Here is a 60,747-nt window from a genome sequence, read left to right on the forward strand (position 1 = left end):
ATGAAAGAAGGTATGAGATCCAAATTAGGTGCTTCTAAGCTAATATGTTATCATACAAATAGCTTAATTTTTTATAATTTGAACTCACTTAGGTATGCCTTGTGAATTGCTTGCGCAACCTCTCATGGTGTCATTTTTGTGAATCAATCTATAAGAAGCATGACGTAGCATGATAAATCAATATGAAACAAGAGAATGAAGTGACAAACGTGTCCGTCAAACTATGATGAATTCATTTGATCCATCGTCATTCAAGAAGCGATGAAGCAGGTGATTGGACTTTATGATTAATTCAACTAATTCTGTACTAATTTAACGAACCAATGAAAGATGCAAGCAAGTAATAAACGAGACAAAAGAAGGCCGTCTCATTATTCCAAAATTAACGTCGGCCGGTCTGGTGGGCCTCTAATACATAATTTCTTACCGTGTGCTGTCCGCGCTCGCCGGCGCCGCGAACGGATTCGCTTCTCATGTACCCTCATACCCTTTTACGCTAAATAGAAGTTATAACAAAATTCAAATCAACCTCGCTCATGGACTCTGACGTCATCGCTTTCTTGTCAACTAAAAGCGGTCCCAAGGAACAACCTATGGAATACAAACTGGCCGTCTCGTTCCCGCCGACGGTCACCCTCGCAGGGTAAGGTTTACGCCTTAATTGTTGCGGGTAAATAAAAAGATTGGGAAAAAGTTGCCAATATCTCTGCTCTCCCTTTAATATGCCCACATATTGTTTTTCTTTGTAGAGAATATGCCAACACATGATAGCCTCAACTTTTAAAGAGCACCCCATACAGAAAAAAAAACAAAAAAAACAAAAAAATCTCGGCATGTAAGACCTACCAAGATTAATGAATTCTGATAATAGATATTTTCTTGATGGATGTATACTAGATGGCGGCAGGAGGGAAGGTGCTGGCTTTATCATCAGATGCCCAGATTCCAGAATGGTTGTGGTTGGGGATTATCAAATCTTCAACACCTCGATCTCAGAGGCTGAGCTGAGGACGGCATAGGCCAGACTAGGCCATGCTCAGCGCGTGTTGCAAGCTAGAGTAGTACTGCTTGAGGGCGATTCGGCTACGGTTATCAGCTGGCACTACAAGAATAATGGTCATTAGCGACGCTTTTTTTCGCCTTTAACGACGCTTTTAAGCATCGCTAAAAACCATCCCGACGCTTTCGTAAGCGTCGGCAAAGCGTCGCCTATGCTACAGTGGAGAAAATGTATTCCGACGCTTTGAAAAGCGTCGAGATTTACCGACGTTTTTTAGCGTCGGCAAGTGCAAAATTAGCGACGCTTTAAAGCGTCGCTAGCTGTAATTTCTGACGACGCTTTAAAGCGTCGGTAAATAGCGACGCCTTAAAGCGTCGCTAATTGATTTCTGGTCTGTGAGGACCAGCCCACACACAGTGGACTAATGGGCCAAGCCCAACGTGGCTGGCCCATCTGAAAATCCAAGTAGCCTTTCGGGAAGAAGATGGAGGTGGTAATCGCTAGCTGTTCGGCGGTTACAACCGCCTGACAGCCACAATCACCACCACTCTTCTTCCTCCCCACCGAATGCTATAAGAACCAGGGGCTCTTCTCACGGATGTTTCATTCCTCACCTCACTGCCCCTCACTCCCTTTTTTTCTCCTGCTACAAGGAACTGAAGAGTAGGGATCTGAGCCGCCGGAGGGAACATCACAGGGTTGTCCCGGAACTAGGTAAGTCCCTGACTTCTTCTTCCATTGTAATATGCAAGTAGATCTAGCTTAATCATGAAACAACAAGATATAGAGAACGAAATATAAGAGATCAAAAACAGGAAAAAGGGAAAGAATGAAAACAAAAGAAAAAGAATAGGAAGAATAAGAAGAAGAAGAAGAAGAAGAGGGAAAGAAGGGGAAGAGCCTACCTAGGGTCCCCAGATGTGGATCCGGCGCAGTGAACTCAGCCGTGGGTTTTCCTTGGTCGTGGCTTGCCGTGGGGGTGGGTCTCTCCCCCACCCGCAGTGGGGACGAAGGAGGAGCCGCCGGCTCCGACCGCAGACTCTGCGGGCTTCGGTCGGAGCCGCGGTGGGACGGAGGCCCCTTCTTCTCAAGGGGGTGGTTCCGACCCCCATTTGCACCAAAGAATGGAGAGGGGGCCGGCTGCTGCGGGCGCGGCCACGGGTTCGGCCGTGGGCGCCGCCGGTCGCGACCGACCTCTTCCATGAGGGGGAGTCGCCCTCCTCCCTTCTGAAGAGAAGATGGAAGAAGAAGAAGGGGGGATCGGCTGCTACAGGCCGAGCCGCGGGCGATGTTGGCTGGTCGCCGATTTCCCCGACCTCGGACCCGTTTCCCTCCGAGCACTCCCACGAGCTTCCTCGCTTCATGTGAGAAGAGGAGAAGAGGAGGAGGAGATCGGGAAGGGAAGAAGAAAGAAGGGGAAGAGAAGAACAAAAGAAAGAAGAGGGAGGAAGCTTCGGGAACGGAGAAGGGAAGAAAAAGAAAGAAAAAGAAAAAGAAAAGAAAAAAAAGAAAAGAAAAGAAAAGAAAAGAAGGAAAGAAGGAAAAGAAAAGAAGAAAGAAAAATAAATAAAAAAATGGTTGTGGGCCGAAATGGGCCTGATTCCGGAGTGGGCTTCAAATAAACTTGGCTTTAGAAGCCTGAAGCCGGGCTGGGCCCTGATTCAAGCTTAGTGTTTTTAAAACCAAAACTAACTGGGCTTGAAGAGCTCGAATTTTAATATAGAGACTAAATTGAATATAGTTTGAGACTAGGCTCCCTTTAAATTAATTAGAACTGATAAGGTTTAATTATAAATTAACTAATTGTGTTTCTGGGCCTGAATACAAATGGGCCCAGTAAGTGAATCAGGCCAAGGGCCTGATCCAGAACCCAATTAAACAGCGGGCCTGAATGCAAATGGGCCCAGACCTGAACCAGAGGGCAATTTGGTCTAAACCAGAAGTGGAATTGGCTCAGACCTGAACCAGAAGCTGAATCAGACCTGAGCCAGAAATTAAATCAAACCCGAACTAGGAAGTAAATTAGACCGGAACCAGAAATTGAATTGGGCCATGGGCCTGAACCATAAATTAAATTGGGCTATGGACCCGAAAATGAAATTGAGTCCTATGGATGGGTTGTAAATGACTTTAAGATTATAAATAAATAGAAATTAAATATGTAAGTGACATGTAATTTAATGATCTTGCTAGGTATTGGAGAATTGGCATTTGATGGGCAAATTAAGGTAAGTAACTTGTCTTAATCTTATTATGGATCATGTATCACGTTTTATAAGATGAAAAAGTATTATTTATGCAATTGGAATTATGTATAAGAATTGTGGAAAAAGTACCTAATATAATCTTATATTTTATCAAATACTTGTGATTACTTGATTATGAAATTGTATATGATTATTTATGTCTTCACAAAATTAAGATCAAGCATGTGTTAGCAAATGATTACATGATTTTGGATACATAGCATCCATCATTATTATTATTATTATATTATGTACACATGATTATGATGTTATAGAAAGATGCATAGAAAAAATAAAGTTTTTAGCATGATCATGAATTTTATTCAGCATGATGCCATTATTCACTTTCCAATGTATCGATGAGAAAAGATTTATGAAAAGCATGATATGTTTTAAAGAACTCTCAGATTGCTATGTACGACCCCCGCCAGTGGGTAACAGTAACTAGGCATACGACCCCAGCCAGTGGGTAAAAATAACTCGGCTTTACGACCCCCGCCAGTGGGTAATAGTAACTGGAAGATAGACCCTGCAGTGGTAAAGGCCTTGCCGTGGGAATAAGAGCGGCCATAGCTACACTACCATCTGAGAGTATGAATTTCAAAGTATAGAATAATGGCAAAAGTTTTATGATGCATAATCATATTTATGAAGTTGCATGAATGGACATGCATAGTTTTATGACTGGTTGGATTATTTGAAATGTTTACTTTATTACAAGCACAGATTTCAAAGCATGAATAATAACAGCACATATTTTAAAGCATGATTAATGATGAGTACGGATTTCAAAGCAAGAATAATGATAAGTACGGATTTCAAAGCAGTGAATAAAGACAAAAGGTTTACATCTGGTTTGATTATAGAAAATGCTTTCTTTATTACAATCGTTAGTTTCTTAAAATAATGCATTAGTATGAAAAATATTATGCTTGATCTGATAAGATTATGCATTGTTACTTACTGAGCTTTATAGCTCATATCCATTTATTTATGTTCTTACAGATGAATAGGAGATGCTAGGAACAAGGAGCGTGACATGCTTCAGGGTTATGGGGAAAAGAAAATGAAACATTAAATGTTGCTATTTTTAGATGCTTTGTAATCAATCTTTTATTGATGAAATAGTTGATAACATTTAAGAATATAATTGTTCATAATTGATTTGAAGTTTTGAAGTGGCTGCGTGTTATTGCGGGTAAAGGTTTGCAATAGCACGGCCGTGTCATGATCCGAATTCGGGGCGTGACATGGTCGAAATTTTAGCGACGCTTTAAAGCGTCGCTAATTGACTTCTGGTCGAAATTTTAGCGACGCTTTAAAGCGTCGCTAATTGATTTCTGGTCGAAATTTTAGTGACGCTTTAAAGCGTCGTTAGAATATTATTTTTTTTTAAAAATAATTTTTAAAATTTCATGGAATCCCTGTTTATGGGTTTGTTCTTCCTTTTGCAAAAAGTAGTTCTTGTCTTCTGGAATGATGCATTTTGACAACTCCCCTGGACAAAAAGGTTCCTGGCTCCTCCCGGCCTTGGTATCATAACTATTCATTAGCACAAGGATTACAGCATAAGCATGTTAATGATTTCCTGATCAGCTCATGCAAACGAAGTCTAATAATAAAGGTCAAATACAACAAACAAGCCCAACAGGAAGAGAGTCAATCCAGCTAGAATGAAACTCAACAGTTCAGTACACATTCGATCAAAAAATTGCATCACCATTTACAGAAGGAAGTTGTGAACCTGACAAAAAATAAAAACTACTAGAATGTGCTTCAAGGGTTTAACGGTAGGAGCCTCCGACATACTCCCAGAAGGACCATTGGCAGGAGATCCACCAGGAAGTGTGAAAGTACCAGGCACTGAAGATTACTTGAGATTTCCTGGTCCACAAGGTTGTGATTGCACTGGTGATGGTGATGGAGCAATTGATTACTTGAGATTTCCTGGTCCGCAACTGCATTGGACACAGTGACTAGCAGTGATTGCATAACTCCCATTTGCCACAACCAAGCCAAAATCTGATGCATACCTCGGGAACAATGAAGCACATGCTATAGCAGGAAGAAAAACACGACTCATACCATTAATGACAGAAGACTAAACTTTGAATAAACAACCTAATAACAAAGCAACTAACTGGTCCTTGAACACACCCAAAGCCAGATTAAAGATAAAACTACAGAACCAGCAGAAATAGGATATAAACAAAAGCCAAAATAACCTAGTAGTTAGGCCAAACAGTAATCCATTGTTATGAACATGTATCATGTGATACTTTATACTACTGGTTAAAGTTCATCCACAATAATTTTCCAGAATTAAACTTTACTAAGATACATCATTACCTGAGAATATGTCACTAACTCGTATGGTAAACTAAGTGTCCGATTAAAGTTTTAACATACACATTAACTAAGAAGATGGGGAGGATGAGCTACATACGTGATGAGTCAAAATTCCATTGTTTGATGAGTCAAAATTCCATTGTTAGAAGAGAAGAGCAACAAGACAGCATTTAGGAAGTACAAAACAATGTACTTCAAAAAGCATAAAAAAATACATATAAACTCCAAAATAAATGCTTCAGGGTCGCTAGCATCACCATCCTACGTGCAGATGAACTATCAGGAACCTGTAATAAAAAAACTAAAGCAGTTAAGAATACGAAAATTATTACACTCTTTAAGAAAAATATGATACTTATGCAAAATGTTCAAGTAGATGTAGTAATTTACCTGAGGAGGGACAAACTGATGCAACAAAGATGTAATCTGATTAATCTGAGCCCTCAAAGATTGCATCTCTGTCTGGTGGCTCTGCTTCAACTCTTTTATCTCTGCCTTCAGATCATTAACCTTTGCAGTGCTACTACTCTGTCTAACATCTTGAGTATATCTACCCACTGCAGACAACTGAGTGGGGGTAACTCCAACGCCATAACCCCTCACTCGTCCATAACGCTCCGAGCCCATCAACTCGGTAAACACCTGAGCTTCGACACCTCTGGTGTTGCCGATTGAAGATGACTCTCCGATACGCTCTGAAATAAGGGATGTAGCTCTGTCCTATATCTCTCAAAAACAATCAAATTAATTTTTGAAAAATTAATATATATAAAAAATCATTGCAGAAATTATTAATAAATACATACAACTATATCTCTCGACTCCTCTCGGACAAAGCTGCCATCTCGGTGGGTGTGAGTCATCTTATAGAACTCCACCTCACCAGGTTTCCTCCCATGATCTTCCATCTACAACAAAAAGTATATTGGAAGAGTTTCATCTTATAGAACTATATCATGATACATGCTATATGATACAAGAGTTTCAAAAAGTTTCAAAAAAACTTACGAATTCAGCTCTGAGCCTCGCATAACTCTTCGAGCCTGAAGTGTGAGGAATTGTTTGAGATGCTCGTGCGGCTCGACCAATGTCAGAATATGTCTACCACGAAAAAATTAAACATTATAATATATTAAATATATTAAACATTATATAAGGTATTAAGAGAGAATACACAACCTGTCCTCTCTCGGAAAACCAATAGTGAACAAGCTCCCTCCACTGATGATGGTATACATCAGGAGGACAAACACGAGCAACCTCCTCCTCTGTCATACCCTCGCGCTTCCAGTCGGCCTTCAACTTCGACTTATATTCTTTTCATTTGCGGTTAAGGGACTTTAGCACCCAATCATGGCTCTCTGGAGGGAGCACAAACTTTTTCTACACCAAAACAAAAGAATGTTATAATAATATTAAATCAAAAAATTAAATTTATAATAGTAAGCAAATTAACATACAGTAGCTATCAAATTAACAATATTAAATTCAATTCTTTACCTGTACAAATTTAAGAAGCTCAACTTTATAAGAAGGAAGCATATCATTCCACTTATGATAGTTGAGCGGACACAACTGACCCCTATGCGCAACTGATCCTAAGAAACTTGATAAAACGCTTCCAGCCCTCATGATGGGCTGCCCTAGTTCGTTGCATTCGACGACCATCTTCTCATCCTCACGAAGCTGCCACACATCCCGTGCTTGAGAGGAACCCCGTGTCAACCTCACTCTCACTTGTTCATCTATAAAAAATAATAATTAAAACATTGGAGGCAAATTAATTAAAATAATTAGATTGTAAATGAACTTAACATATGCACTTTAAATCAAATTACCTTGGATATGCAAGTCATCCATAACCTCCTGGCCTGGATGTTGCTGAGACTGGAACTCATGCTGAGACTCGGACTCGTGCTGCTGGGGCTGCTGGGATCGCATGGACTGAGCAGAAGAAGATCCCACCTGAGACTGCTGGAACTCCACATCTCTGAATCGTTTTCCTCGGTGCATTTTGTTACCTAAGCAAGAATATTTCTGTGTATTATGCCATAATATTTCTGTGTATTATGGCATGCCTGCAAGAGTACGTTAACAGCATAATCATCCCATATCTCTCACTGGAAACTAAAACTATCTGAGAATGAAGAAGCCATTATTATTAATGGAGAAAGAAACGATACCTGTGGTGAAGATAATAGGATAATGTTCTTAAAATTCTCTAATGTCTCCTGCTGAAAAAGGATAAACAAAATGTATCAGCATATTTTAATTTGGGAGCAATAATGTGATCGGTAATAGATCCATAGTACTCGGACATATTTAACCCTCCAATAGGAACTTGTGTAGTCATAAACAAGTATCCAGGGGTGCGCAATTGCATGTTCAACCCTTTTAGTGTGATCTGGTACAAGGCAGCCCCTTGAGACTGAAAAGAAAATTTTTAAGAGCTTACCAGCAAAGGAATTCACATAACAAAAATAAAGGGTTGTCATTCCCATTTGCTCTCACTAGTCATTTATGAACTAATATCCGATGGCATCACCTGCCTGAAAAAGGAACTATCCTCCTGCAAAGATCATTCATTACACATGACAACATAATATTCTTGTAATTATGAAAGGAGAGAATCCAAAATAACATACTGCAAAGCTAAGGGAATGACAACATAATATCCATACGCTACTAGTAGAAAAGTCAGTATCGGTAACATAGAAACAGACTAGTAAATTTTTCTTACCATTACGAAACTATACTCTTTCATTGTCCATCAGTCGGCATAATATTAAAAGGCATACACTGAGTATAAGTCTCATTATCCTCCTCTTCCAACCCTTTTCCTATATCATACAAGTCCCTAGGTTTAGTCTTAATGACAACAGACCAATCTTTATCTTTTGAGTCTTGTACAAAAAACACTTGTCGAGCTTGAGATGAAAAAATGAATGGGTCATCTTTCAATAGCACACCGGTATGTATCAACTTTGAAAAATTTACAAGTGTGAAACCATTTATGTCTTGTCTCAAACCTCTAGATGAGTTTATATCCACCCAATCACATCGAAATAGTACTACATTAAAGTTTCCATAATAATCCAGCTCATAAATATCTTTCAGTGCACCGTAATAAGTTTTTCCCTCCGCATCAACCATAACACCACTGTTTTGGGTTTTTCTAAATTTCTCACGTTCTTTAGTATGAAATTTAAAACCATTTATAATGAACCCATCATATCTATTAACAATATTGTTCGGACCTCGAGCAATGACTATTAATTCATCGGAACAATTTTCCTCCATCATCGTGGGCACCTAAAAAATTATAGAAGCAATGATTAATTATTCAATGACAATGTATTAAAAAATTATGAAAATACCTAATGTATTAAATGTCTAACCTGTTTGAATAGCCATTCAGGAAATAACTCAACCAACCATCTTTGCTCAATCCTTGGGGTAGGACGAATGTTATTGTTGATGCTTCGCTGAGTTACTAAAAATTCTCTGCACGATCATAAACTCTTTAGCTAAGCATTTATATCTGATATGACAGATAAGAAGATTACAATCATACTAACCTGCGATACTCGGATATTATATCACTGTGAAGTAACACATGGCGATGTGCTTGTGCTAATGATTTTTGGTCAAGAACAACACTTTTAACTGTCCCCAAAACTCTTCCCGCAGATGAGAATTTGTAAATTCCTGCATTCTCTACAATATCAAAATTCCTTGGAGGTCGATTGAGAGCAGTTTCAACACCTTCGAGATATCTCGAGCAAAATGTCAAACACTCCTCAGCAATATATCCTTCAGCAATCGAGCCCTCGGGATAGGCTCGATTGCGTACATAATCCTTTAGGCGCATCAGAAACCTTCAACGAGAAATTTTTAAGATCAATATCAACACCGATATGATTTAGAAATATAGACATTAGAGTTTAGCAAAATCACCTCTCAATAGGATACATCCATCGGTATTGAACCGGTCCACCAAGTTTAGCTTCCGCCGCTAAGTGAATAAGTAGATGAACCATAATAGTAAAAAATCCAGGAGGAAAGATCTTTTCCATATGGCATAATGTAAGGGCAACATTAGACTCCAATTGATCAAGCACCCTAGGATCAAGAACTTTTGAACACAATGCTTTAAAAAATGATGACAACTGAGAAACAATTACAAGAACTTGATTCGGCGTTGACGATCTTAAAGCCAATGGAAGTATATCTTGCATCAAAATATGACAATCGTGACTTTTAAGATTTGAAAGTCTTCGCTCTTTAAGATTTACGCACCGTGAAATATTCGATGCATACCCATCAGGAACCTTCATATTTTTCAGAACCATTAGGAAAAGATCCTTATTTTGAGTAGACATTGTGTAACATGCAGGAGGTATAAAAAATTTATCATTATCAAGTTCTTTCGGATGAAGCTCTTGTCGTATGCCCATATCTTTCAAATCAAGACGCGCTTTCAAGTTGTCTTTGGTCTTTTCATCAAGATTTAACAATGTTCCAATCAAGTTATCACAAACATTCTTTTCTATGTGCATGACATCAAGATTATGTCGAAGAAGATTATACTCCCAATAAGGTAAATCAAAAAAAATACTCCTTTTTTTCCATAACTGTTTCTGTGTAGAAGCAACCAATGTGTCATCATCATTTTCCTGTCCATATGCATTGTCATCATTCTCAAAAAAGTTAGCATCCTCTAAAATCTCTGATATTAACCCTTCATTTAATGAGCTACCAACATCCTCCCTTCCCCTCTTCTTTAGACATTTGGAGACCTTACCAGGTATGTAATTTGTGCCATGCATTTGTCTAAGAACTTCGGTACCAGTTGGTGGAATAGGGGCAGAACGCAACTCTGTGGTACTATCAAACAAATCATTCTGAAATCGAAATGGATGGTTTGGTTCTAACCATCGACGATGGCCCATATAACAGAACTTTCCTCCATTTTTTAACCAATATGAATGGGTTGAATCTCCACAAGAAGGACATGCAATACGCCCCTTAGTGCTCCAACCGGATAAATTAGCATATGCAGGAAAATCATTAATAGTCCATATAAGAGCTGCACGCAATTTGAATGTTTGACCAGTAAAAGCATCAAATGCATCAATACCCTCCCATAACTGTTTCAATTCCTCTATTAAAGGCTGCAAAAAAACATCAATATCATTACCTGGGCCCTTATCACCTGGAATAACCATTGACAAAATGAGTGAAGACTGTTTCATACACATCCATGGTGGTAAATTATATGGAACCAAAACAACCGGCCAAGTGCTGTATGTAGAACTCATAGTTCGAAAGGGATTAAACCCATCAGTAGCCAAACCCAGTCTGACACTGCGAGCATCAGAAGCAAATTCGTGATGCCTATCATCAAATGCTTTCCATGCTAAACTATCTGCTGGGTGTCGTAACATTCCATCTTTTGTACGGCCTTCGTCATGCCATCTCATAGAGGAAGCCGTCTTCGATGATGCATACATTCTTTTCAATCTAGGTATGAGAGAAAAATATCTCAACACTTTAGCCGGTCTTTTCTTAGTCTGTGCAGCATCCACTTCATTCAAAAAATCATGCTCATCTTTAGATTTCTCCCATCGTGAAGATCCACATATTTGGCATGACTCTTCGTTAATATTTCCACCACGGAATAAAATACAGTCATTCGGACAACTGTGTATCTTCTCGTATCCAAGAACCAATTCTTTTACTAATTTTTTGGCTTCATAAGAAGATGATGGCAAAGTAACGCCTTCCGGAAATGCATCATTTAATAATTGGAGAAGCATAGTAAAAGACTTGCTAGACCACCCATTCAAATACTTCAAATGGAACAAAAGCACAAGAAAAGAAATCTTTGTAAAATTCTTACAACCCGGATATAGTTCTTCATCACAAGATTTCAGCAAGATATGATACCGAGCTGTGTCATCATCAGAGTGTATATGTTCTTCAACATGCATAAAATCAGTTGCTGTACGCTCATCACCTATTTCAGTTGCTTCTTGTCCTCCACTAATATCTGTTAAATTTCTAATACTATGTCCAAGAGCATCTCTGAGTAAGCCCCTTATATCATCTTCTCCTACAGGATTTTTTTCTGTATTACTGGATGCAAAACTAGAGGTGTCTTCTATATACGAGGGTTGGTTACATGGAGATGACAATATCAACTCTCCATGAAATACCCATTCAGTATAACCTCTTGTAAAACCATTCCACACTAAATGTTCTTCAACAGTTTTTGGAGCAAGAGAAGAAGCATTTACACATTTTCGACATGGACATAAAATCTTCCCATTCATATTAGATTTCTGAAAAGCAAATTTAATGAAATTCTGAACTCCATTCAAATATTCGTCACTGTATCTCGGCTTATTCATCCAACTTTTGTCCATTCTAAGAAAAAACAAGGTAAATGATACAGTCAAAAATATACATGCGTACACTGACTCAAGCAAAATTAAGTTAAACAAATAGCCCTTAATCAATTAATTCAATGATTGCATAGCCTACATTAACTGATATTGTCTGGAGATTAAAAAAGGGACAGAGGAAAACGAGTTCTCAAGTACCTGATAAGAGAGCAAGTCTTCCTTTGATAACTTTCCCAAATTTAAACAGTCAGAAGAAATACATGTCCTGCCAAGTTTAAAATGACCAATTTGACAGTTGCATAATGCAGGAAAATGAGACAGTAGGAAAATTTAGTAAAACATTGTTTTGATTAATCAATCAGATTCAACCTAAAGTAACAGTGTCAATTTCACTGGACAATCATTATATTAGAGCATAACAAGGCATAAAAATTAATAATAATAGTATAAAATGAATAAGAGCATGTGAAATCCTGTGATCCAGGATTATAACAAGAGAAAGAGCAAATTGATGGAGTGGGTACAGCGCCCAAGTCAGAAGGTTCTGGCAAGAAAGCTCAAGAAGGGCTATAGACAAGAAGGGCAAGAGAGAATCCACTAAGATGGTCGGTGAAAACAGCAATAATTTGTGAATTGTAAAAAAAGATTATCAGCTTTTGTCAGTATCAATATCCTGAATATCAACAGCATATAAAGGAAAGGAATTACAGAGAAAAGAACTCATACAAGAAACATCGTGCCCCAAGCAAAATTTTCTACACCTCACATTTTTCACATAAGTTCACACCTTCAAAGTTTCCATTAAATATGCTCATACATGGAAGCATTAAAAAAAAGATAAAAAAGACAGTTCCCTTAACTAGAATAACTCCAACTGAAAATGCAACCTCCTGGACGTTTTTTTGATACAACAAATTCCTTCTTGATGTACAAGAAGTTAGACATCAACTAGCTTTATAGGAAAAAGTCATAAGAATACCTTCCAGACTTCCTAGAACTAAATCTATGAATCATTAATCATTAAATAGAAACAAAACACTAAAATCTCTAGAAAATCCTCATGAAAATTTCTGACTTATGCAAACAATTGGATCATTTAAGCATTTTCTCATTACATCCACGTTACGTATAACACTCTATTGCTAAAATGATCCATAAGATGATCCTGCCGTAGAAACTTTAAACTAAGTGAAGAAGTGTAGACAATGTTAAGAATCACTGATCCATGCAAATGTTATAAGACCTAATACAATTCCCCAACAAAACTTCCAGACACCAGCATCTCTGTCACCCACCAATCTAAGTCCGCACAGGAGTCTTCTTATAAACCCTAGTTAGAAACAAATTACTCCAATATCTATTCTTTGCACCTTATTATCATACCGTCATGGTAAGTCCATACACCAAAAGGATAATAACTGTAGCTATTGGGATGGTGTCCAGAATCTAAAGGTAGCCTGCCCAACCCAATACATGGAGCAAACTGACTTCTGCTTGAGATATGAGGATATCTGACAAGAACAAGCTGGGGCTTGGGTCAAGACAAAGCCCAAACAAATTTTAGATTAGATCAGGCAGTTCAATGTGCAGACCTAGGAGTCCAGTTTGGAAGGCTTCTAAAGAGGCACATTCATCCTCTTTAAAGTACAAAAGTGTTGGAATCACACCGCTCAAATTACGGATCTCTAAGTGGTGACTTAAAAAGTGAGAAGCTGTGTATGGGTCACTTCCAACCAACACAGTTAAAGTTCTTAGGTTAATTTACCAATAACCACAGAGCTTTATGAGTTACGATATCATCTTATAATGTCTGCATGAATACTTTTGCCTATTGGAGATAATGCATGTCTTACACTCAGAGCCAGATAAAATGCATAGAATATTGGTGAGCAAACCAACATTTACATATCTGAACAATGCAAGATCACCCTCAATTAGGAAATCATTTCTGACTTATAAGCTGATAGAGAGGAACACCATTAGTTCGACCATTTCCAAGCCATAAAAACAATCTAGGTATCAAATATAAAAACAACAAAAAATCATTACTGGTATGGATGTTTTTGTGACACTTTAGAAAGTGTCAGAAATGAAACTACTGATGCTTTTTTTGTGACGGCATATATATTAAAAAGGAGGATAATACCAGCTTATTCCGCACTATCCCCAAACGAATATGGGGATTATTACAGGAGGAAGCTTGGGTTAGCAGTTGAACTCACCTGAGCAAAGACTCGTACGGTAGCGAGGATCGCCCCTTTCCAGGAGAGTAGAATCTTACAAACTCCTCCTATAACGGATAAATGAATTTAATGACCAGATTATAAATACATGAAACAGAGAAACTAGAACAAAATCCCTAAACAATCCGATTATAAAAACAAAAGAAAATCCAAAACATCCAAAATTTAAAGATCGAAGCAAGAGAAGAAGATCCCAAACCCGGCCTTGTCCCCGTCCTTGCCGGCTCCAAACTTCAAACGCCGCGTGAGTGCTCTGCAGCGGAGGAGGTGGAAGATGTCCACGGAGAGGAGGCCAACGGAGAGGGGGAAGAGGGGAAGGAGATGCGGCGGAGGAACGCGATTTGGGGTCGCTCGGCGGAGGGAATGGCTGAGATCGGTGAAAAGGGTTGAGGAGGGAGCTGGGAGTCGGTCGGCGTGAGCTAGCTAGGAATTTAGGGCTGCGGAGGGAGAAGGTCGATTGGGTTTTGTTGTGGGAGGGGTAAACTCCGACGACGCTTATAAGCGTCGTCGTATTTTTCCGTTAAGCCGACGCTTATAAGCGTCGGTAGATGTTTTTTTGCCGACGCTTCTATAAGCGTCGTCGTATTTTCCGTTAAGCCGGCGCTTATAAGCGTCGGTAGATGTTTTTTTGCCGACGCTTCCTAGAAGCGTCGGCGGTTACTGTGGGGAGAAAAATTTTAGCCGACGCTTTTATCTAGCGTCGGCAATATAGAGTCGGCAAAAACTATTTTTGTTGTAGTGTGGATCCTGAGAGGTGCCCGCAATATGGGTGGGTGCCGCCCCTTGCTTCGAGACATTCATGCTACGATTAGCGGCGATGTGGATTTTCAGGCCAAGCACGTCTATAGAGAGGCCAACGGAGCTGTAGACTGGATGACCTCGTACGTAGCCAACCACTTTAGAGGTACCCTAGGGTCGGAGAGAGGAAGCTGTCTAGAGCGTTCCGAAATTTGTTGTTTTTTAATTTTGTTGGATATGTTTGTACTAGAATTATATGAATTATTTATTTTAGCAAAAAAAAAAAGAGACTTTTAATAGTCTCTGGTTGAAAAATTAATTTTAATGATCAATACCTGAGAATGATGTTTGCTGCTTGAGTGTGTCTGGTTTCCATGTTCAAACGGATACGCCTGCAACTGTCAATCCCTTTAGGGGATTTTATGATGATGAATTAAAAGCGCTATCAAGTCGATCATTGTTAAAGGACTAACGACTAATGGAGAGAATAAACATCCAATGGTTCGTGCTCTGCGTGCTGCATTGATGCATTAGGTGTCCATTGCATCACAATTATGACCAACTTATTGAGATTCAAAGAAATATGCTTAGCCAAAACCATCACGCCTCATTTTTCAAGAGAAGGAACCCCCACACCTCCTTCATTATTCAATGCTTCATGTTCACAAGATTTGATAGCTTGATAAGTCCGTAAGATTACTGGACCATCGCAATATAATTGCCAGGCTGAAAAGTATTCCCTAAATCCTTGCTCATTTTCTTGTATGAAAGTTAAGTCAGGATGCCTAAGTAATAAAAGTACTTCATGTAGATTACTTTGCATAATTTACCATAGTTAGCTTTACAGCCTGATATTTAGATATAATTTAGTTCAGCAGGATAAAATTCTCATCCGGAGGTCCAACTTTAGGACATTCAATTCCAACTGCAGCTGTAAGTTTTGTGATCTATTCTGCTGCCTGTACACTGATGGAATTGGAGTTACAGCATCCATGGCCTGCTCCCAAGCCCATAGGCCACAATGTTCGAATGTGAAAAAAATAACATGAGAAGGTTTTTTTTTTTTGGCTACAACTGATGACTCATATATTTCTAGTGTGATTCTAGTATGAATATACCCAGAAAAAACAAAAGATAACAAGTCACGGAACGCTCTATATAACTTCCTTTTACCAACCTATAGGGCCCCTAGAGTGGTCAGCCACACACGAGGCTACCCAATCCACAGCTTTATTGGCCTCTCTATAAACATGCTTGGCCTGGAAAACGACGTCTCCACCAACCCTGACTCAAATATTCCAGAGCAAGAGGTGACACTCAACCACACCGCTGGTGCCCTCTAAATCCAGCCAATTACCGTCGCCGAGCCATATGCGTGCTACACAAGCAATCCAGATTCCAGAGGTAGCACATCACTGTAGTCTATATCATGTGACATAAATATTCGGTAGCTTGGCAGCTTTTTCCTGGTCCGCCTAACTAATTGTGTAGCCTTGCATGCACCTCTGTACCCTCACCCATGTCCTAGTTTAGAGACTTGAAACCTAGTCTGGATCCATATCTCATACTCGATCCTAAGTCCTAACCTTGAAACTTCGGTTGCCCCTAAATAGGCCATCTGACCAAACTTCAACCCATGACGGCCCTTAGCCTAGCTCAGTGATGCTCACACATCTGATGAGAGGAGGGACCAACAACACTTGAGATATGAATGAAAATAATCAAATACAAAGCAGGGGAGCTTTGATTCTGCTGATCAATAGTATGGGTATATGGACTACATCTAATAGTCACGATCTTACAATGTTAAGTAGGTTAACTTCAATTCTTTAGCTTAAGCTAATAGGGAAGAATCTCAACAATAAATATCCAGCTTAGTAATTACCTAGGTAGCAACTGGCACGTGCATGTGATCCAGGCAGTTAGATGTATAATCATCATAATTAAGATGGCCCAATCAGGGCCTAGTCTACTTGATTAGCCCAACTAGGGTTTCGAGTGACTGCTGGACCATGCATGCATTGCACATGATGAGTGGCAACAAATAATCTAGAAGGATCTTCATATTTGATGCAGACTACTTTGGCCATTACGAGCAGGGTTGAATAGGTCTACAAGCAAGATTGACCACATCGGAAAGCCGAGTTACAAGCCAAACTTTCAGAGACCTTAACTTAGTCATACGACATCTGATTGAGATATTTTTTTTTAAATCAGGCAGTTTTTTGATATCTACAATATGATGTCATGTCCTTTAGGAGGCAGCGCCCCCCAGCTATCAAGCCCAAATTCTATAGTTTGGGGCCTAAAATGGGCCGGTCAAACCAAATGCTTACTTTTTAGGCAAGACTTTAACCAGGCGTATCTCTCTATATGATAAAAATCAAGCAAAGAGATATAAAGTAGAATTGATGTAAAAGTTGAGATCTACATTCTTAAAATTTTTAGTTTTCTCTAAAATATTTTTACTAGTGATGTATATTTTAGAAAAGAGAGTCCTATTAGAATTAGAAAAAGAAATCCGACTCAAATTGTGTAAGAGCAGCTCTCACTATTATAAATAGAGGCTATGTATCTTAATTTTTTAATCAGCTATGAAAGAAAATGGGACTTAAGACCTACTTTCATAATTCTTTTATCTTCTTATAGTTTTCTTTTGAAAGATTCAAGTTGAGCTGTTTGAAGAAAATCTTTTTTTTTTTCTAATCGGATTAGCAAACTCTTGATGGGAGTCTACTTTCCATTCACAAGCCTCGACGATTCCGAGCAAAAATCGAAGACCTAAGGCTGCCGGAATCCTAATGTCGTCTATAAATAGACCTCCCCTCCCTCTACGACCCTTTGTTGAGCATCACCCCATTTTCTCCATCTTTTTTCCCCTTGAGTTTGCAGCATCCCGTTGCTGTGCTAGCTGGAAATCAAGGCCTCGATACTTGTGAGAGCCAAGGTAGAGCCCCATCTTCTTTTCCATTGCTTCCTCCTCTTTCCATTACTTTGAACTACCATTGTTAGTTGATAGATTCGTCAGAAATCAACTATGAAAGCAACCCTATTCTCTTCCTTGTTTTTTGATCTTTTACCCCTTTTTCCAGCCACCGGTGCCATCGCCCCTTGATGCAAGACCCTCGGCCAAGCTCCTTGGCCTCTCTAAGATCTGCCGGTGAACAGCCAATGCCCAAAATGAAGAAAATCTCTTGTTCTCCTATTTTTTGGTTGTTTTCCCCTTGTTCCCTCACCAGTCAGTTGCCGCCACCGGCTGTTCATTGCCTTTGACCATCAACCATGATCCCGTAGCTCGGCCTCCCACAACACACGCCTTTTCATCCTCCTCTAAGAGAGGCGGCAAAACACCTCTCTTCTCTCTTCTTTCTCTCTCTCTTCTCTCCCTCTTTCTCTCTCTCTCTACCTGGTCCATAGACCTTTAGTTATAGACCTAAGTTGATCCTGATAAAAAGGTCTCAATTTGCCCTGCTACCCAGGCGGCATGTTGGATCCATCACCTCAGCTTTTGTCAAATATCCTTGGAACCCACATCAAGTTTCTATTCCGATCCATTGATTGAGTCGCTTAGATCAGACCTACTTGGAGCCACTGAATGTCGTCACTCGGCCAACCATCCCCTTTTTCTCTCTCTTAAAATTTTAATACTATTAAAAATTATTGAATATGCATTAATTGAGCTTTTGCATGGTATTGAATAAGTTAAGCTGATTCGCATACTTGAATTTTAAAGCTTTAAGGTGAAAAGAGGTAAGTAATCCAAACACTTCTTACTAGTTTTTGAATTACCAATTATTTTATCATGAAAAGAATAATTTTGCTTTTTTTTAAATAAGAATCGAGCATATGTATTATAAAAATTATGCCTTATTATAAAAAGAATGGTTCCATAAATATTTTATTGAAAATAACATGTTTATAAAGTAGGAACCTTATCATATCATTAAGTGATTTCTCGCCTACTTATATGTGTATATTTTAAGAAAAAACATAGATCTTTTAAGGACTTTCTGATAGCTATGATAGCTCCTAGAATTAGAGGTCAATTGACACTCTAGAGCTAGCATTTAACAAAAATAACCCTCTACCAACAGATATAAAGTTGATAACAAATACGAATTATGATATTTTATCAATTATGATGAAGGCCCTATCATAGGTATAAAGCAACCATAGCACTGAATGTCTATGAGCAATATTTTCCACTATGAACTGGCTAAATGGCATATGTTTATGACGTTATTTACCATGCTTATGAAATCTTCATGATTTATGCATATGTGATTGGTTATAACTTGTTTTATCATAATGTACAATGAAATATTTTATTTTGCAATGGTAGTTGTTTTCTTTTAATGATGCATTGATTAATATAAAAACTCATGCTTGATCGATAAGATATTGTAAGTTTTGCTTATTAAGCTGTGCAGCTCCCATCTTTTTTTGTTTTCTGATTCAGACAAATAGAGTTACTTGGAATGAAGAATGGTCCAAGCTTGGAGTTCATGCTACCAAGCTTGGAGGTTTTGTAGCAAAAATTTTAGTTCTTTAAATTGATAATAACTTTGTAGTTGATGACTTTATGAACCTCGAGGATATAATTTTTAGTATTTAAATTTGAATTTAAAGGTGTCGTACCTGCATTTCTTTTATTATTTAATAGATGATAGACTTGGACTCTTTTGTTATATTTTATTTGAGATAGATTTGTATAAAGGAATACTATTGTTAGCTTCATGCTACCGTGGGCAATACCCTATGGTAGCATGTTTTATCCTAAATTTGGGGCGTAACAATAATTCTGCTTCAAATATTAGAAGATGTTTTCCCAAGTGCTTTACATAGATAACTCTTATGTTGTTCTTTGCAAGGATCAGTGGTGCTCCCAACATTGTTATTTTTGTTTAAAAGATGATTTGTGTATGTAGTTGGGCACAAGATTTTATAAATGGCCAAGATTCCACCATTTGCCATGCATGTGTAAGCATGTTTCGAGAGAGGAACGAAGTATTGTTACTTCAAATAGTGGCCATGTATTATGATTTAATTAGATGTACATTTAATTTAAATTTTCATCCAACCAATCATTAGAATAGATAGATAAAAGAAAAAAGATAGCAGCATGTATTGACCGACAACCCTAGAAAAGGGCAAAAGTGGAAACAAAAAAGGCTGGTGCGAAATAGAAGAGGAGTGGAATCAAAATGTGAGTATAAATATACTCTAAGCAGTATGGAATCAAAAACCATCTATCAATTGCTTTCTTTTACAAAAAAAAAAAAAAGAAAATTATGTGCATGGCGCATGCTCAATCCTAGTAGTGTGTAATGCAAACCTTTGCAAATAGGCACCTTTATTTGTCATTAAGACTCCAATTCTTAGTTCACTATTAGCTGATCATTTTAGACCAGTGGAGGAAACAAGCTCCACTCTCCTGGAGAAACACATCTTAAGTCTTGTGTTTTTACCGGAGGCGGCTCAATGCCTTTGGGGGCCTAAGGCGCACTAACTAAAGGGGCCCTTTTTTTCTTTGAAAAATGATGAAAAAATTTTAACAAACAAATGGTCGACTAATTAGTCATATTACTTAAAATGAAAGTAAAAACTAAATCTACTGGGCATTACAACAAACATAAATCTACTGGGCATTATGACAAATAGATGGTAGACAACTCAGTCATGATACTTAAAATAAAAGTAAAAACTAAATCTATTGGGCAATACAACAAACATAAATCTACCGGGTATTATAACAAACAAATGGTAGACAACTCAGTCATGGTACTTAAAATGAAAGTAAAAACTAAATCTACTAGGCATTACAACAAACATAAATCTATTGAGCATTATAACAAACAAATGGTAGACAACTCAGTTATGGTACTTAAAATGAAAGTAAAAACTAAATTTACTCGGTATTACAACAAACATAAATCTATTGGGCATTATAACAAATAAATAGTAGACAACTCAATCATGGTACTTAAAATAAAAGTAAAAACTAAATCTACCGGGCATTACAACAAATATAAATCTACTAGGCATTATAACAAATGGATGGGAGACAACTCAGTCATGGTGCTTAAAATAAAAGTAAAAACTAAATCTACTAGGCATTACAATAAACATAAATCTACTGGGCATTACAACAAATAGATGGTAGACAATTCAGTCATGGTACTTAAAATGAAAGTAAAAGCTAAATCTACTAGGCATTACAACAAACATAAATCTACTAGGCATTACAACAAACATATGAGAGACAACTCAATCATGGTACTTAACATGAAAGTAAAAACTAAATCTACTGGGAATTACAACAAACATAAATCTACGAGGCATTATAACAAACGGATGGGAGACAACTCAGTCATGGTGCTTAAAATAAAAGTAAAAACTAAATCTACTAAGCATTACAACAAACATAAATCTACTGGGCATTACAACAAATAGATGGTGGACAAATCAGTCATGGTACTTAAAATGAAAGTAAAAACTAAAGCTACTAGGTATTACAACAAATATAAATCTACTAGGCATTATAACAAATAGATGGAAGATAACTCAGTCATGGTACTTAAAATGAAAATAAAAACTAAATCTACTTGGCATTACAACAAATATAAATCTACTAGGCATACAAATAGATGGGAGACAACTTAGTTATGGTACTTAAAATAAAAGTAAAAACTAAATCTACTAGCCATTACAAGAAAGATAAATCTAATAGGCATTATAACAAACAGATGGTAGACAATTCAGTCATGGTACTTAAAATAAAAGTAAAAAATTAAATCTACTGGGCATTATAGCAAACATAAACCTACTAGGCATTATAACAAACTGATGAGAGACAACTCAGTCATGGTACTTAAAATAAAAGTAAAAACTAAATCTACTGGACATTACAACAACCATAAATCTACTGGGCATTATAATAAACAGATGGTAGACAACTCAGTCATGGTACTTAAAATGAAAGTAAAAACTAAATCTATTGGGCATTATAACAAACAAATGGTAGACAACTCAGTCATGGTACTTAAAATGAAAGTACAAATTAAATCTACTACGCATCACAACAAACATAAATCTATTGAGCATTATAACAAACAAATGGTAGACAACTCAGTTATGGTACTTAAAATGAAAGTAAAAACTAAATCTACTCGGCATTACAACAAACATAAATCTACTGGACATTATAACAAATAAATGATAGATAACTCAGTCATGGTACTTAAAATGAAAGTAAAAATTAAATCTACTAAGCATTACAACAAACATAAATCTATTAGACATTACAACAAACGGATGGGAGACAACTCAGTCATGGTGCTTAAAATAAAAGTAAAAACTAAATCTACTAGGCATTACAACAAACATAAATCTACCGGGCATTACAACAAACAGATGGTAGACAACTCAGTCATGGTACTTAAAATGAAAGTAAAAACTAAATCTATTGGGCATTACAACAAACATAAATCTACTAGGCATTATAACAAACAGATGAGAGACAACTCAGTCATGGTACTTAAAATGAAAGTAAAAACTAAATCTGCTAAGCATTACAACAAACATAAATTTACTGGGTATTATAACAAACAAATGAGAGATAACTCAGTCACGGTACTTAAAATGAAAGTAAAAACTAAATCTATTAGGCATTACAACAACAATAAATCTACGAGGCATACAAACAGATGGGAGACAACTTAGTCCTGGTACTTAAAATAAAAGTAAAACTAAATCTATCAGCCATTACAACAAACATAGCATTATAACAAACAGATGGTAGACAGCTCAGTTATGGTACTTAAAATGAAAGTAAAAACTAAATCTACTGGGCATTACAACAAACATAAACCTACTAGGCATTATAACAAACTGATGGGAGACAACTCAGTCATGGAACTTAAAATAATTGGGCATTACAATAACCATAAATCTACTGGGCATTATAATAAACAGATGGCAGACAACTCATTCATGGTACTTAAAATGAAAGTAAAAACTAAATTTATTGGGCATTATAACAAACAGATGGTAGACAACTTAGTTATGATATTTAAAATGAAAATAAAAAATTATTAAAAGGACTTTTATTGGTGGAGCTATGGGAAGGCTATTAATGGTGGAGGTGGTGATAGGGTGAATGGCTGATGGCAAGGTGGTAGTGTTGATAGGGGAGAAGATGGTATTATTTCTTGCCACTGGATGGATAGAAGGTGGACATTCTATTTCAAATGTTTACTTCCAGTCAATAAAGATTTGGTTCTAGCCTTCGACTTAGTCTACCTGATCCCTACTTCATATCTTTGAAAGTCGTTTTTACCCATATCCACTCAGAGGTGTCGGCGAGCAGCACTAGCGCCACCAACTATGAACTACTGCAAAGCGTAATCGATGATGCTTCCAAAATGCTAGCAAACATCTTCTTCAGCATAGTCCCACCACCACCCTCTCCATTCTTCCACTCCAAACCCACAACCTTGTCATCATGTTTAGATGCCAATGTTGGCCACCATAAGTACACCACAAGGCTCGGTCTGTCATGGAGAACGAGCAGAATAAGGTTTTCTCCTCCTCTGAGTGGTGCCGCAGAGAAAGAAGAAAGCCAGTTCGAAATCGACCGGAAGAATGCTCGGGAAGCGCTTTAGAAGCTCGACTAGCAACTCCAGACCCTCTATCTGCGGGAATCCCTTCCGAAGAAGCGGCCCTCCTTCCCTTCCCTCTCTGGTATTCATTTTATTCTAACTTCTCTTTCTCTTTGCGATCGGCCTTCTTTTGGGTCGAGGTCTTAGGCGACCGTTTCAGTCGCCTAAATATTAAGCTGGCTTTGATTTTTCCAGACATAGACTCCTTGGACAAGAATCTAAGTCTCAATGTTCCACAATTTATAAATTTCTTATTTTTTAAAAAATACAACTCTCTTGGTTCATATTTAATTTGAAATTCGGCTCAATATGAATGATCCATATCCATGAGTGAATAAGCTTAAGCTTTTTCCTAGCTCATTTATGTTGAGCTCGATTAAGCTTGAAATCAAACAAGCAATCGATAAATATCATATTTCACCGACAAAGACTCGATCTCATTAAGCCACTGCATGGAGCTAGCTAGCCCACCCATATCTGCTAAAAACCACTCAAAGGAGCTAGCTAGCCCACCCATATCTGCTACAAACCACTCAAATTAATACAACTCTCATTATTTACTCACACCAATAAGCTGCAAACTCTTGCCATCTCTTCGCATACAAAGCGAGGATAGGGCCTGTGTGTCTCCACCTTGCATGCTTTTCTCATGTTCAATCCATACGTCATTTGGCCTTTTATGGAACACTTTCAAGCGAGAGCGGATGCACAACTTCCTGCCTCTCATATTTACAGTAATAAATATGCTGCTCCATACAAATTCTATGGCGAGGAGTAAGATAACATAGGGTCTAAAATAAATGGATCATGGATATCACAGCCGTCCATCAAAACTTCGTGCTCTTGAATAGCATGCACATCAGTGACCCAAGAAAACAACCACGTACTTTACACTGGCCGGCCACGGCATCAACCCAAGCCCAGTTCACGTCCATTACCGCTTTGGAACCACAACAGCTTAAGGAGATCATCTGTACATCTCATTGCACAGAACATCATAAGCGCCACGATACATCTTACAGGTTTCTTTCTACAGCGGGTCCCACAATAGTCATGCCAAACCACCCGAACGGGGAGCGCGCAGGCCGACAAGTTATCGCGTGCACTCCGTAGCAGTGAATGAGCATCTCCGTGGACCATCACAGAAATCCGCGGTTGTAATTAGCTGCATGCACGGCCACCGATGCATGCAGTATAGATGATGAGGGCCCATTTGATTCGTGAAAAAAAAAAGCGAGGAAAGTATGATCAATAAAAAGATAATAAAATATTTTTTTATTTAATTAAAATTTTTTAAAAAAGAAAAAAAAGTTATATTTTTATAGAAATATAATTTTTACGTTTTATAAAAAAATTTTATTCATAAAAAAACATGAAAAAGTTATTTTCGAAAGTTAAAAATTATTTTTTTAAAAAAAAATTCTTCAGGCGTAAAAATCTAATTTTTGTTAAGAGTATAATAAAAATTATACATAATTCTTTTAGAAAAATAGATGATCAATTAAATATAAATATCATGAAAATTTATTTTTTTTAATTGTCAACTAAACATATTAAAAATATTTTTTCAGAAACCTGCTTGGAGGGAAAATACTCTTCCTCAAAATTCGAAGCGTCTTTCAGCGCGAGAGAGCGAGTGGGAGGACATTGGCGTCGTCTGCGGTTTCCAAGCGATGAGGACGGAGGTGAGATCTCCTCGAATCTTCTTGTTTTTTTTTGTTTCCTTCGATTAATGCTGAGATTCCTCATCAGATCTAGCCTCTGCTTCGTTTATCTTTGAATTCTCCAGGATCCGTCGATCTTAGCTTTTGGAATTGGAGGTGTTCATAAAACCCTTGATCTGTTCCTCTTAACTCACTTTTTTTTTAAAAAAAAATTGCCCGTCATTTTCTGGATTCGTGTCTCTTGAGTGATCGTGGATTTGATCGAGCCAGATGTGATCTTGCATCAATTCTGCTGTCAGTTTTTTTTTTTTTTGTTGTTTCGCGAGTGAATTTAGGGTTTCTGTAGTTGGTGACTGAGTTAATTGATGTGCTTGTATTATCTGTGAGGCGAAATTTTGTTTATTTTCTTGGATCAGGAATTTGATCGTTAATTTACTTATTTGAGCTATCTTAAGAAATATACTGTTTGGGATCTAGTAGTTCATGACTTGCTGAAGTGACATTTAAGTTATTAATTGCCGGCCTGTGTGGGTTTCTGGAATCTTGGTTTTTTTTTTCTGTGATGACTTTGGGGTTACTGCCACCTAAGTTCTATTGAAATTGTATAGAATGCTTTTCTGATAAATGCTTCTCATAGCCAGAAGTCAATTCTTAATGAATTTATCGATATCTTCATTTTTTAGCATTAAATGCAAGATTTGCGTGCCTTGGTTTCTAAAAGGCTATAAAATTGGATGGGTCAAGAAGTGTTTTTTTTTTTTCGGTTCTGCTTTTCTCACTAGAATGTTCATGCTTGGGGGGCAAATGTGGGGCATATGCATCTTTTTTTTTCTTTTTCGTTTAGTCAAGTTGATTGCTTACTAGGAGGGTGAGAGTAAGATTCAAAGGTCTCAGGTTGTAGTTGAGAGTAAAAAGAACCCATCTAGTAGCAGGAGATCAAGGTGTCAAATCTCTAGAGGTTGGTGTTCTGTCCATTTTATCCAGAATTCGATTGGTATGCTTCATGGTCATGAGGTTAAACATGTAAGCAAGGAATCCGTGGTACAAAAGTTGGATGCAAAGTTAGCAATCAAGAAAAAGAGTGTGGGAGGTCATTCCAGGGCTTTTTTTGGCTGAGATATGACTATTCGCATTTTTTTGTTCTTTTCCAATTGGGCATATTTTTCATGGTTGAGTTGAGTTGAGCTTGAGTTGTAATGGTTACACTTACATCTTTATATGGCATGTGACTTCTCTTCATTCCTTTTGTTCCTGGGAATTTTTCCTCTTCCCAGTTTCTTCTGTATTTTTGATTGGTTCCTCATCCAAAGCTGCAATGGTGGAGATTGGTCCGCCAAAAATGCAACATGTAAGTGGTTCTTGAAGAAATCTCAAAGATGTCATATTGTATCTGAACTTTCATGATGTAAACATACTGGGGAAATTTTAGCTAGGGCACTTATCCTTATCTGTGTCTGTATATTGTTGGTCTGCATCAGTTCATCAACTAGGACTTGACATGATATTGTTTTAACTTTTATAGGATTCTTTTAGTTGCTTCATTAATTCATATATTGGATTAAGTTTGTGATTCTCATTACTCAGTCATTTTGTCCCTTTGAAGTTGTTTTCATACAGGATAGATGTACTTATGTTGAGCATTTAAACTCTGAACTAAAATAACAGGCTGGATCAAGTGAATGTCGGAGTTTGGGCAGTCCTAAATATCCATCTGGTCGATTTCCAAAGGTCTCTATTGGGATCACAGTTGAGGGTTGCCTAAAGATGGGATCTGGAAAAACAAAAGAAGATGGTGCTGCATTGCCTACTTGGGAGCGAGTGTCTTCATCTCAGGTTAATGTTTTAGAAGAAAACAGAGTACCTGGAATTGCAGAAGCCTCCAAAGGAAAACTTCCAGCTAAAGATCTGAAGGCTTCTGCATGGTTCTCTACAAGATCTGTTTGTCATGAAACACCAACTACGGAGACAATGCAGATCTTTGCAAATAGGGCTTCAGTACTACAGTCAGATGACGTGGTGCACAAAAAAATTGATACTGTTGCCTTTGGAAAAAGGAGAGAGAAAGATGGAAATAGTGAAAAGGTGGAAGAAGTTGCATTTACTACTATGGAGGAAATGCATGCGCCATATAAGGGTACTGGCAGAGAACATCCCGAGGGAATGAACAAGAACAGTAATGAAACTCTGAGAATAAAGCTGTGGGAGATACTCGGTACTGCTTCACTGAACAAGCAAAATATGAACTCACTAAACCTTGGAAACAGAACATTGGATATAAATTTTAAAAGGGAAACCCAGATGGACAAATCAGAGAAGCTTAAGCAGAACCCCGATATGATTGAGATTGGTTCTGAAATCCCAATTCAAACCATAAGAAGACCTGTTACTCGCTCCTTAGCAAAGAAGAAAGCGCCATCAACTACAGGGAACAAGTTGCAGGGTCAGGTTAGCTCTGGAAAGAGGCCTTTGTTCTCCTCCAGTTCAGGTTCTAAACCGAAACTTGATGGGAAGAACATCGTTTCCTTTGAGGAAGGTGAAAGGAAAGAACAAAGCTTAGAACAGGCTGTCAGGTTTAAAGGGAAGAGAAGCAAGCAGAAGAGGACTAGAATTGAACCTCGGAGGAATTGTTTTCCTAGACAACTGGCTTCAGACAAGAGCGTGCAGACTGAGAGTAAAGAACAAACACTGCCATCACCTGATAAAGCTTCACCACAGAGCAAGGAAAAAACACATTCCGCTTCTCTGACAGGTCACGGTCAGAAAGACATTTTGCAAACCACCACTGAAGTTCCAGATGTTAATCATCATTCACAAACAGCAGCACCCAAACATTTGGCCAATCCATTTCTAACAGGTTATGCAGAAGCTCATGAATATAATGGTAGTTCATTCATGAAAAGGAAAACACGTTCGTGGGAACATTTGAACAGGTCACCAGTGCCAAACGATGCCTACCAGCACAAGAGTGTTGGTAGTCCATCAGTGGCAAGGAGTAGTAATCCCTTGGATGACTTTCAGAGTCCAGCTTTTGCTATGAATGCAAGTACACATACACCTTCACCAAGAAGTGAACAACCAAATGAGGCTTTCTGTAGTCCTGTACCGGTTAAGAATAGAATGTTGGCAAGAAAAGTTTATAGCTCTAACAGTCTGGGCAACTCCAGAAGAAAACATTATGGTTCAGATGCAGAAACAGAAACTTCTGTATCCTTCATCTTGCTATTTTCTAAGTACTATGTTTGGATTGCTTGAATCGGTCCTTCCATTTTTCCTTTGGGTTTTGCCTTAATGTGCATTCAGGATGGTACTAGGGAGATTCGTGAGACAGGAACACCACATGCTGGGGGAAAAACAGAAACCGAGAAGCAGCCGTCTGTATCCCCAGTTGATGACCAGGACACTGAGGGCTCTGAGGCAAACAATTTCTTTAAAAAAGGTTAATCAATTTTTCACTTGATAGCATATGTACGTGCACCATTAGTATCATTTATCCCTTTGATTCTGCCTTTTTTCTGTCTGCTTCATAACCATACATCGATGATGAAGACAGTCAATACTAATCACTTACTGGTCACTTGTTGGCATGTAACTGGTGGCAGTTCAGTTGATGCTCAGTTCATCCTATAATCAAACAAAGATAGAACAATGGAACCATGAATTTATTCTGGTCAAAAAAATGTTACATGGACACTATTTACTGCATAGATTCACATGAATACATGCGTATATCAAACATGGTGGATGATTTTGCTTTCTTCTCCCAAAGTACACTGATGTATTTTTACCAGAAAAAGTACACTGGTCTATTATTTTGTGCTCTATGATGCCAAACCACATTGTTGAAACATAGGGATGTCATGCTCATGGGCTAGATTATTTTGCTTGCCATTAAGGAGTGCATGTGCCTTTTAGCCGGCTTGGAATCCTTCCAGATTCTCAATGCCGTACCTGCTTCTCATGCGCTTCCTTCCTAAATATCTGCTTCCCTGCGCCTGTGTCCGCTCCTACACCCACTTCCCATTCCGGCAAAGGCATATAATGCAAGCCATAATTTTTGGCATTGGATAAGCCATGTTATTGTGGTCCAAGAAAACTACTGGTATGTATCAAAAAGAAGAAACTACTTATTGGCAATATCTTCATCTCAGCTCCATATCAAGCCACATATCAAGGATCCATGATTCTCAAAATTCAAAATCTCTAGAATCATGGATCCTTGATATGTAGCTTGATATGGGGCTGAGATGAAGATACTACCAATACTACTGGTACTACTTTATCTTGTTACTGAGTCATTATTGCTAGAGCTAGATGGTTATGATGGAGTTGTTGTTTATGATATTATAGTTGGATCCCCCAATTGGTGACGAGCCAATTATATTGTAAGATTTCAGTAGACTTTATGAGGCTAAGGTTGCACGAATACATAGTATGTACTTTGAAATCAAATATTAAAATTAAAAAGAACTCTTCCTTTTGCATTTCATTTTGTTGAGGGAAACATATCATCTGAATGTTAATAAGATTAAAATTCAATCTTAAAATAAGAGATGACTTGCATGGCTTGCCTATTCCAAGAAAGAATAGAGGTAGGTGCATATGGCTTCACTTACTATGATCTTGCATTTGGTTTCTGATTGGTCCCATTGAGTATGTGCTGCATTCAAGAAGGATCTAACTTTTGTAACTGTTATCACCATTTATACGCACCATGAGTGTATTCAAATGGCTGACGTTCTGGTTTCTTGCAAATATCAACCTAGGCTTAGGTCAAAATATTTTGTCTATTTAGTTTCATTTTGAGCTATCTTACCCATAATGACCCAAAACAGAGAAAAGTAATGCAGTTTTTTTGAAAAAAAAATATCATCTGCCAGGATGCATGTACATGGTTGTGCCTATTAACTATATTAATCTTTTATTATGAATGTGATTTTGATGAAACCATGGGTGCCAAATAAGTTTTTTCAGTTTTATCCTGTAGAACTCAAAGATACACTACTTGCTTAGGTGTCTTAGTTAATTCTTTGTAGCCAAAAAAAATAAAAAATTGTTCAGCTTGGAACAGTCTTTTGATCTTTTTTGCTCCAAGGATACCCCATGACTTGCAGCAGGCAGAAGTGGAATTATTTAATGCAAAAAGCAGTAACAGTATCGAGATATCACATATGATGTACATTATTATTATATTATTTTAACAAATTAAGGTTCGAAATCTCAGCTTCAATCATTGTTTCAACTGAGACAGATGAGTGTTGACTTTGATAGTTTATGGTCTTGGTACAAAGTATTTGGGCAAAATCAGAAAAAAAAGAAAAATAGGACAAGAAAATTAATTAATTTAGAAAATGTTTTAAATTTTATTTTATTTTTTATGATCTTTTGGTACATGTTGAAACAATCAATTATAACTTTTCCTAAAGAGGTAAAAATCATTTCGACTGTTACATATTATGCTATTATTTGTGGACAATTGGAAGCATGAGAAATTTGATGTCTAGCGATTTGAACTCCCAAGCAAAACAATATATATAAAAAAAAAACTTTTTTGAATTTCTTTGGAGTCCTATGTTGTCATGCTTTGTTATCTTCTTGACTTGCAAAATCCTAGTTGAGTATGAGAAAAACGTTACTTGGAATCTGGGAAAAATGTAGAAATGCCAACGGGGCTGCATTAATTACTCATATACACAATAAATTTAGCATCATAACCTAGTTGTGGGCAAACCTCTGAATTGAACCCTGGCTTTAGATTGTCTGTGTGAAACCAAGTACCAGTTTTTGGTTTTGGGGTTTTGGCAAAATTTCAGATTCTGATGTGATTAGCTTGAGATCAGAAATTCAGAATATGTCATCTGGCTGCTCTTGTTTTTTTGGTGGATAATTTTCAATGACTTTATTCACCTTCATTTGTCCTGTTTTTTTTTTTTTTGGCTCGCATGGTGGTTAATCAGGTAGATGCCATCATATAGCATTCTATATGATAATTCTTGGGATCCACTGCAGGTTTTGGGGCTTATATGTGGTGTGAAATTCAATTCTTGAAACCTGTATATAGTTCTCTCTTTCTCACACAAAAAAATAGATTAATCGTTCCTAGGCTAACTTGTTATGATTCTATTGTCTAGTGATATGCCAGTTTTTCCCATCCAATATTTTTGGAATCTCCATAATCGGTGCTACCACTAGAATTTTGTCTAATAATAGCATGGAGTTTCAGCATTTTTGTCAGTGTTGTCATTGTCCCTCTAGTTCTTACATCGTGAGTTTTGACCACAGGAACGATAATTGTATCCAATATTTTAAGATAGTAACATTTCTGGTTCTTACATATTTCCAAAAGTTTTTTGCCTTTTGTTTTGCTTATGTTGGAAACAAAGTATTACCAAAATCCAAATTTTGCATAATGTGCAATTCCATGTGCAGGTTGTAGACAGACTGACAAATTGTTTTCCGATGCGGATAGCCCAAAGATTTCTCAGCTCACACTTCATCATAGGAAAAGGGTCTGCAGCAGAAAAATTGAAAAATTATGCAAAATCAACCTATCTTCACCATCTCCAATTGGCACTTACAGTAATTGAAATGCTAGCCTTTTTCCATCAACCACCTTTAAAATTTTCTTTTCAATAATTTTACTTGCACTCACCGTGATTCAGGAACTGAAGAAACTAGTGGCTCACACGAGTCTTCAGAGCAATACCCAGAGGACAGCTTGGCAGGGTCTCTTTCTTCTTGGTGTAAATACTCAATCTTTTCCACACACTTTTAGCTTATTCCCTGTGATGAGCCATTTACATTATGTGGCAGGGCTGTTTGCCAACTGGCATTGGTTTTGGAAAGGTTCAAGAGCAAAATAAAATCACACACAGTCAAGAAAAGCTCTGAGATACTCTCAGCTGCTGCTGAAAAAATACATCTGCAGCTACAAGATATTGAGACTCATATACAGGCAGATGTGTAAGTTTTTAGATACTACAAATGATAACAATTATAAACAATGTTTCCTTCCTAAATAACTTTGATTGACTAACAAAAACCTTATCTTCTTCTCTGCCTGCAGGGGGAATCTCATCAGCACTGGCAGTTCCCAGAGAAAGCATATGGAATCTAAATTTCAAGGTAAGATACCTAACAGCAGATCTTTTGGATGATAAAAATGGAAAATAGGCCTTCAGTAATTCTATCTAGATGGTCAGCTTGATAGCACCAATTATGAAGTTAAAACCTGAAACTTATGGTCAGCAGCATGCTTTGGAATGCACACACTATGTTACTGGATATATGCCACCAGGGCAATATGTTTTTGCTCTTTGTAGACAACTGATATGGCGCGCATGTATATAAACCTTACAACAAAAAATTATTATATATGATTGACTCAAATGAAGAGTGTTGTGGTTGAAATTCAGCCTAGGGGTGACCACGCCGGAAGGGAGTCAAGGGGACGCTGGCCGGGACGGAAAAGAAGAGCCACCTCCCTGCACTCCGGGGTACCTGCACAAAGCCTTGGCCGGAGATTCCGGCGAAGGCGCTCCGATAGATAAGTCAGCCGAGCCTTTTATGTGGAGAGGAGAGCTGTCTGAGTGCCTTTCATGGCTTTTTGTTGCTCAAAATAGCTTGTAGAAGCTTAATGATATTTGTAAAGGCCTATCATTTCTTACCGAAGGTCTTTTCCTATCTCCCTTTTATAGGGTGAGAGTCTTGGCCGTTACCTGAATCAAAGGCCGAGCTGTGATCAGTTGGCCAATAGCTGAAGATGGCGTATGCTGGCAGGTGTGGCAGAGCATGGCCCTTGGTAGGTGTGGTAGGGTATGACTCCTGGCAGGTGTAGCAGGGTATGACCTTTGACGGGTGTGACTGGGTATGGCCCTTGATAGGTGTGATCGGGTATGGACCTAGGCATGTCATGATGTGACCAGCAAGTAATGGTTTGAAGAATGGGGCTGGCTAGGCTGGAATGTTCAGCCACACGTGTGGGCGTGGGCGTGCGCATGGGTGCGGCTGCGGGTGAGATCGAGCAGGCTCGGAGGCCATGGCATGTGCTTGTCGAGCTCGGGTCAGCCTCCGGCGGACTGAGGTCAGCCCAGCATGGCTCTTGGCGGAGGCCGAGGTCTACCTGGCTCTTGGCGGAGGCCGAGGTCTGCCTGGCTCTTGGTAGGGGCCGAGGTCTGCCCCTTCGGCCTGTTCGGCTCTGAGGTTTGCTCCACCGGAATTGGGTGACTCCATGCCGGAATAGGACAATCTATTTTGCCTCCCATCATTTGCCCCCCGACTTTCAAATTCGAGTCGTCTCTTGGCTCGAGCGAAGGAAGTAGCCAAGTCGTCGATCAGGCGTATTCTGCTAGCATCATGGTGAGTGATATCACACTCTTGTCTTTTATATTTTTCTAAGTGTTTGACCTCGGCTAATGCTTTGTTTCTGGTGTCAGCACCTTCATGTGATTGACATGTTGGTGAACGCCGCGTCTAACTACCGGGATCGGGCAAGGTCGTCTCGATCAAGGGTGGAGGCTGCCGAGCGACAGAAGTAGGAGGCCGAGGTTCAGGCGGCGGCTGCCAAGCAACGACAGCAAGAGACCGAGGAGAGGGTGAAGACGACTGAAGCTCAGGTTGAGATCGGGCTCGCCCGAATTCTGGAGGCGGAGCTCGAGTGCAACCAAGCTCATTCGACGCTCCGAGTCGCCGAAGGTCACATTTTTGAGCTCGAGGCTGCACTGGCTGGCCAGAAGCACGAAGCCGAGTAGCTTGCTAAGTCGGCCGAGGAGCGGGTCCGAGAGGCTATCGAAAATTACCGCTAGTCCGAGGAGTATCTGGATGAACTGGCGGAGGGGGTGACCGATGGCCTAATCCGGGGCTTTGAGAACTGCCGCGATTAAGCGAAGCGACTCTGCTCTGAGGTCGACTTCAACGGCCTTCGTCCACTTCTGGGTGGGGCCGCCGAGGCAACGATTATGGCTGAAGCGGGCGAACTTGCTACGTCGCACGAGCTCGTCGTCGTCGAGGACGGGGATGCTCCTAAGACCTCTACTGTGGCCACTGCTGACGTTGGAGCTGGGGCTGCTGGCGAGGTCGGGCCCAAGACTGTGCAAGCCGCCTGAGCTTTACCCCTTGTTTTCTTTTCCTTTTCTTGTTATTCTTGTAAAGTAAGCTACTTAGGCTTTTCACAGTTGACTATTCTTGTATTCGATCAGACCTCAAGGTCGGAATCCTTTGTACTCGGCCTTTGGCCTTTTTATATCAATAAAATGCATTTTTCTGATACTTTGTGCTTCAAAGTTTTGGCAAGTGTTTGTGCTCGTCCTGCTTTAAATCTTGTGTTGACTTTTTGTGTTCGGCTAACAGGATCCGAACTGCATAACTTAGGTGCTGGCTCAGCTTTCACATAACCAAGTAATTTTGTCTAAGTTACTATGCTCGACACCCGTACCCTTAAACTTTTTCTGAGGTCAAGGGAGCCTTGGGCTCGCGGCCGACACTGCAAGGTGCCCCGATCTCTGGTCAGGGCTCGGTCCTCAGCGGGTCCCGAGGTCGGCTCTAGCCGAGGTCGGTTAGAGGAGTCTCTGGTGGCATTGTTGTGTTGGGAGTAGAGAGAGCTGATCCGGATAATGGTAGAATGTTGGTATGCCCTTGTCGTCACCCATGCTGCCTACTTCCAGGTGCTCGCCACCATGGGGAGCTTGCTAAAGCGATTCGCTTGGGAGGAGCTTGCCGTGGCATCGTCGCCCCTCAGGTTGTCGATGCTCACCTTGCCATCCGATGGCAAGAGAAAAAGCAACAATAAATACGTGGGCTCCACTTATGGCAATAGTGGTGATAGCGGCAGTAGTGCCACTAGGTCATCCTCCTTGATGTCGCTAGAACATTGAAAAATTGTAATCATGGAGGGTTTATTGTGATTTTTGGGCAGAAAAATAGGACAATGTATCCCGATCCGATTAAATTATTTATGCAATTTTAAAATATGTTCAACTTTTAGTCTTGTTTCTCTAGTTCAGAACAATTGTTGAACTAAGCGAGGTGTTCCTTTTTAAAATTAGTGTAGTTATAGAGGTCGGAATTTGCAGACATTTGATCTCTCATAAAGATTGGATTATATTGAAAAATAAGACAATGTTGGACACAACATATGACCAGGCTCAAGGCTTTCTTGTTATATATATAAAAGAGAAGGCGCCTTCAACAACATATCCGCTAAGGGCCTGCTTTCATGTCAGAATTCATAATGCGAGAATTTTATTTGCCAGGTGGGACAGTTGTAGAGGTTTTGAGAATTGCTTGCTTTGATGTCGGAATTCATTTAGGACAAAAAGTACAAGCACTCGAAAGCTTTAGATCATAGAGGAGCAGAGTCCTGTAAAATCGACTCTACTTGAGCATCAATAAGAAAGTCACATACCAAAATAAGTATTGTAATTAAATCAACAGATGTCATTTCAAATAGAATGAACAGGATGAGAATTTTAGACATTTGTCCTTTTTGGTCGTTTTTCCATTCGAAAGCGGCTTTTTGGGTTTTCCAACCAAACACACAACAAACCACTTCTATATCTTCAAAACAGCTATTGGATCTTAATAGCCAAACGCTTTTATAGCAAAAATACTGTTTTGCCTCAAAACAGCATTTGACCTCAAAACGAAGCTTTTGCCAAAAACTGTTTTTCAGCCAAAAGCTACAGCATCCCCAAACAGACCCTAAGTGTCATTCAATCTTGGCTCAAATACAATAGCTCAATGAAGCTCAATAGTTAATTGCTAGTCTTGCAATTAATTCTGAGCTAAGATTGAAAAAAACCCACCTCAATCAAGCTTGGCTTGATAATGCTTGGAATTTGATGTTTGATATACACTATAAATAGTGGTATACATGCTGTTTATCTATATGTAATCAATGGTTGGAATCCAATGGCTAATGTTTGGGGTGCTTCTAATGCAAAGCAAGGTTTTGATCAATGGATTGATTAAATCGTCAGAATCAGTTTAAACTTAATTCAAACTTGGACTGAGAATGCAACATGATAGATTTTGACACAATTTAATGTCACTGAGTCGGTTGAAATAGGTTCTTGTTCAGGTTGGTTCAAAATTTGGCTAAGTCAAACAACAAATGAGCAAATCTTGTTAGCAAACTTCAGTTAAAAATTAGTTTCAAGCTAAGCTTGGTCAGACCACGCTTAGTGAAGCTCACTTAAATTACTCCCTGGTCCAAAATGCCTGTTTCCTGTTCCATGTTGGATTTGGAAGTTGCTGATTTCATATCCTATTAAGCCTGGCTGGATTTGTAAATCAAAACATGTTTGCCTCTATTTTTCAAATGTTTGGTGTCTTCTTTTTTTCATTCTTGATGCAGCAAGTGTTCAATTATATGCTTCTTCTCCAATTTAATTTATATTCCTTTAAGTTAGTCATTTTCAAATGCAACTTATACTTTTTGATGGATCTTTTTAGAGTGCTAAATTTTGGCATATAATAGTATTTTGACTTTCTATTAGCTAAAATCACTTTAATCTATTGATGGCATAGCTCCTTTTATTATTAATTATCAGAATGATCAATCAATTCTTTAGAGATACTTTGGTCAAACAAAAACATCTTGGTAGAAAGTTCAAAGTTCAAACTATAGGTTCATGTGAAGTTCAAAATTTGCAAGATTGCATTGAAGGTCTGAAAGCTGAAAATTTGTGCAACTATGATCTCCAACCCAAAACAAAATTATGAACAATGTAATTTAACTGACTCCCAGATGATTGGAGATGATATAAAATAGTTCAAAAATGCATAAAAACACATAAAAGAACTTCCAGCACTGATTTAGAGGCTGATGAGGGATGAAGTACTAGAATATGAAATGAAATGAATATGATAGGGTGGGCTTTAATTAGGGGCGGCAATTGGTTGGTCAAAGCAGGTTTGGGTCAAAAAACTCCCAACCAAAACAAGACCCATTTATAATTATCCATTTATTTTGCATAAACCTGGACCTTACCCACCAACCCATTAAATTTTCGCTTGTCAATTATATAAAACTAAAGAGCAAATTAAAACATAGTATGCAAACATCACAAACAAAAAAAGAACATATTTAACTTCCAATTTTTTTTATAAGGACGAAAATTTTTGAAATTTAGTATATATTATAATAAAAAACTAGTTAATGATGAGCTAAGTAAAATGTAATAATAAAAACAGAGAAGGCAATAAGAAGTTCCTTGTTTTGTGGGCTAGTGTATCTTCATGCAAGTGATTTTGCTGCCTTTGCTACACTTCAAAAATCTGATATATTTGTGATATATTTTGACCTGGTGCCCACCTGGTTTTGGAGCTAAACCTTAACCCACCTACTTATAATGGGTTGATTTCGAGTTGACCATTGCTTACTCGAACTTAAAAAAGGCCAGCCTGAACCCATTTTTTCGGATGAGTTCACGGGTTTGGCAGGTCGGGGTCAGGTTTTGCCACCTCTTCTTTTAGTAAGTTAGAAAACTTAGCAAAAGAAGAACAAGGGCCAAGCATGATGAGGAATCTGGCCTCCTATAAATCCTAAAGTCAAAGAACAAAACTAGATGTTCTCTTCTGGGCCCTATTCACTAATACAAGATGTATGGCTCTATTGCTGTAATCTCATCAAATGAACCATCAGAGGATGAAGATAGCTCCTTTGACCAAAATAAATTAATGATTACTCAGGACAGGTCAGGAGCACCACATACTGTAATGTGGGTCAAGCTGGTTCGGTCGGGTTACAAATATTTTCAGTATATGGACAAATCTAACAGAATTAAACAAAGTTTTATGCGGAGCTCTAAAGTGAGCAATTGTTGCCTCTGAAACCACGAAACTTGAATCACTTGATGATGCTAAGGTAGGACGTGGACCAAGAATATATAATTAGGACACTGACCTTGCAAGTGTGACACCGCATGTCAACAACCATTATACAACTTCTGTATAATATTTATGTACACACACTTATAACAAAGTATAATCATACTATACGCTAGCACAACCATGTAACATGAATGAATGTGTCATCATTTATGTAAAATCTTCCGATAAATTCTCAGAGAAAAATAGAGAACTTATGAATAGAATGAAAGTAAATCATATTCAAATACAACTATAAAAAGGAAAGTGAATTTTTAGTTGCTGACGCACTATATATGTGCTATCATGCCCATAACAAAGTGCAATATATTTAGAACCAGATAACAGAAAGTGCACCAAAAGACCAAGTTTGTCTAACAAGACCAAAATGCCACATCTTTGACCAGTGTGGTAGATATCTGATTATATAAATGGTTAATACCTATGTAAATTTCTTTATCCATTTATTCTACAAGATGGTTGGTCAAACCAAGTAGCATATGGGCTTCAATAAACATGGGAATTCTGTTCTTTGAATATGAAATGGATACCAATTTTATGAGTCCCTTTTATATGATTTCATTAACTTATTCAGGTCAGGTTGGGAGCACAACATATTGTAGTGGGGGTCAAGCTGATTTTAGTCTGGTTATGAATATTTTCAGTATATGGACAAATATGACAGAATTACCTTGAAAGTTTATGTGGAGATCTAAAATGAGCAATTGTTGCCCCTGAAATCACGAAAGTTCAATGTGGACCAAGCAAATATAATTAGGAGTCAGACCCTGCAAGTGTGACACTACGTATTTACAACCAATATAAAACTTCTGTATAATATTTATATACACAAACTTATAAGAAAATGAAATCATACTATTGCACAACCATATAACATGAATGAATATGTATTGTCATTCATATAAAATCTTCCAAGAAACTCTATCTCAAAAAAAAGAGCTTATGGATACAATGAAAGCATATCGTTTTTAAATACAAATGTAAAGAAAGACATGAAAGTGAATTTTTAGTTGCCAACACACTATATATGTGCTATCATGCCCATAACAAGGTGCAATATATTACCTTCAAGAAAAAACAAGGTGCAATATATTTAGAACCAGATAACAGAAACTGCATCAACACACCAAGTTTGTCTAACAAGAACAAAATGCCACATTTTTAACCAGTGTGGTAGATATCTGATTATATAAATGGTTAAACACCTAAGTAAATTACTTTATCCATTCTTTTACAAGATCACTGGTCAAACCAAGTCGCTTCCAGGCTTCGATAAGCATGGGAATTCTGTTTTTTGAATATGAAATGGATAACAATGTTATGGGCCCCTTTTATGTGATCCTTCTTCAAGAAAACTTAAATTATTTAGCAATAAGCTAGTAGGTATGTTATATAATATGCATATCATATAATATCATGACTCTTATATTTTAATTGCAGATTTACTGCTTTTTCCCCATTTCATCCATATGTTGTTTTTGATACATCTTGTATTTTTCTTTCAGATTGTTCCTTATTTAAATTGGTTTAAGCTGAAATTGGTTGGATGCAGGGCAGCAAGGAAAGCTGAAGTTTATACACGACAAATTTAAAGAGGAGATCAATAAGCACCTCCTGGACTGCAGGAGCACCCTGGAAGAGTTTGGAGCATACCAAACAGAACTTAAAGGATGTGCAGACCAGCAGAGTAAGTGAGGTTTACACCTTGGTCAGATGTTATAACAAAAATAAGCTTAAGGGGAATGACCTGGGGTCTTCTCTCATCCTTCGATAGCCTGGATATGATCATGCATCATATCACGTCTTGGAATGATTAAGCTTTCTCAAATCAGTTGGGTGTTAATTTGTTTATTTCTCTTTTTCTTATTGGTATTCTTGTACTAAGTCATCCTCAAAACATCTTTTAAGTTCCCTATTTTGAATGTCAATAGAGCCACTGCTCAAGTGTTTGTGGTTTGCCTAACACCAATCACCCAGTAGAACTTGTGGTGCAGATGTCTAACTCGTACATGTACAAATTGTGTGCCCATCTCTACATTGGCTTCTGTAGTAGCATATGCAAATAATCATTGGACTAATCTTATGTTTTGTTTTATTTTATTCTATATTGGCGATGCCCGTAACTTGATTATGATTGCATTCCTTAATTTAAAAAAGGTTTTTGATGTAATGAAAATTTTTGAAGGCCTTTCCACTGCTATCTTTAACTTTGTTTTCATAGGTTACCTCTAGGATCCTTATTTTCATTATTTTCCCTTTTGAAATCATAAATGGTAAATAATTATCAGAGAACAGATCAAAAAGATATTTCCAGGAGCTGTAAAATTGAGACCTTCCCGGTACCTTAACCTGCTCAATGAGTCACCTTTCAGCTAAATTATGAACTTATGTATTCTGAAAATAGTTTGCCAGGCTTTTGGGGAGATCTTACCTTGTGATTATATAAATATCTTTGTCCTTTATTGTTGTTAATAACCTTGTTGGTTTTGTCGGTTCTTGTATATGAGTAGAGGCGTCACACAGGAAGCTTCTCCTGCAAGTTGAAGAAGCAATGGAGGCTCAGCTAAATGATGCAGAAACAAGTATTTCCACAATTCATAAGGTGAGTTGTTTGTTAACTTGTAATTACTGAAAAGATTGCAGCAGTACACATTGGCATATAACATGAATATTGGTTGTTGAATGTTGTTCCTGTATCAAAATAGTTGACTTCATACTTGTACCCTGGTTTTTTGACTTTTGTCTAAAGCTGCAAGTGGATAGGTCCAAGTGCTTGTGGCTGTGTAAATTAAGGGCATCAATCTGTATGCACCTTGGACCATTAGTGGGAGAAAGAAACTAATCTTGCTTGTCATTATCATCGACCTGAGATTTATAGGACATGCATTGGCATTTTGCTCTAAATTTGATGCAGGAAGCAAGGAAAAGGATGAATTGCTTAAAGCATGTACTGAAGGAGTTGCTGGCAGAGGGCATGATTTTTTGATCAGGTTCATCATATGAAGGATGACGGCAATAGCCACAGGCAGGCTTCTGCTTAAATCACAGAAGTCCATGAGAATGTAAAGATATAAAGCTTTAGTGAATCCTCATTTTTATTCCACACTTGTAAATGAAAGGTCAAGATACTAAAGAAAAAGCTGACGGCTGTTGTTTCTGACTATTGAAGTAACAACTGTGCAAATGATCTCATTTTCTGGATGCTGTATATAGGACTAATGAGTGGAATACTGCAATGTCCTTACAGTCAATGTAATCCTTATAATGATGAGTGTTGTGGTTCAAATTTGGCCCGCGCTGAGGTCTGCTTAGCCGGAATGGGGTGGTCCCCTGTCTTGAGCAGGACAATCCATTCTGTCCCCTATCAATGAGAATTGCCTAACTGGATGAGATTCACATACCTACATACTTCACTGAAGATAAATTAAATTGGCTACCTGTTGCTTGTTTAAGAGTTCAATAAGGTTCAAGGAAGTTCATGTGCGTGCAACCAGTGTTTTATTTATGGTTGTGATAAGATTGATGTTTCGCAGCCTTTGAATTGTCCTCATCCAATTATGGATTTGGCTTCATGCAGGAGAATTCTGTTGTATAATTCGTAAGCAGTCTTTCTGTTCTTATTGCTTTCAGCACCTTGTAGATTGAGAGTTGGCTGATTGTTAGGTATACAGAAATTATTGTATTCAAAAGCTAAAATTGCATAAAATTAGATATGATAATTTGATACCTATTTGCCTAAGGACGGTGCAACAGCTGAAAAGAAGAACGATCTGCTTCATTACTAGGGTATCTGGGCTAATCATGCTTATAGCTGCTGGAATCAAATTGTGGCCGCATCTCATGATCTCAACCATCTCATGGTAGATGGACAGAACAAAGCACTGCTTGATTAACTATCATCCATTGATTTCACTATCGACTTTCTTTTTTTTGGTTCCGATTTGTACCACTTGACATTCACTTCATTTTTCAGAATCCTACGAGGAGCCTTGGAAGAATCTTGTTTGTGACCATGGTTATTCTATTGATTACTGAAAACAGCACATGGGATGCAGACTGTTGCAGTAGATTATTGACACATCAACAATTTTTCCAGATCTGTAAAATATTCTTGAGTCTTTACAAATTTTTCATGAGTCGAATGTCCCTTAAAGCTAATTAAATTTTTGTGTTAGCTAGAAATTATCCAGTAATTTATGATTATGATTAATATATTTGCAAATTGTTTGTGTCTTATTCAAAGAGTACTTGTTGGTTACAAATTGGTGATATTGTTGTTGTTTGCTATATTTGCTTCTCTTGTTTGTCTCAAGCTTCACATGAACAAGTATAATATATATACTGCTTCAACATATGTATTTCTGTTTTTGTTTCTGAATACTTGAATTCTTTTCGGGTCTTTGCCTTCAGCTAAATTATTTTTGAATCTTGGACCAGCAATATTATGTTTGCAAAGGCTGCATGGTTGAGTTCTTGATTTATCAAGATGTTCTGCTACCAAAGACATGCGGTTCCTATTGTTTTTCTTTTCAACATGAATATAGCAAACAATCTACTAATGTAAAATATCTATCTATGTATGTATATATATGTATATGTAAAATATCTATGCAGGTAGGGAGGGAGGGGGAGAGAGAGAAATTAGGCTCCATTCGACTGGATCTCGGGAAAAATCCTGCTTTTCACTAGAAATCGACCTAACTCTTGCTGTTTGGGAGAAGGAAAAATATAAAAAAGTAATTAATGAGATGTGATGGGATGAGCTGCCCGCACGCGCGCCTGTCCCTCAAATCTTTTCGTTTCAAACCACAACTCTCCTCCTCTCTCTCTCTCTCTCTCGCCCAACTCTTCGCCCACACCAAACCCTCCCTCCGCCGAAAGCTATGCCTCTCCACCATCATTAGAAGCTTAATTATAATTCAAGTTGGAACCTATCTTTTGTTCGAATTCAAGTAGTGATTGACTCAAGCTTGATACAATCTTGTTAGATGTCAACTTAATTTAAGGTTATCAAGCTAATTGAAATAAGTTTACAAAATAATAAATGAACCAAGTTTCATTTCAAACTTAGGCTAAATTAGACCCGGACTCAATCAACTCGCATCAGTCATATGTCTAGCATATGTGTTGACCAAGCCATGTTCCTATCAGGCAGTCCAAATGGCTTGATTATGCCGTTTGCAATTGTTTTTATGCTTCCCTATTCATTTCTACACCATATTTTCAATAAACGCACCATCATATTCACACAAACATATGAAACAAAAGAAAGATAAAAGATGCTGCAACGCGGAATGATAGCCATCCATAAAAAGAAAATGCTCAACCTTGAGGAAGTACTTCTCCCTAAGATACATTTCGTTTGAATAAATCAAAGCAGATGCATCATTTGAAGCCTCGGCTAATACATATTTGCAACCTGTACTTGTGTCATGTACTCAGTAGACAGCCGGTACTATATTGCTTCCTCATGGCTTAAAAGAAGGGCAATTGAGCGTCACCATTAGCGAACCTTGTCGAAAGGTACTAATCTTGTCATTTCATCCACACTCTGTCCCTTCCGTATATCCACAAGTTTCCCATGGATGTCAGTTAACACATAAAACAAACGTTACACGTACATGCATACCATTCCACTTCCGTTTCCTAGAAGTAAAAGGATTAGTTTAAAGCAATGGAGTATGGCTTCACACATGATCACATCATCGGCCGACCTCCACTCCAGAATCCCAGAAGATAACCCTTGCAAGAAGACGCCAACACCAATTTAAATAAGGATAGGCTAGAAACGGCAGTGGAGCCATAACCATATCCTTGACTCCAAGCCTCACGACAGGTCATTAAAGGAAAGGCATGACATAGGCTTAACAAGCTCTTTTATATTCCTTGTAGCTGGCCTCTTTTGATGGCAACCTTTCCGACAAGGAAAGTCTTGATGATAGTCCCTTAGGGAGAATCTCTCATTTAAAAATGATACAGTTTATGCTCGACCCATGTACTCTGAGAAACATCCTTTTCTGAGAAGGGAAGTCCTGAAGTTGGTCCCTTGCTTAAACACAGAAGATTAGGGAGAATCTCTCATTTAAAAATGATATAGTTTATACTCTAACATAATCTACTATGAGAAACATCCAAGTACCAAACTCCATCCATCACATTGTTATTTGGGTCCCACCCAATGTGGTTCCCTGTCAGTGAGAAAGAGTGGGATTGGGTGTTTTTAGAAGTGGGTACAAAATTATCACTATCTGACAAGCGTGTGGTGGGAGTATCAGGCAGCATGAGCATGGCTTATTTTAAGTGCGAGCACCTCTCTTTTAATCCACTAATATAGTTCATCATTGTGGTAGAAAAGATTGATACAGTATACAGTTAGAGGAGAGTGAACTACAATATTAAGGTTAAAGATCTCATGGACCCTGCCAACCTAACAGCAAAATCTCAGAATCATCGTCTAAATCATGTGCCTGCAATAAGATGAGAAAACATGAGGCAAAGATCTGTAACAACAGACCCCTGAAAGCCCAACAAGTTAAACTTCATCAACTTGCATACCCAGAGATTAGAAGTTCCGAAGCATCATTAAACTAATAAAAGCAGCTGCTGATGCAGGCAGATAACACGCAGTTTTCACTTTCCATGTGGAAAAGAATCGCATGACGCTCCATCAATCCCAATACCAAAAGCAACAATTAATACTCCATCCATTAAAATAATAAGGTTAAATAACCTTTAAAAACAGCTTAACAAGACTCTGACATAGTATACAGGCAGCAAATAAATGAAAACGAGATGGAAAGAATGATTAGTTTAAACATGAACGAAAGCTTAACAGCAGGAGAAAGATGAATGCAATGGCCAATATCATTCCTAAGGTAGAGTAAGCAAATCCATACCAGGCCCCAAAAAGAAATATCAGAAATTCAGAACTCTCACTCGTCACATACGCAAGTGCACATAGTCGCTTCGAAACTCAAACCCCAATCGCTACAATGTTCGAAATTTTTATTTATCATTCCTAATATCCCTGTGCATTATTAGACCAGCAGCTAGGAAATTAGTTTCAAACTTAAAGCCGATAATTAAGACCAACAACAACAAAGAAGACAAACCTCATATCAAATATCCATTAAAGAAAAGGATGGGGGGCAAAAAAAAAAAAAAAAAAAAAAAAAAAAAAAAAAAAACTGAAGGTCATCATTTCTCTCTCATATCTACCGTCTCCTCTCCTCTGCCATGCATCACTCGATTTTCTCCCAGTAGATCTAAAACCGGAATCTAACAAGACAGGTCAAAAAACCACCGAGTTTCACTGCTAATAACAACATTGTTCTGGAAGAAAAGATGACTAACAAGATTAAAAACAAGAACAGCAGCTGCAACATGATTCATGACTCTCCCTAGCTAGTTTCTCTTCAAAGACCGCTGCATCTCGTTGAGGTTCAAGAGGAAGGAGAACCGTTCACAGCTAAATTGTTGCCGCCCCTAGTGTCGCCGCCGCTGACAAGGCCATTCCCCTCGTCGCCGCCAGCTCCGCCGCCGCCGCCGCCACTGCCGCTGCCTCCCATCTCACTTCTCCTCGATGAGGGGCTGCCAAGATATGCGTGCTTGTTGTTATGCATCCACACCCTGAATACTCCCCTCTCGACGCCGACTTGCCGGCAGAATTCCTCGACGACCGCCTCGTCCTTCTTCTGCATCCTCCACCCTAGCCGCGCCGACATCTCCTGCATCCTCTCCTTCTGCTCCCCGCTGAATTTCGTTCTGAACCTCTTCCTCGGCATCGCCCCCGCCGCCGCATACGGCGGCGCCAACGCCTGAAAGACCCCCGGAGACGCCGTTATGGGGGCGGCCATGGTTTGGGTGGACCCAGGCCCGTCACTGCCGGCTCCGGCGCCGCTGAGGGCGAGGAGCATGTGGGGAGCGGAGGAGTAGGGGGGCGGGGAACCGGAGCTCCGGAGGCGGCGGCGGAGGCGCCGCTCCCCGTCGTCGTCCTGCGACTCCTCCTCCTCGTCGTCGTCGTCGTCTGGGTCGGTGTCGTCGCGGCGGAGGCGGGCGTCGAGGGGGAGGCGGCGGTGGAAGTTGCGGTGGCAGCCGCAGGCGGCGCAGGTGAGGGAGGTGGGGACGGCTGGGTCGGCGGAGGGGGAAGGCATGAACTCGCAGCAGCCGTCAACGGCGTGCCCGCCTAGGCTGGCGGCGTGGTTCCGGAGGCACTCTCGGTACTGGTGGTGGCCGTCCGCCGCCGGCGCCGGGGGGCGGGGAAGTTGCTTCTTTAGAGTGCCGTTGGGGAAGGAAACGGGCTTTTGGGTGTCCAGGTCGAAGCTTTTCGTGACGGAATCCATAATTGTTTCTTAGAGAATTAGTAGAGAGGTAAAGAAAGGGTTCAGAGATTAGGAACGGTCGGAAGGTGGACGGCAACGAGGAAGAAAGGAGGAGAGAGAACAAATAAAATAGGGGAAACTAATCACCGGTCCAGTGTTGGACCAGAATAGTCCCTCTTGACCGATCTTTTAACTCGGTCCCAAGAGATTTTTGGATTTCTATATGGTAAGTCTACGTATCTTACTGGTGAAACTTAATACTTGAAATTCAACAGAACTCTTGTTTTGCACTGGGAATCTATCGCTCTGAGGTCTACTTGACGAAACTACCCTTTATTCATCCCTTGGGCTTTCCGGCTTTCTTTGCTCCTCTTCCGCTCAGGCGAGTCCTCTTCCTCTTCCTCTCATTATCTTCTTCCTCTGGACCCAGGAAGAAACCCTTCTTCGTCTTCCTCTTCCTCTCGACCAAGTATTTTTCTTCTCGCCTTCGGAAAAAATCCCTTCTTCTTCTTCCTCTCGAACGAGTCATGTTCGTGTCGACGAAGTCCTCTTCCTGTCGACCGAGTCCGCCCCGATAAGCATACCGAATCGCAGGTAAGGTTCCACTCGCCCAATGCTACTGGGTACCATAATGCTTGCTATAATCGAAGCTAAACCCTAATCTCTATTGCTTCCCGTATTTTTGTTCCGAAGAAATTTTTGTTTTCGGTTTTGAATGTTACGAAATGAAATATTGATTTCACCCAGGGAAGATTTGTTCTTAATTTTTGAGAACCATAATGCTGGCTATAGTCAAAGCTAAATCGTAATCTCTCTTGCTTCCCACTTTTTTATTCCGAATAATTTTTTGATTTCGGTTTTGAATGCAATGGAATCGATTATTGATTTCGCCCAGGGAAGATTATTGGTAGGTGATATATTGGTATAGTTTCCTGCAAATACATCATATAAGGTTGTTGTTTTCTTTAATTTTACCCTGCAGTGATTCTTAATTTGATGTTTATTAATTGTTTCACAATGCATTCTTGAAAGATTTGTTTTATGGATAATGTGTTTCATTAATATTTTTGATACAGACATTTTATATGGCTCCAATTCAGAGTAGAGGCAAAGCATGTTCTGTTGGTCCGAATAATATGGTCAATGGAAGGTGCTACTTTAGCCACTATGTCCAATTTATTACCACCCTTGTGCAGTCTATGTCTCGGGAGCAGAATGATAGGGTGACCGCAGAATGATAGGGTGACCGCAACTCCTTTTGGACATATGCTAAGTTTGCCATATATCAAGCAAAGTAGGCCTGTCTTAGACACTTTGCTTTCTTTTTGGGATGATGTCAAGGAAGGTTTTTGGTTTGGTAAAGTTTTAGTGCCTTTTTTAGGAAGTGAGTTTGCACTCATCCTTGGTTTGAGTGCCATGGGCGATGAGGTAGAATTGTATAAGGAGGGGAGGGTTACTTCTGACCTTATCACCCGTTTTTTTTATGGTGATCACAAAAAGGCCGGTAGGGATGCAATAGAAAATAGATTACAATTACTAGTTGGAAAGAGAGGACGACAAGATGTAGAAGATTTTACCAAATTATGGGTTCTATACCTCTTTGTGACGATTCTGTTTCCAACTATATACTACAATGTTCCTAAGGCACTATATTCATATATTGATGATTTAATAGTTGGGGTCTTGCCGTTTTTGCTTTTGTTCGCCAGCAGATACCTAGTATATCCGAGAGTGTGAGGAGAAGGAACATCAGCGGGAATGAATCTGGTGGATATATGGATGGATGCACGGTGGCTCTGGTGGTAAGCATCTTTATATTTTTTTTAATTTCATTGTTAAGATATGTATTGTGTTGAAATTTGATGTTCGCATTGATTTTTGGCAGGCATGGGCTGTTGAGCATTCGAATACCCTTTTAGGCAGCCACCGACCACCGTCTATGTATCCACATCTGTTGCATTGGAGCAACGCCAAATTTTCTTGCAAGGTGGATGTGATCGCCAAAGTTATGAAGAACTTAAAAAAAATTTAGGTTTGAATATTAATTTGTAACATCACATTTATTTTTACATGATGCAAGATTTAAGTTTTTGCTTGCGACAGGTGATCGAGAAGCTAGAGCCTAGAGAGAAGGAGTTGCACCTTCTCTCGCGAGGAAGGCCACTATTAGAAGCTCCGAAAGAGATAAGTCAAGTAGTGCACATTTAGAAGTACTTGGCACAGATTTATTTCCATGTGGCACACACCTTTTATTTTGCGGCACATACTTATAACCACTTGGTACACATTTAATTCCTTTTATTGTGTTGTTTTAGTTTCCGTCATCCAGCCAAAGTGAATAACCTACATTGGAAAGCTTATAGACCCGCTTAAAAGTGGCTGAGAGGTCTTTGTTTTTGATTGATAAGAGGGTGTCCAGAATTGAGAAGGTCCTCCGAGATAATGGTCTCTTGGTGGATGACGAAAATGTTCAGCATGATACAGATTTTACCGAAGTAAGCAAAGTTTGATGAATTATTAACTATGTCGTCGTGGGGATCATGGTTGTTATTATGAATTAAATACAACTCATTATTAGGTGAGTGAAGAGCATAATACAGTTGAAGCTAAGGACAAAGGTGTAGTGGAGAAAGATGAGATTCACAATAGTGCAGATGAGGTGGAGGTATGTAATTTTTTGATTTTGATAAAATATTTTTTTATCATTATAATATATTGTTTATTACATGAAATGCATATTTTTATCAGGTTATTTGGCCCACTGATGTTGAGGGTGAGAAAGAAGGTGGACCCATTTCCACGAAATATGTTTCCTCCTGATGCTGGCGCGTGAAGTTCGGAGCACGTGAGCGAAAGGCAACAGAGAAAGCAAAGGCCATAGCACACTTTCCAAATACTTATAAAAGGGCAAAAAAGAAACAAAAAATAGACTCTCTAGGTGAAGGTAGGATGGCACTAGCAAATAAAAAGGAGGATTTGTCCACTCGGTCGAGTAAATTATTGGAGCCTATCACTACTGCACTTATGGAGCTCCGCAAGTCAATTCCACTCGACAAAGAAACATCACCCCCTATAGAGGTATACGAATTTGTTCAGTTCCTTAAATATTATGCATACATATGCAATTTGCTAAGTCCATATCATGTTCTTTGCTAAGTAAAATTGTTGTATTCTCATTTCATTTCACTTAGCTTTTAGAATAAACCACTAAATTTATTGATGTTGAAAGAGTGGAGACACCAAAGAGTAAACTGAAAGTGGCAAGGAAACATACCTATCACGGGAAGGGGGAAGGTGTACTCCCTATGTACCATGAAGAAGCTGTTGATTTCTTCCTTGAAGAAAATCACATGGAGTAAGTTACCTAAATTAAGTTTGCAATTTCACATTTATCATAATGTAAGTAGCTTAAACATTGGAATGAATTTTGTAGGCACACCATTTGGGAGGATGCAGATACTTTGAAACCATCATGCAATGGTGATGCTATAGTCTAGCTCCTACATGATGGGCCACTACGCAGTGATGTAGGTTAATTGAAGACATATACCTCACTTAATTTTATATCGACGGTTCTATTTTATGAAGTTCTTTTAATAAACACAGGTCATCAATGTTTACTTTCGTGTCTTGGAGCTTTTGCATCGAGAAAACACTGAGTGCATTGATAACCTATCTATATTCTTGCGCTATGAAATACAGGTTCTGAATCATCCTTAAATTTTTAAGATTGTATTAAAAATTATGTGTATTCTGACATAATAAATTTTGTAGACTGCCGTGAATCGATATCTATTGTGCGTTTGTGAGGTAACTGTTGATGTTACCAAAAGTATTTTACAGTCCTTGCAGCCTAGTATTCTCAAATGGTTAGGGGACATAGAACTCTGCGATCTCCAAAACTGTAGATATCTATTCATTCCAATGAATACATGATGGTATTGGTATTTACTTGTTTTGGACTTGAAGCAGCAGTGTTTTCAATGCTACAATTCCATGTGGAGCTTCAATGTTGCAAATGATACTATTAAATTTGTGAGTGTCAGTTGAAAGATGTGTGATATTTTTATTTATACTCACATGTACATTAAAAATAATATATTCTGCACATCCATGTAGGCATCTTTTCTGCGATATTGGCTAAGCGACCGCGTGGGATACCATATCCCCGAAACTGTCATTCATGAAATTCGAGAGTGTCCACAGCAGACGCCGGATAGTCTCGACTGCGGGGTATACGTGCTCATGTATGTAGAGGTACTGACATGGGGCACTTCGAGACCATTGCTAGAACAGTTCAAGGATCCCTCTTTATACAGGAGCTGGATTGCAGGCAATATTTTGTTGAATGACCACTGCAGTACAAATGATAGTTTCTGGATATGGTATGAGAAGACATGTACAAAGAGAGATTAGAGCAGGCAATGTATTGAGACATTATATTTTTTTACGTAATGTAACATTCATACAATTATGATGAATACATATGTATTATTCAGATGATTCACCAAATTGTCTTCTATGTCGTGCTCTAAATTGGTTGTAATGATTTATAAAATGCCAGGTCACATAAATTAACTGTGCCATGCTGTGCCGCTATCTTATGATTGTGTGCCATTGGCAGTACAGGTCAAAAATCAGATAGTTTTGAAACTGTGCCTTGGTGTGCCATGGCTATGGTTGATTTATATATTATAACTGTGTGCCATGATGTGCCATGTCACACCATGTATATAGATCAAATATTGTAGTTAGCCCTAAAAAGCTATCTCTGAACAATTCCAGTCAACAGAAGGTCTCTCCACATAAATCAGCCATCCAAAAAGGCATAGCATAAGCTAACATCAACAAATTAAGTTAAAAAAGGAACTTCATAGTATTCCACATTGATAAATTCTGAAATAATCCAAAAATTCAATTAGTTGACAATATCAACAATCAACTTCCTTTACTTCAGAAGGTCTTCCTTTACTACAACGTGACCACATCCTTCCCCATCTGCGACGACAATGGAAAAATTTACCAAATATAAGTAATGTGAACTTGCAGCATAAATACATTTCAGAAAGGCAAAGAAAAAGAAATATAAACATGAAAGGTTAGGAATACATACTCGACTGCACCATCGATAAGCATTTGGGGCATTACAATTGCACCATTTTTAGACCATCTCGAATCTGAAAGTACCAGATAAGTAAAGGAAAAAAAAAAAGATTGCTTAAGTTTTAAGTGTGCATAGAAACCATATCTGAGTGCAGGGAACAGGTAATTGTGTGCACAGAGCTAAAAACGGTATTTTTTTTCCTTTTTCAGATTTCAATTATAAAAACATGGAGTATAATACCATGTATAATAAGAATACATGGTGTGCCATGGCGTGCCATGGGATTGAAACTGTATGCCATGGTGTGCCAAGGATGTGCCAAGTGTTCCATACCTTCAATGTAAACTAGAGCACCATATTGTTTACACTATAACCTCATTACATGTCCTTCTGTTGTGCCCAAGCTTCCCGCATCGTCCATATCTCATATCACGTACTAACTCAACTTGAGAAGGTCTTCTCTTCTTTTTAGGCCTGCCAGGATGTGTCTGTCATAGGGGGTAGAATGTGAATCTCTTCAGATGCACTGTGCGGCTCCTCAATATCAGGAATTGGACTAATTGCTTCGTCATATGTTGCTCTATACAATTCAGTTTGGAACCAAATGTCAATGAATTGGTACAATGATCTGCCGGCCTTCTTGATACAAGCACAAGCATGCTTACATGGCATGCCGAAGATTCGCCACTCGCCACAAGAGCAGCTGCAATTCTGGAGGTCAACTTTGCATGAGTAGTTTGTATCCTTTACGTCATATATCATTATGTTGGATGTAAACACGGATTATCTCCGACCGTCTTCTGCATTTTTATGTAACACTTTCTCAGCATCTGTACATAGGTGGGTTTGAATGCTATATCCTTGATTATGCCGTTCATGCATCATCTGCATAATTTGAAGCCTGATATGGTCAACCATCTGAGGGACGGGCAGATGACTAGTCTCCAAGATCCAACTATTAAAATACTTAGCCACGTTAGATGTCGTAGTGCCCCAGCGTGGACCTGGAAAAATTGCATTTGCCCAATCCTCGGGGTTGGCATGTAGGAGAAAAGTGGAAGCACCAGGGGCTTCTGATGTAAGTTTTCCAATTAGCTTTTGAAAAACATTAAGCCTTGGAGTATACGCAACAGTATTTAGTAAATCAAGCAGCCTCTTTCTGTCAGCTGCATGATAATAGACAAGCACTTGCGATCACAATTAAATATCAGATATATCGGATGGTATATTACTTAGATACTTTCTACTTTAAATTATTTAGAATATTATGATGCAAACCTGATTCTTAAAGTTTTCTTTCACATGATGAATACAATATAAGTGGTAGCAACCAGAAAAGTACTTCGGCATCGATTTAATAATTTCCTGATGTCTATCTGTCATAAATGTCAACTTTTGACCACGGTACTCACTGCAACTATGAATAGCTTCTTTGAAAATCCGGCAAAATCTTTCCTAGTTTTCATCAGTTTCTGTATCTACCACACCATAAGCTATAGGAAACATATCATCATTGTCATCTTTGGCAGTGGCGCCAAGCAATACACCTCCATCCTTATGTTTTATAAATATCTCATCCATAAAAATTAAAGGTTGACATCCTTTTATGAAACCCAATAGTGAAGCATGAAAATAAATGAACAGACGTCTGAATCGACCTTCAATTATTTCGTACTCTGCAATACTGCCGGGGTTGGTTTGAACAATGGCGTCGCAATACCACCAAATTCAGTCATAAGATAGTGATCTATCACTATAAATCTCCTTCATAGCCAGCTCCTTACCATTCCAAGCCTGATGATACGGCAATTGAACACCATATTTCCGACGAATATCTTTTACAATGTCAGTCGGCTTATATAATGGCATATCTTGAAGTTTATCTTTAACAATGTTCGAAACTCAACGTTTTGAAGCCTTCAGATGCGACCGGACTTGCATCCCTCCTCCACATGTATGGTTACCGTTCATTTTTTTAATTGCAAACTTTTCACCATTACCAAGTCGAGAAGCATGGATATGCCATTCACATTCTTCATATGCACATTCCACAGTAACTCACTCACGATCGTTCTTCATGAACACAAAATCTCTGCAATTTGCGATACAAAAGTTGTGAATGGTGTCACGAAGAGTTTCGATATTCTTGAACTCCTGACCAACGCCCTCTATACAGCTTTTCCAAGCATCCAAGGAATTTTTTTGACTTTCTTCCTTTTCAATTGCAGCTCTTGTTTCTTCAACAACTTGGACAAAATTAATTGAGCTACTCTTTGAAATATTTTTGGATCTCCAACTAATTTCAGCACCATGGGATGAGCCACTGTCCATACAAAACGATAAACATAATTTCAGCACACTTATTAATGTTCTTTTAGCTTCAAATGAACAAAATAAAATTTCAAATATGGAATAGCTCGTATTGATTACCATATCAGCAGCATCGATCAAGCTTAGAGAATGAGTAACAACCATCTCGATCACTGCCGCATTTAAGTTCACATGTATTTGATGCATGTTACGAACATCCTTATCGCTCATGAGCGTAACAAGCATTCTAGATTTGTTTAGAATATAAAACTTAATTTCTATCATTGTAGAAGATAAATGTCTCCACCTTTCCACTATTTTCTTGAAAATTTGATCAAGAATTGTGTCCTCACAAATGGAAATAATAACAGCTTCGCTACTGTAACAACAAATAGCCAAAAAAAAACTACACAGAAGGATCCAAAAGGAGGATTTATACTGAAATGTACCGAGAAAGAGATCCAAAAACAAAGAAAAAAAAGATGATGTTTTCTTACTATTCGCCATAGGAATCGCAGCTATACGGGAGGAAATAGGTCACGGCAATTCTTGGAGCTCAGCTCGGTTATAACAAAGTCAGACGAAGAGTGCAGAATCAGAGGCACCTTAGCAAAATATCTCTATTATAACAGACTTAGAGGGAGAGTGGAGCACAACAGAGCATTCATGAACTTCCAAAAAACACCTGATCTTAATTCCCCACACCCTAAGGCAAAATGGAAGAAGATGGTAGACTGGAGCAGAACAGGGCATTCATAAACAAAGAAAACATAATCTTAATTTCCCACACCCTATGGCAAAACGGAAGAAGATGGGAAACAGATGGGTAATCTGCTTATCAAAGAAGAGAAGACTCTAGTTCAAACAGATGGGCAATCTGCATATAATCTGTTTGCCGGATGGAGTTCAAACAGAAAATGGAGTTCTCTCTCGACTCCAGTTCCCGCGGCCAAATGTAGTAGCGGTTCAACTCTTCTAGAATCGCTCTGAATACTTTGATATAAACACCATGCCAACCATCTCGTCTACCAGTATATGTCCTCGTTGATGTCCCACATCTAACTAGCAGGCGTTTCCAACGGCAAATAGGTGTGGCAAACAGGTGTCCGTTGGAACCTCAAACAACAGAGGACTTCATTTCCGCCTTCAAAAGTCTTCTCTGGTCTTCCAACGGTAACCTTCTCCCGCCTTCAAACCAAAAACCCTTCCGTTGGCCCCCCGATAAGCATACCGTCCGTTGGAACCTCAAAGAACAGAGGACTATGCTTGTGGAGCTCCAAAGTCTTCTCTGGAATTCCAACGGTGAAGTTCTCCCGCTTTCAAACCGAATATGACTTCCGTTGGCCACGCGAACAGGGATTACGGAAACTCCAAACGACTCACTTTTCCCCGCCTTCAAACCGAAAATGCCTTCCTTTGGCCACGCGAACAGGGATTACGGAAACTCCAAACGTCTCAATTTCTGCCTTCAAAATACTAGCGTTGGCATGGATCGGGGCATATTCGGCACATTATCTTCAAAGATTAATCCTCCCAGGAACCGGGAATTATAGTTTGGAGAGCCGTTGGACCACAAAATTCATTTTCAGTCAACAGGGACGGTTTGTTATAGCCGAGTCATCCGGAGGGTGGGGAATTAATTACCCCAATAAAATAAGAGAGAGAGAGAGAGAGAGAGAGAGAGAGAGAGAGAGAGAGAGAGAGAGAGAGAGAGGCGAAGTTGAAGTGGGAAGGGAGTCCTTGGGTTGCCTCGGTGAGACTATAGCGGTGATGATAAGAAAAGAGCACGTAAGGGGATTAAAAAGCCCAAGAAAAAAAAAAAAAAAAGAGATATGGAAGAGAGAGAGAGAGAGAGAGAGAGAGAGAGAGATGGAGAAGCGTACAAGTGTCACGGACTCTAAGCATGCATTTAATTTTTGTTGAACAAGGAATTTACTATGGTTATTTAAAGTGGCTGTAGTAAATGTCTTTCATTGTTGAGCAAAAGTTAGAGTAAATGCATTTCATAGTTATTTTTTTCCCTTGTTTTTTGTCTGGTTAGATTTCTGCCGTACAATGGGTGGAATTTTTGAAGGTATTCTTGTTGCAGTGAAATGCACCGAAAGAAAAGTAATGAAAAGTAAAATTACTTTTGTAAGAATGTTGAGAATTAATAGTAAACTTTCAAAAATTCTTACTTTTGAAAAAATAATTTATTTTGCATATTTTTATAATTATATATCTTAAAAATGATGATAATAAATATTAATAAATTATTTAGCACTTGGGTAGGATACTCAATTTCACATTTTAGCTTAATTTCATATTTTTTATTTTTTTGTTCTTGATCTGTAAAGCCTCGAGTCTACGAGTATTAAAGTGGTATGCAAGTTCGGCCGTGGTGGGTATTAGATAACAGATGTGAACTAGACTCTTCAAACTTTAAAAGATATTTTATGTAGTGTTTAGCGAAAATCAAAATATTCAAAACATTTTTTAACTTTATAAGTAAATATTTAAATTCATTTTTGTGTTTAATTTTGGTTTATGGAGAAGTTTTTAATTAATTTTTATTAAATGGGATAAGAGGAAGAAACATAGGCTTCCTCTATTTTTAAGGAAAGGCATTTAATTTATTTCGGAAAAAAATAGAAGAGAATGTTCTTGATTTCTCCAACCTACATTTCATATAGTGTCTCTTCTTGCGAGAGGAATTTCATGAATGGAGTTCTAATAAAAATAATAAATCTATATCAAAAAGAGAAAAAAAATATATTAATTGAGAATTCTCGGTGGCCATACTCTTCCATTTGAAAGTCCAAACACTACAAGAAACTTGGACATTAGCAACGCTTTTAAGCGTCGGTAGAAACCATCCCGACGCTTTACAAAGCGTCGCCTATGCTACAGTGGAAAAAATATTTTCCGACGCTTCCAAAAGCTTCGCTAATTATAATTTAGCGACGCTTTTAAGCTTCGCTTTTCCCGACGCTTTAAAGCGTCGCTCTTTACCGACGCTTTAAAGCGTCGCTAATTATCATAAGAAAATTCTCATTGACGATCTGCATCTTCTCCTCCATTCCATGGTGCTGATGGAACACAAAGAGAAATGCAAACAACCTCCCCGATCGATACCTTCATTCCATCCATGCAGAGTGGTTGGATTTGGCTATATAAACAGTTATTTCTTTTTCAGATCCACCGATGTGGGACTAAAATGAGGTGGTTTTTTGGCTTCCGACGACGCTTTTAACGATGCTTAAAAGCGTCGTTATTTAACAACGCTAAAAAGCGTCGTTAAAAGCGTCGTCATTAGCCGACGCTTTTAAAAAGCGTCGGCAAATGTTGACGGAGAAATTATTTTGCCGACGCTTGGAATAAGCGTCGGCAAATAAGAGTCGGAAATTTTCTTTTTTGGTGTAGTGAAACTCTAGGTTTAGGTCTAGACTAGTGCAAGTCAAGTTACCAACCTAGATAAATATAATACAGGCGAAACATCACCCTTTTGTTTTAAAAAAAAGTGAAACCATCCATAGTCCTCTCCAAGAATTATTAAAATTTTAAAACTAATTTAGTTCGATTTGAACAAAAAGATCCCATAGTTTATAACACAACTTTTGGGCCAAATTTTTCTTATATTATATTTAGAGACAAAAAATGAAGAGACATATCTCTCCTTCTCAATGGATTCCTAAGTGATTGTCCTTCTTTATAAATAAATAAAGTGATCAGGGTTGAATTAACAAAGACAAACCTCACTTTCACAAAGATGCTATGGAAACTGTTTTTTACTTTAAATTATTCCACTGTTTCCTTTTTGGGTTGAAAATTTTCTCTCTTTCATTCTTACCTTCCCCTCTCTAGTTTACTAACATTTTACCTATATAGAATTTCAATCCACCACCAAAATCTCTTGGCTTGTATGACCCCTAATCAAATGTACTATCTTTTTATCAAAATGTCTGCATGAAAACCTCTATTAAAAGCCTCTCACCTTTTGATTTTTTATCTGTAAATCTAAATTTTTACAGTTTGATTTGATTTTTATTTTAATTTAACTAGTTGGCCATATTTGCCTCCCTCTCTCTGCTTAGATCTGCAACTATTGTTACACCATTCAAGAAGATTTTTCACATTCATGAGGATCCTATCCTTTCACCTATCTTGACATGAAATTGTGGAATATCGTGTAGCTTGTAGAGAATATGGGGGTCTTGCCTTTCCACGATACTAAGCTTTCCAGGGCTGCTAGGAGTTCAGGAATATCATGACAGATCTACAAACAGTAATATCAACAAGTTAGGGAGGGGGTTAAAAAAGAGAGAGAGAGAAAAGTCGAAAAACAGAAGAAAAAGACTTGTCCTTGAGCATGCGCGGTGTTAGCTAGGTATGGCATCCCCAATATTTTGTTCATAAAGGAGCTTTACTTGGTGATGAAGGTCTATTTTGTTCTCTGACATGAATGATGGGTTCAAGTATCCTTTTGGCAATAGGGTCGATCCAGGTCGATCTGAACCCATGAGCCACAAATCTCATCCCTTTGCCCACAAACCTGCATAAATTGACATCAATTCTCCTCTTGTTCAAGGTACAGCTCAGTAATTCATTTATGATACCATAATGCCAAAAGTAAAGGAGAGCAGGCTTTCTGGTCCTGTTACGGTTACTATTAGAAACACCATCACTGCTCTTGATGGGGATGACAATTTACTCAGTTGCATCGAATATCCAACCTAACCTAATTCAAATGGGGCGAGTTTTTATAACAATTTAAGACCTCATCCAAAATAACTAGCTGAAAAATATTATTTGAATTTTTTGATTTTATATAAGTATCCAAGATCTATCCAGTGAAGAAACGATATGGGACTAAACACATGCGTGCACAGATCCTTACATACTCCTTCCGTTTAAGTTCGGACGTATCCGTCAGGCTAAAGGTTCAAATTCAATCAAATCTAATCAAAGCATTATGATCGGTCCGTTGTTAGCCCCAATAAATCTATATTGCAGTGTTTCCTATTCTAGATAGGTTATGGGTTAGGTTCGCTCTGATACCAATTGTAACAACTCAGGACCTCATTCAAAATGGTTAATCGGAAGAAATTATCTGCATTTCTTAATCCTGTATAAGCACTCAAGATTTATCTAGTAAATAATCGATATGGGTCTAAATACAGGCCCGCATGGGTCCTCACCGTTTTACCTGACTCACAATGGATCCGAAGCTGGTATAGATAATGATAAAAGCAGCTCTAAATCTGATTTGGATATATATATATACACACACACATATATTAAAAATAATAATTTTTGTAACTTTATTCGATCCACGGCGGGTATGGGTAATGGTACGAGACCTCGGAAGAATTTGGTCCGGGTGCATGATGCCTGCGGGCAGGATAAGGCTTCCAGACTGTTGTTAGGAAGTTCCTCCACAGCCTATTATGCCCAGCACCAAAATGTCACAATTAGGGCTCCTGCCCAGCCCAGTATGCATGCATGCAAGCGTCAACAAAAAATCCGTCGTTTGGTGAAATGTTTGCGCAATTAAGTTATAATTATTATGTACTGCAATTCATTAATGGATACGTCCATGTAGCGAGTGGCTTGCTGCCATAGAGTGATTGTTCTTGCAGGAAAAATAGGTCATCATGAATCTTCATTCCTTTCAGAAGTTTGGCAGTCTGACATCTTGTAAGATTAAATTCCATAGATTCATGTGTTGTTGCGTCAAAATTCTGTCTATCGGACATTCTTGTTAACTTCTGCGGAGCTGATTATTATCACAAGTTACTGTGATATATAGCTCCATAAACTGTTGTCAGGTATAGATTAGGAATCATACAGATTCTGCAGTTTTTTGAACAAAATATTAATACCTGTAGTTTCCTTAATTATAAGAATCAGTTATCAGACATGAGGAAACTTCTTGACCAGCTTTGCCACCCTTTTGTAAGTTCTATATAACATCTGTTTCAGGCTCAGATTTGTTCCGTTGCAAACCTTAAAATATCCAGTCCTGTTTTGTTTGATATCCAGAACTAGTTTCACCGTTCGTTCCTTCTTTCTCTTGGACGGCCGATCATGTGATAGGGTGCTCTCTTCTTTCAGAAATAGGGAGGAGTTTTCATCTTCATTGGAAGATGAAGTGAAAACCGAAAACAGAGGTTAAAAGCGATGATCTCTGTAGGAGATGAGGTATCAAAATACCAAAACAGAAAAATAATATAGGAGTATTACAGAATACCCAGAAGCAACTGGAGAAACACATTGATAAGAGAGAAATAAGACTGCTGTAATAACATCATTTGAGGCATAAACCTGATACCCTCGTTTATAAGCAAAGAGATACGACCACTTAGCTAGCATTCATGAGATAAAGATAGAGCTTGACAACCTCAAAATATCCTTATTTTTTCTCACCTGCTAATAAGGAAAAGCGTGTTGGGATAGCAGTGGAGGGCTCTTGCGTTGCTACCTGATGATCGCTTCGACATCTGTGAAGCTACGATGAATCAAGAAGTTTAGAGTGCTTTGAGATCTATACAGAGCATGATCCAATGATCTACAAGAAAGAAGACCAATCATTTTTTTTTTCTTTTCATGCCGAGGTACAACACACCCTGCTTCACAAGAAGCTTGACCTGTTCAAGAAATCATAACAGTCTGGGCACTCCAAAATATCATCCTTGAAAAATGGTTCCCTCAACCTAATCTGCAACAATTCCACAGCCGGAATGTCGAGAATTTCCAGGGCTTTTGAGGACTTTCTTTTCAATAACTCCCAAGTACAGACAGTACTAGTCTTTCAAGACTTGTTTTTGATAATTCCTCCTGG

The 60,747-nt window shown here is 38.5% G+C and overlaps 3 protein-coding genes and 1 long non-coding RNA gene across 5 annotated transcripts; 2 read left to right on the plus strand and 2 right to left on the minus strand.

Moving 5' to 3' along the window:
- Positions 1-5,680: 5,680 nt before the first annotated feature.
- LOC120111560 lies at positions 5,681-6,497 on the minus strand. The gene is made up of 3 exons (XM_039128841.1): positions 6,402-6,497; positions 5,986-6,315; positions 5,681-5,882 (listed from the first exon to the last, which is right to left on the minus strand). The coding sequence occupies exons 1-3, from the start codon at positions 6,456-6,458 to the stop codon at positions 5,790-5,792; spliced, it is 480 nt and encodes a 159-aa protein (XP_038984769.1). The 5' UTR covers positions 6,459-6,497; the 3' UTR covers positions 5,681-5,789.
- Positions 6,498-25,233: 18,736 nt separating this feature from the next.
- LOC103718819 (meiosis-specific protein PAIR3-like) lies at positions 25,234-41,448 on the plus strand. 2 transcript variants are annotated; one of them, XM_039128843.1, is made up of 10 exons: positions 25,234-25,328; positions 26,973-28,511; positions 28,608-28,743; positions 31,734-31,883; positions 31,967-32,030; positions 32,118-32,267; positions 32,371-32,429; positions 39,745-39,879; positions 40,703-40,794; positions 41,107-41,448. In XM_039128843.1, the coding sequence occupies exons 1-10, from the start codon at positions 25,317-25,319 to the stop codon at positions 41,176-41,178; spliced, it is 2,409 nt and encodes an 802-aa protein (XP_038984771.1). In that variant the 5' UTR covers positions 25,234-25,316; the 3' UTR covers positions 41,179-41,448. The 2 variants fall into 2 exon arrangements, 1 of the variants encoding a protein (XP_038984771.1); XR_005512764.1 differs by lacking the exons at positions 39,745-39,879; positions 40,703-40,794; positions 41,107-41,448 and adding exons at positions 32,720-33,662; positions 33,740-34,571.
- Positions 41,449-45,294: 3,846 nt separating this feature from the next.
- Positions 45,295-46,853, minus strand: LOC103709320 (zinc-finger homeodomain protein 9-like). The gene has a single exon (XM_008794615.4). The coding sequence runs from the start codon at positions 46,532-46,534 to the stop codon at positions 45,635-45,637; it is 900 nt and encodes a 299-aa protein (XP_008792837.2). The 5' UTR covers positions 46,535-46,853; the 3' UTR covers positions 45,295-45,634.
- Positions 46,854-47,120: 267 nt separating this feature from the next.
- Positions 47,121-51,025, plus strand: LOC120111561. The gene is made up of 9 exons (XR_005512765.1): positions 47,121-48,315; positions 48,399-48,545; positions 48,617-49,008; positions 49,092-49,178; positions 49,262-49,591; positions 49,743-49,868; positions 49,947-50,040; positions 50,120-50,548; positions 50,633-51,025. It is a non-coding gene; the product is annotated as an uncharacterized LOC120111561 (long non-coding RNA).
- The last annotated feature ends 9,722 nt before the right edge of the window (positions 51,026-60,747 follow it).

The sequence above is a fragment of the Phoenix dactylifera genome, chromosome 8, assembly GCF_009389715.1.
Source record: "Phoenix dactylifera cultivar Barhee BC4 chromosome 8, palm_55x_up_171113_PBpolish2nd_filt_p, whole genome shotgun sequence".
In the NCBI taxonomy this organism is placed as follows: domain Eukaryota; kingdom Viridiplantae; phylum Streptophyta; class Magnoliopsida; order Arecales; family Arecaceae; genus Phoenix; species Phoenix dactylifera.

What these genes read in the sequence shown, in the direction of transcription:
- LOC103709320 (XM_008794615.4), bottom strand. Translation starts at nt 46,534, where the DNA reads ATGGATTCCGTCACGAAAAGCTTCGACCTGGACACCCAAAAGCCCGTT.
- LOC103718819 (XM_039128843.1), top strand. An exon ending in ATGCAGAAACAGAAACTTCT is followed by an intron (nt 28,512 to 28,607) that starts GTATCCTTCATC and finishes ATGTGCATTCAG; the next exon opens with GATGGTACTAGGGAGATTCG. An exon ending in AAACAATTTCTTTAAAAAAG is followed by an intron (nt 28,744 to 31,733) that starts GTTAATCAATTT and finishes TTCCATGTGCAG; the next exon opens with GTTGTAGACAGACTGACAAA.
- LOC120111560 (XM_039128841.1), bottom strand. Translation starts at nt 6,458, where the DNA reads ATGACTCACACCCACCGAGATGGCAGCTTTGTCCGAGAGGAGTCGAGA. An exon ending in AGGAGTCGAGAGATATAGTT is followed by an intron (nt 6,316 to 6,401) that starts GTATGTATTTAT and finishes TGAGAGATATAG; the next exon opens with GACAGAGCTACATCCCTTAT. An exon ending in ATCAGTTTGTCCCTCCTCAG is followed by an intron (nt 5,883 to 5,985) that starts GTAAATTACTAC and finishes TTTTTATTACAG; the next exon opens with GTTCCTGATAGTTCATCTGC.